Source organism: Numenius arquata, chromosome 7, assembly GCF_964106895.1.
Source record: "Numenius arquata chromosome 7, bNumArq3.hap1.1, whole genome shotgun sequence".
In the NCBI taxonomy this organism is placed as follows: Eukaryota; Metazoa; Chordata; class Aves; order Charadriiformes; family Scolopacidae; genus Numenius; species Numenius arquata.
Genome location: NC_133582.1, coordinates 13,477,864 through 13,549,305, shown reverse-complemented (window position 1 = coordinate 13,549,305; position 71,442 = coordinate 13,477,864). Strand labels below are relative to the sequence as shown.

At 42.5% G+C, this 71,442-nt stretch overlaps 2 protein-coding genes across 4 annotated transcripts; both read left to right on the top strand.

The window, feature by feature from the left end:
• Window positions 1–16,623: 16,623 nt before the first annotated feature.
• Window positions 16,624–68,286, top strand: POPDC1 (popeye domain cAMP effector 1). Of its 3 annotated transcripts, XM_074151123.1 has the most exons (9): window positions 37,358–37,491; window positions 42,994–43,227; window positions 45,394–45,518; window positions 53,703–53,890; window positions 54,844–54,952; window positions 56,943–57,110; window positions 60,123–60,264; window positions 61,206–61,265; window positions 67,866–68,155. In XM_074151123.1, the coding sequence occupies exons 2-9, from the start codon at window positions 43,005–43,007 to the stop codon at window positions 67,988–67,990; spliced, it is 1,140 nt and encodes a 379-aa protein (XP_074007224.1). In that variant the 5' UTR covers window positions 37,358–37,491; window positions 42,994–43,004; the 3' UTR covers window positions 67,991–68,155. The 3 variants fall into 3 exon arrangements, with proteins under 3 accessions (XP_074007225.1, XP_074007226.1, XP_074007224.1); XM_074151124.1 differs by lacking the exons at window positions 37,358–37,491; window positions 61,206–61,265 and adding an exon at window positions 16,624–16,818 and having other exon boundaries at window positions 67,866–68,286; XM_074151125.1 differs by lacking the exon at window positions 61,206–61,265 and having other exon boundaries at window positions 37,259–37,491.
• On the top strand, window positions 16,696–28,050 carry POPDC3 (popeye domain cAMP effector 3). The gene is made up of 4 exons (XM_074151126.1): window positions 16,696–16,818; window positions 23,028–23,772; window positions 25,631–25,739; window positions 26,779–28,050. Exons 2-4 carry the CDS (start codon window positions 23,282–23,284, stop codon window positions 27,097–27,099), a joined length of 921 nt encoding a protein of 306 aa, XP_074007227.1. The 5' UTR covers window positions 16,696–16,818; window positions 23,028–23,281; the 3' UTR covers window positions 27,100–28,050.
• Window positions 68,287–71,442: the final 3,156 nt, after the last annotated feature.

Genomic DNA, 71,442 nt, shown 5'->3' with positions numbered 1-71,442 from the left:
TGTCCAGGTCCTGGGTACATCACCTCCCACCTCATCAAGGGAGGGCCACCTTTGCTATCAGAGAGCACGGTGACGAAGGCAGTACTAATTCCAGCAGTAAAAGGAACAGTGGGATGCTGGCAGGGGCTGCCATCACCGCCACACTGCATTTCCCAGTAACGTTACTGGAAACCATGTGTGCACCAAGCTCAGTTTAAAGATGCTCAGGACAAAGTTATCAGGATCCCACCAGAAGATTTCTCTTAAGCCTTTCAGACAATTCAGGTTATACCATCCCGGTTTTAGTTCATTCTTGTCCGCTTACAATAGCACTACAATGAATCACATGGACACATCTTCAGAGAGAGAAATGGAAAATATCTTTTAGTTTGCCAGCAGCAAAAAACCCAAACAGTTAAGATTAACTGCTGTTGTCAGTGCTGTTAACAATGTCTTTTGCAGATTTGTCCAATCTTGGTTAGTGTTTTCACACATAGTGAAGTATTAGCTATTGTCTCTGTCATAAGCAAAAAATTCCATTTCTTTAGCAATGTGCTAAAACCCGAAAAAGAAAAATTGTCATTCGTAATTCCTGACACGATTCCATTATACTGAAAGGGAAAAGTGATCTTGTATTTTACGTACCCAAAAATGATGTCTTAAAGGCTGTGATGCCTTTGTTATATGAAGAATATTTTTCCACATCAGTGCAGTTACTATTAGACATCACATCCATTACTGCTCTCCAAGTCTTTCTTTCATATAGTATGGGGGTGTGTTCTGCGGAAGACACACAATGACTTTCGTGTCACATCAGAATTAATCACAATATCACAAGAAAAATACTTTTTTTCCCCTCAAAATCTTTAAACCTAATAAATTCTCAGCAGAAGTCTGTGGTTCATAATAAACAGATAATTCTTAACTGTCTGAATAAACTACATGATACTGTTTCAGCATAGTTTTGCACCTCTAGGTTATTACAGCAAAGAGAGCTGGAGGAATCCATGACAGCTGAAGATGAAAAGACAAAATCCTTCCCTAATATAAATTCTCTTAACTTCATCAAATTCAAGCAAGCTACAATGATTTACACTTCTCCAGAGTGTTTTCCACACTGTTTCTTTCATAAATAGAAGGGTGAAAGTGGGAATAAGAAAAGGTAGAATTATGGATAAATAAAACAGAGAATGGAGAGTGCATAAAGTCTATTCAGGGACCCCTGTTAAATGTAATTCAGCTAGGAAGTGCATGTGCTTTATAGCTCTATGTCGTACATGAAAAATAAAGATACATTTTTATAAGATCTTTAGAAAAATAACCTATTATGTCCCACACAACCCTGTGTCAGATGAGCTCATCTGTGATTGCTAAGAAATACCAGTTCAATGGTGTGTCATTAGGGGAGCAGTTCCGTTACCCACACATGGGTATCTAGTGGCATTTGAGATGCTCTTGGGCATCCCCTCAGCCTCCAGATGCTCTCCCAAAGGCTGCAGGTAACCCAGGTCGTTGGGTGGTATGTGCCAGGCCTGCACAGGCATTTCCCACACTCTTGGGCATCTCAAATGGAGCAACCTTCTTACGTCTGGGCACCTGAAACCTGCCCCTGGCAGGGACCAGTTCTAAATTAAGACACCTAAATTTAGATGCCTACATGTAAGCCATCTGAGGTGCTTGGGGGTGTGGGAGGGTCCACACAGTGCTGCTGGATAGAATACATGCTCTGCGGGTGACCCACAGCCCATTGGAGAGGCAGCAGGACCCGGCCAGGATACCCCTGGACATCTCAAATGGCCCTAGATGTTCACACTTTGACACTTGGATACAGCCCTAGGTCTCCACTGACCATAACAAGAGCTTGACTTCAGCTCATATAAGAGCACTACATGTATGCCCACAACACGGACAGTAAGGCTGAAAGACTTCTGCAAGAAAAGCCTTGAGTAGCCCGGGTATTAACCACCCCAAGAAAAGCGTAGTTATTTTTATCTCCTTTGTCAGAGCAGGGTTTGAAAGCAGATGCCCAGTCACACCTCTGCCACCCAGTATCCCTGTTCTGAGGAGGTTACTCTTAACTTTACAATCCAAGTGTCTAAATATGTGTTAATACTACCCTGATGCCACAAATACAGAATTTATACTCTATTCACTCCCTTGGCTTCAAAAATTGAAACTGTCCAGAAACTACAAATATAAATATAGTCTTTATCAGACGATTTTGTTATTTTCAAGTGGTTTTCATCCTGAGATGACAACGAATTAAACTTAAATACCAAGTTAACTCTTCAAGGGTGAGTTCTCGGCAGCTGAAGCTTTGTAGTGCAAAGTTTTTCATTACCAATGTGAGTATGGACTGCAGGGTGGTTTTGGAGTTACTTCAAAGATTGGCAGCTTAGTTCATCCATTCAGATGCTGACTCTTTGCTGTCAGAGTTTATTTCATAGGCCGATTTTTCAGCAGAAACCATTTATGAATGCTCTGCTGACCTGCAAAGTGAAGTTGTTGTGTATTGGCTCCCAATGATACTGGCTTGGTTTTTTCAACTTATGTTTTCTGCATTGATCTGTTCAATAAAGAAAATATTTTCCACTGTTTCAGAAGTGGAGATCTCATCCTAAGCCTGGTTAAAAGTCTCCTGCACTCACTCCACACCTGCTTGGTTGTGCCCCAAACAGAGAGAGCTGCAGAAAGGATTTGGGCACCAAGCTACCCCTGCCTTGTCTCTGTAGACCTGTAAGTCCAATGCTCAGACATAGACTCAGGAAATTTTGACTTGGATGATTTTCAATTCTATCATACAAGCATCTAGACTTAAGCGCCTAAATTTCTTAAATGCCATCTTTTGGACATGCAAACACCTGTTCTGATGGAGTGTAGCAGTAAGGTATCCAGCCCATACTTAAACTTTGTTGGGTCCTACAAGCCAGACACTCAATACCTTGCATGTAAAACCCATCTGGGACATGCTACCAGAGCACACACCCACCTCATCCCAGGTGTAACATGGGTGAAGGCAGCAATACCTTCCTTCCAGGTATTCCCTAAGAAGGTCTGGGGTGGTGTCCCTACTCCGCTGACTGACACCAGAGTAAGCAGTAGACTAAAAAGTCACGGTCACTCGCCCACCAGTTAATAAATAACAGTCTTGGCTTCAAGTGGAGAAAGGGTGGGCCACACCTCTTCTTCCTACAGACTACCCTAAAGTCCATGAGTGAAGGAAGGATTGAATTCATGTCCAGCCATATCTCGCAAGGGCAGGTGAACAAGGGCCAGTGGGTAAGAAGAGGACTAATACCACCTCTTCATTCCGCTGTGAGGAAAATGCCTCTGTTTTGAGAAGGGGCAAGCTCTGGTGCTTATCACAGCCTCATGACAAGGTAACCCAGTCACAATCAGATGCCTATTATTTGGAGCCCTAAATCCACCTAGGTCTCAGGGAAGAACGTGGCATTTCTGTTATCGTTTCTCAGACAGCTCCAGCAGCTTCCCAGGAAGTGTGCTGGGATTCACTGGTGGCTTTCCCGGGTGTCTGTACAGACAGTGGGGGCCCACAGGGTCAATTCCAGTCCCAGAAGGTGCCAAAAAGTCACAAGCCTTGGTGGTTTGCTATTTGGAATTGCTGCCCTATATAGTTATTCTTCTGCTGGTATGTGCGATGGTGATCTAAAAGAAGGCTTTTTTGTCTATTTTCTAAGAGATTATTTCACAGAGGAATGATGGGTCTATTTAACAAACAGTGCAAAGAGCATCTGGTCTATACAGAAGAAAACAACAAGCTAATTATAAACAATTCTGTCTATACCTCCTATTCCCTATTTTTTAATTCCTTCTCTGATTTAATTTCATTTTAGTATTGTTTCAGGGAAATCAGATCTTTTGCTTTAAGACTTCATCTGCTCTCACTTGTCATAATTTAGAAGCTAATAACCCTCTTCATGACATCACACACAGTCACTAAAGCCCATTATGCCAAGGACAAAGTATGACAGTCTCAGGCGTGGGGAATAAGAACAACAGATGAGAGACAGCAACAGATGCAAATTAACTGCTAAAGACAAAGAATTATATTGTCCCCTTCCACAAGAAAACTCCGGGAGGAAGGAAAACAGCCCAGCAGTGCTGTCTGTACCCCAGGGACGCTTTCTAAAATCCCTCTCCCATCATTAGCAGCAACAGAATTGATCAGACCAAAGCCTCCCTTCTTCGCAAAGGAAATGTAGCAGGCTAACAAATGGCAGCTAAAACACGGTGTTAAGCACAGCCTAGCACTTAGCGTAACCAACTCTTGCTTAGCCTTAGGTTGCTTTTAGTACTAAGTAAAAACATGGCTTTACTCCAAATCATAGTGTTATCGCTTTTCCCATGCAGTTTGAAACGATGCTCAGTATTTTTTAAACAATTGCATTTTCTTTAATCATTTCTAAAGGATAGATAGCACCGTGAGCTGAGCTGGGTAGGAATGATAAAGATGACTGGGATATTTTGATAGCCCCCAAGCCTATTCAGTCTCACGTTTAATGTGGTTTTGGCCAAAGGAGTCCCGTGTTTACTGAAAAACCTGATGTTGTTAATAGCATTGCAGTGTACTACAATAGAGCAGTGGAAATGTGTTCAGAGACCGTGGTGGTCACAAACACAGCTTTTACTCAGGCAAGGGGTTCCCCATAAGTGCTCTCAGCTCTTCAGACATGGAAGGATGGTGAGCTGGGAGAGTGCAATACCAGGCAAAAGAGGAAAAAAAAAGGCTTGTCCATCTTTTACTGTAGATTTCTTTTTCCAGATTGCAGATCAGGAACCACTTATCCTTGACGCCAAAAAAAAAAAACCAACTAGTTTTTTTTTCTTTTAAGTTTAAAACAGCTTTTTGAAACGTAAGAGCAGAAAGATTCTTTAAGGTGGTGCCTTGTCTCCAGCAGTGACTGCAAGGTGGTGTACTCCATGCACAAGAACATGGCAAATATGCATGGTGCTGCTCCCAAGTACATTCACAGCATTCTGTAATCCTCAGCAAAGCTTTTCCATGAGCTTGTCCTATGCCCTTTGAGTCCATGCAAACTTTGAGCATCCACGATGTCTGTGAGCAGGAGTTCACAGCCCAAGGACACCCTGAGGGCAGAACAACCTCCTGTGCTGTCAGCAGAACTACCACCTACTACCTTCATCTGACAGTGCCCCATTCCTCTACCAGGAGTGTGCTGTTGATCCCCTCTTTCAATTCCTTTCTTGATTTCATAAACTTCTGTGAAGCCTCCCCCCTCACCCCCCATCTAGTTGTCTCTTTTTCAGACTGTTTCATTCCCTCTCTCTTTGTTCCTCATACAGAAGCAGTTCCATACTTTTGATCATCCTTGTTGCCCTTTTCTGAAACTTTTTCAGCCTTTCTATACCTTTTTGAAAGACCAGAACTGCATGCAATACTGAAGGGATGAACAAATCATGAATTTACATAGTGGCATGATGATGGCATCCAGTTTTCTCTCTCTTTCTTTCCTGGCAATTGTTAATACTTGCTTTGCCTCTTAGATTGTGTACCGATAGCAAGCATGAATAGTTTTCATGGAACTATCTATCATAACTCAGAGCTTTGCTGCTGAGGGAAGCAATCAGCCCATCTTTTTATATATTAAATTAGGATTGTTTTTCCCCCATCTTCATATTTGTCTGCATAAAATTTCATCTGTCATTTTATTGCACACTCAATCTAGCAAGCTCCTTCTGCAACTCTGCGCAATCATCTTTGCTATCCTGAATAAATGATTACCTTTGTATCATCAGCAAACCCCACTCCTCACCCCGCTTCCATGTCATATATGACTGTGCTAAACAGCACAAGTCCTAGTACAGATTTTCTTGCAGGATTCCCTTCACAATCTCACTTCACCATGAAGAATGACCATTTTCTCCCACCCTCTGGTTCCTTTCTTTTAATAAATTATTTATCCACATGCGAACCTTCCCTCTTGTCACACGGCTGCTTTGCTTCCTTAAAAGCTTTTGGTGAAAGACTTTGCTGAAAACAATTCAAGTAGACAGCATAGCCAGCTTTTTCTTGTTCATTTGCTGTTGACATTTTCAAAGAACTGAAGGTCTGAAGAGGTGACGTTCATCTATAAAAGCTATAACGATTATTCCCTAGCAAAAGGGGATTGCTGTTACTCCAGCCAGGAAAACTTCCTCGGTGAAATGACAATGCAGGGAACCCAGCACCAAGAACATGAATAATTTCCCATATGACATATTACCCGGCACTCATTTCCAGAGGAAATCACCGAGGTCAAGAAGTCAGCAGGATTCAAAAGAAGGATGGGCAACCATGCTCAATGTTCTCCTGGCTTGTTTTCCACTAATGTTGGAAGGGATATTAAAACTCATGAATCAGGGCTTAAATGATTGTCTCAATATAAAAAATCAGGATGAAATCTAATGAAGCTTAGTAGATGATCCCCTTATTTTCTGAATGCTCCTTCATTTGAACCTGACCTGACAAAAAGAGGCATAAAACCTAAAGGGTACATTAGCAGGAGAATCAGACACGGGGCTGCAGGCTACGGAGACGGTCAGAGAAACTGCCTTTCTCCTGCTCACCAGCTGCAGCGCCACTTGCTTGGTCTGCACATGAAGATAAAGACTGAGAATAAATTATCTGTGAAGCTTTTCAACAACTTATTGATCTTCATTTTAATGCTGGCGCTTGGGTTGTAATATAAACTCTCCGAGATCTCAAAATCTTAATTTAAGTGACAAAATATCCCATTTATAATCCTCATACAATAACTGGCAGCACTCTAAATCCACTCTAACGTTTGTGCTTAGTTTCTCATATTGGTTTGCCCTTCCCTTCCCTTCCCTTCCCTTCCCTTCCCTTCCCTTCCCTTCCCTTCCCTTCCCTTCCCTTCCCTTCCCTTCCCTTCCCTTCCCTTCCCTTCCCTTCCCTTCCCTTCCCTTCCCTTCCCTTCCCTTCCCTTCCCTTCCCTTCCCTTCCCTTCCCTTCCCTTCCCTTCCCTTCCCTTCCCTTCCCTTCCCTTCCCTTCCCTTCCCTTCCCTTCCCTTCCCTTCCCTTCCCTTCTTCCTTTTGCAGCAGGATGAGATTCTCACACTGTTCAAGCTGGATCTTTTGATGTATTACAGCCAGCACTACAGCATTTCTTAATGATAAACATAAGAGCTGATCAGCACATTGGGAAATATTTTGGAGCTGTGCAGACATAACAATCTCGTTTGTTTTTTTCTTTGTTCTTCCTTTACTCCACAGACCATATGGTAACAGGTAGTATGGTAAATGATGTTTCCACTTTTTTGTAAGTTTTCTGTGTAATAATTTGTATGTGGTGCAAATAATAACCCAAAGTAAAATATTAACCCTCTAGGTTCCACTTTGCTTCTCAAAAACTTCTGCTCATGATTTCCAGTGTGTCCGCGTGCCCCCAAGAGCAAGCTAGCACAGACAGCTCTATCAGCTTCCCACCAACTAGATGCGTCCACTTTACAACCGTTGCACAGAAATACCCTAGCACAGTAAATTAGCATGCTCAGAGGGCTGTGATTTGAAAATTAGCTCGGGTAGCTCTCTGATATGTATCTATCCACCCACATTTACTTCAGAAAAGCATCTACTCTTTAGCACAGAAGCAGGAAAAAAAAATAGTACAAGGTATTTTTTAGTTACTCCCCTTTGATTTCCATATGCAGCCCATCCCTGTAGTATCTAAGCATGTCATCCGTGTTCAGATACTCTAGACATAATTTTCTGTCCATGTAGTAAATGCAAAAGCATGCAGTTTTTGGTATCATTTATTCATTATTTGTGTGCAGTGATACATAGTCTATTGGCATTATGGCAGGCAATCTACTTTAATAAGCAGAATGACCTTCCCAAATTTCCAGTCTTTCAGAACACAATTCAATTGTCATTTTCATAAATACTTTCGAACAGCTTCATTTTTGAGAGCAAAACCATTGATGCTACATTTTAGCCTATGTGTCTGCAATTAGATCTGCCCGTGTTACTCTTCTGGCTGACTGTGTTTAGCCAAAACACACACTACAAATTGTAAAGATCATGCCAGAAAAGATGAAAGAAAAAAATCTTTTTGGTAGCTATACATAAGTGCAGGCAAACAAGCCTGAAAAGAGATTATGAAAAGAGTAATTGAGGTACTCTTTTAAAGTAATTAAGCAACTAGGAGAGTTAACTCAATTGAAAGACAATATCCTTATTAAGGGAGAACAAGATAAAGGAATATGTTGAAGCAGATGACACTTCCCAGAAAGAATATGACAATTCTGAAGTCCCTAAATTGAATTTCGATTGTTACACATTTTCTTATCTGGGCTTGTATTTGTGTGCCCTGTATGAGTACCTGTATTCTGTACTCCATTGTCCCCTAATGTATTGATTTTCCCTCCCCCTGGGCTGGTTCAGCAATATATTTGTACTGCTAATATACAGCAAAGGTGCCTCACATCCATGTTCAGGGAGAATAGCGTCACCTTCCCATTTGGGGAAAAGAACTTCCCAAGCCCTGACGTACGGATACTCGCTAATCTTTCATATTCTGTTGCACTTGCACCCTCCTGCTGATTTCCATGGCATAGAAATATGCTTTTGTAGCCACAATGTAGCTCATTAACCCAGTAATTGCTTCTTTGCTGGCTGCTTCCCTCGGCGGGTCTGATCCTGTGTACGGGCAGAGTCTGGGCGAGCATCTGGAGATGAGGATGAGGGAGCGACCTGTGGGGACGGCTCAGAAGCCAGATGCTCTCTGGTGCCAGGGAAGCCCCAGGTGAGGATTTTGGAGGAAAAGGCAGCCAGCCTGATGCTGCAGCACACAGCCAGTGTGCTAGCACTCCATTGCTTATACTTTTTTCATCTGTACCTGAATGAATGAGGCAGGCGCAAGTGAATTCACTGGGAAGCTGGTCACGGCTGCTACTTCAGGCTAATGAGCCTGGCTAGCCAGAGGCTTCTTGGCAGTAACAGGGAAAAATGGATTTTGCCAAAAGTGACCGAGTAGCTCTCACAAGGATCGCTCTGCCCAAGCATCCTGGGGAGCTGGTACCAAGTCAGGGCCTGGCTCTGGGAGGTGATTGCCACCTCTCTGCAGCCAGCACCTCTGCCCTCCCTCGCATCGCTCAGGGAGACCAGCCATACCCAGCTCTGACCATATAGACCGACTCCAGCAGCCTGCAAGGAAGGAGTGAGGGAGGTCATGGTCTTCCAGGAGCGTTTTCCTGGGTTTTGCCTCCCTCCCTGCCACACAGCCCACAGTAGCTGCTCCCCCTTCACGTGGCAGTTCTTGGAGGCACTCATGGTCCTGGCCTGCATCAGTCTGCCACCCGTGGCAAATACCTGCTTCATCCCACCCAACCAGGCTATGGGACCTCACGGCTGAATGTGGCAAAGTCAGTGCAATATCCAGGATGTGAGGTTTTGCCTCACGTGAGGGTTTCCAACAGTAGGACCTACCCCAAATCGCTCCTCATCCCAGCTACACCTAAGTTCCCCTGAACTCCTTTTCTCTAATGGATTTGGAGATGGCCCCCCCAGAGGGCCACTGACTAAATTCAGTGAGCTGCATGTGCAAAAACAAAGGCAGGTTTGAACCAAGAAAGAGGCATATTAAAAGGTGAAGGAAATTGTGTTCTCTTTGCTGTTTGTGTTTTGTTTTTTTAATGTTGTTTTTTCCCACATGTAAATCTTGTACTTTGAAGAAAAAGAGCACTATCAAGCGCAGCCAGCTGTGGTTCAGGCACTCTGCCTTTTCTTTGTCATCCAAAACATTTACAAAATATTTACATTTCAAAAATCTTTACTTTCTCATCTGTAAGTTCCTGATTTTGTTTTGCTGCAGCCTACGCACAAGGTAACTCTGAGTATTTCTTTTTACTAAACTTTCACTTGAATCAAATATTTTTAATACAGAGAGTACATAAAGGATGGGTCCTTTATGTCTGGATGTTCTTCATAGTGGGTTAATTGTATTTTGGTCTTTCCTTTAACTTTCATTGATTTTAGTTAAACCATACACCCTGACAGCCAGGTGTGGTACATTCCTACTAACTTCTACCCCTCCTCGTTTCCTGTCACTGTAAATTGGTCACTTCACATTATGCAAGGTAAACCATGCTAAACTAATTCTCCAGTGCTTCTTTCTTTCCATGTAAATGCACATGTTGACTTACTAGATTAAAGTAATCTGCTTACTGACACCTAAGTAGTTGGGTATGCGAACGAACATCATTAATTATGTTCACTGACATGAAGCCCATCAGTGCCAAGGACAGGTGACAGTCAACATCTTCTGTGTGTCTTGTGCTAGGAAGCCAAAAAGGAATACCTAAGCTCAGGATTTACTTATTTAAATTCAGTGCAAAAGCATTTCTCTCTGCCCATGACTACTTTCATTAAATCAATCCTAATCTTTCAACAATGATGTGAATACCATTATGCAAATAAGCAACTGCTTTTCAGACGTGCAGAAATGATGACACCTATACAAAGATTTCTGAGGCTCTTGAATAGTGGCAGTCGCTGAACTTCACAAAAGCTGATTTGTAAGTATTGCATTTGGTGATAATGATTTTTTTCTACGAGGCTGGCCACTTTTAAAGCTGTATCTCAAAGCTGAGAACTAATGAAATGTTTAATATTCTGGAATAATTCACCTCTGTGCATCAGAATGTTGTAAAAAAGGCTCCCATCTGATGACGCCTGTAGCTGGCACGCCACGCTCTGCATTTATCACAGTGCTCCTGATAATATTAGTATTTAATGACTGTGCACTGATAAGCTGAAACTGGATGAACAGCCTGTCTTCCATCTCATTCTGCTTAAGGTGACATGAACTTTCATTTATGTCACAGCCACTTGCAGCTGTTCAGATACACTCTAAAAACGCTGAAAGGAATACTCTATCAATTCACCACTGAATGAATGACCATAAGAATGAGTCTGTTGTCTTACTGTCTTTGGATTGCTTTAATAAAAGCATTTGTATTCCAGGAAGGAGGCAAGAATATAATTAATCATTGACACAACTGAATAGGCACATTGTCTAAGTGATTCATTAGGAAGCAATTTCAAGAATATTTATTTTGATGATATACATTTTATAATTCATTAGCAACATAATAAAGTGAACACTCAAAAGAATCCATTTCCTATTTTTATACCTTTGATTTAAATATAACTGCATCCTTGCTATCTGTGACTCTCTTTGCAAGGCTCTGTGTCTGAGGCAAAATGCAAGAACAGTGATGATGCCGGATATAGTTAGCAATGCCGGGAACCTGTATTTACAGGGCTGAAGTCCTTCTTGTATTGATAACCACAATTCAAAACAGAAATATGATGTACATAGTGAAATTCAGCCCCACAATTTTCTATTACTGATAACAACCTCAGCAGATAGGTCTAGAACTAAAAAAGTGCAACTATGTGCAAGAACGGATATTTGTAATGATTTTTTTTCCATACTCCAGGTGCACTTCAATGTGGGCAGAAGGTGGGAAACAGCAATGCAGAATTCCTCGCGCTGCCACACCACTCTTTTGTACCTACTGGGAGCTGGTATGCTACGTGATTCTTCTCTCTTTGCATGCTTCAAGATAAGAAGTTTGTTTTGAAAGGAGGCTTTTTTGACAAATATTTGAGCAGTATTTCTTAAACTCCATAAGCCTTCACGGGAAGCCTGCCCACTAGGGCTTACCTTGGCTCTGTTCACTGCTAGGGCTCGATGACATACGTTACCTATAGTTTCCACCTGCAATTAATCTAACAGTTCGTAGATGCATCTTCCTAAGACTGAGAATGAGAGCTACAGTGGATGAAATAAGAGTTAAAGAGTATGGTATGTGGGTCAACTTAAATTGGTGCAACTCTGAGTTAGTCCAAACTTGTTTTTAACAAGAAGATGGGCTCCCCCCGCCAAAGAGACCTCCTGCGTTGGCCAGCACATCTGGTCATCTGGATCTTTCTAAGCAAAGATAATAATTTATTTAAAAGATCTTTATCTATTCTTAATGACAATGAAAAAAAAAAGCTCGATTGGTAAGGACTGAGACAGAAGGCTTCTGGGAAGAAATTAAGGGAGAGCTGGAAGAAGGTGGAAAAGCAAAACAAGCAGTGGGAGTATAGAGTTAAAAATACGAAGTGTAAATCTAAAAGCTATTGCAAACATTATGTAACTACTAAGATATTTGACGGGAAAGCTTAGACTGGGAATTACAGGTTTTCCTTCCTTTTTCTAGCAACACCTAGTAGGAGGTTGATGACAACTCAGAACTTCAGCAAGGGAGAGCATCAGATACTGATATCAGAAACCATCTCCATGCCTGAAGAGTCTTTAAACATTTGTGATGGAAAGCATCTGCTTTATTCACCTGACTGTAACATAACCTTTTCATTTTCACAGTTGATGTCTTCCATAGTTACATATTGCATAGTTACATATTGTTGAAGAGCTCTTAGACTTACACTCTGTATTTTTAACTTTATATTCTCGCTCCTGAGCAGACACCTTACTTGAGGGATGTCTGAACTACAGCTCTTCATTGATGCAAACATCAGCCCAGGGAAGCACCTCGTCTCACAGAGCCACAATTCAGCCGCATCCCTCCCCTGAGCGGGCAGCCCACTTTTTACCCAACAGTCTCGTGGTTAAAGCATCCGTCTGAGCAGCTGGAGATCTAGAACAATTCAAATCTATATCTCTTTTTTGCCATACAAGCATTTACTGTGCTATACCTGGAGGTACTCAGCATCCATGGCGTGTACCTGAGCGAGGTAGAGATGCCATGGGGCAGAGGTTTTGGCACACAGTCCAGCTTTAGTGCTAGTTTCCAGTTTCTGCAGCCGCAGACTCGGATTCGCGTATTTTTGTTAGAGCCAAATCCTACGTTGGGTATTTCTTCCATCTCTACTAGATGCCGGTGTCTGAAATGAGCTCAGGTTGGGAAGAGCCAGTTTCCAGAAGAAGACGACTCCTTCTCTGTGTCCAGGCTACTTCAGGGTGTGAAGTGACTTCGTTGGGGAACTATATGCCCCACACCTTTGCTTATGGAAACCTGGGTGGAGAAGCCACTAGGGCTCTCCACCTTAACTGCAGCTGAGGATACTCAGTTCCAAGTCCATTACCTGAAAGCCTTTAAAAGTGAAAAGTTAAAAACTTAAAATGTACTATTTAGCATTTTATTTGACTGATGCATTAAAAAAAAAAAAGTCTTTTGCCTAAATTAAAACTATTTTATCTGTACCTGACAGGGAATGCTGTTAATTGAATGACATTGTGAAAAAGGTTTCCAGTTTGAATTTTGCTCAGTTCTGCAGGCTGCATGTGATCTGAACTACAGGATTATATTGTGCTATGACACTAGTTAATTTTTGTCTTGCTTGTAAGAGTTTGCAATAAAACCTAGTTCACTCCACAAATGCAATCTGGATTCTTCTTACTTCAGTTGTACCCACAAATAAGGGGAAGAGGGGTTTCTGTAGAGCTCAGCTATACTAAAGTCTGCTAAAACTTTTTCAAAGTACATAAAAAGTTTAATTCTCATTCCAAAATGACTAAGAGCTCCTACACAAGAGCCCTCTTGCGACTACCTGGGAAGTACAATATTACATCCATAGAGGAAAAACACATCACTTCTTAAAGAGATAATTCATCATGTCAACTGCTACCATATTCCCCTGCTTCATAACTTATTTTTATTGACCAAGGACAATGCAGGGAAAGAAAAAATGGAGTAGAGATTTATTAAACATTAAAAAAGCCTAAGAAAATATAAAAAATCTCCCCCTTAAACACAGTTATTGATAACTTCTCCTCCTAGAGTACAGCATGATGTACCATTACGTTACTTCAGAGATAACGGAGAAGGCAACCATCTGATGTTATAAGTAAGTCCCTCCTTAAGCGGTTACCAAGGAAATAGATGGGGCTGTTTTCTAGACAGTAAAACAGTACAGTGAGCTTTTTTCTTCCTCTGTCTGGGGGGAATCGCCGGCACAGCCAAGGGAAGGTCTGGTGGCAGCACTCCAGGGTCACTTTTGGGTGCCTGCTCAGGTAACCCTGCCTTGACTGCAGCCACGCTACCAGCGGTGTCTGGAGGTAGGGCGGTAGAGAAGCTGACACAAGGCAATCTGCAAGTTTTATGGAGCTGTCAGACTTCTTGTAGGATGGATCGTGCCCAGAGATAGGTGCATCTAAGGCACTCCCATAAATCTAATAGTGGGTATGAGAAGAGAGCTGTTTACAACTCATGCCATCCAGATTCACAGCTGAACAGTGGGACTGGCCCAAAGGTGCCAGTTCAAATGTTCACGTTCCTCTCCAGCCCAATTGCAACAAATCTTGCACTTTCTGCTGCCCCTTCCTAGCTGGCCAGGTGCCTTCCCACCCTCCGCACGAGCGTTTGCCACAGCTAAGCCTCTCCCCCGACCCAGGGCCACAGTCTCCTACAGCTTTTCCGGTCTGATGTTGGTTTTCTGAGTCTCGCCGCAGGCTCTCTCGTAAGCCTGCCTTTAAGTATGACCTTTATATCTTGCCATACTGCTGCAAAGAATAATATTGTTTATAATTTGGTTTTACATTTATTGCATTATTTGACCTTTTAAAAGTAGCCATTTGATATAAATACCACGAGTGCTTTTAAATATATCAAAGAGCAGTCCGATCACTCAAGTGGCTGTTCAAAGCACGCTGGGCAGTGCTAGACTCTCCTCAGTGCGTGGTGTCTCAGCCATTCTATTATTGCCTCCCCTGGATCTCTCATCCAGGCCCAATTTTCAAGCCTAGATTGAGAAGGTCATTTGAAGTCTCAGTCTTACAGTGCTAGAGAATATTTGATGTGAAGTTGATTGAAGTAAAATAAAAATTATTGTAATAGAACTGTTCCTTAGTGATCTATATGTCTGTGGAGAGTTATGATGACCGTTGCTTCCAACTAAGTCAAAAAAGTGTCTTACAGATATGCCATCAAAATACACTGATTTCCTTGCTGCTTTTATCATGATTAGAAGGAACATGTTCTAATTGATATAATAGTCATTTATTAGAATAATGTAATCTCAGTAGATAAGTAGATCAAATAAAAAGCTTTAGCCATCCTTCTTTTATTACATATTTCCCCATCCCTTTGCTATCATCCCAATGAAGAGCAAATATAACGGGTAAATTTATGCCTAATGCATCCAGGGATGAATCTGATTAAGTGGTTGAGTGCTTTCAACTCTACCCCAATACAAAGAGCAACAACAACAAAAAGTAAATCAGCACTGCCTCAAGTTTTCCGGTATAGAAATCGCTTAAACGATACTACAAAAATTAAACAAGTTGTAAAATATCATATGCAAAGCCTATCTGAAAGGTATTTGGAGCAACATTGCAAACACCTTGAAATGTTTAATTAACTACAAGAACCTTAATACATACTTGATTAGATTTATAAAAATACTTTTCTCTCTCAAAATAATTAATATAAAAATAAGTATACTGCTATCAGAGAATTAAGTTTTGGATATGTGTAACTCAGGACAGCTTCGGGTTAAACTGTCCTGGCTGTTTGTTTTCTCAAGTTTTAGGAGAATCGATTATTCCAAAAGTTCAAGCATCTTCTTCCCTGGTAAATATGGAGCTAAAAATCTTTTTTAAAAAAAGGAATCACTTGGGAAAACACGTTCACAAATGTGTTAAGAAAAGCCCTAATCCCTCTAGCTATAGCAGGACAGGTTGCTCCGTCCTTTTACTTCTGGGGAAGTTCACATCCGCGTGTTGCCCTGCTGTATGTTACAGCCTACCGTGGGACCTCGGAGCTGGCCACCAGCAAGCACGTGAGGGTCACCGCGCTTACTATTTACAAGATATTATTGCTCAGGCTCCAGTTATTGGGAAACAGCCTCTGTAGTAACAGGACCTGCACATTTAATATGCTGTGCTTTTTTGTGTAATAAAAACTTGTAAGTCCGTCTCCTTCAATCAATAAATTCTCTCTCCCTGGGACACCAAGTGATCACCAGAACGAATGCGTGGCGAGTACGCTGCAGGGCTTATTCATGGACACTGTCCCAACACTTCTGTGTTCTCGGTGAGGCACATGCTTGTTCTGAAACGAAATAACTGAAGACTGTGCGTAAATGGAAGCACTGATCATGTAATGAAGGCAACCGCGAAGGAACGTGCCTTCCTTCTGAAGAAACGCGCTGCTGGGGGCAGTGGGTGGAAGAGCAGAAAAACTGTGGTTTTACTTATTCCAAACCAATACTTCCAGGCAGTTTACCCCGAGGCAGCAGTGCCAAAGGAGACGCCTCTCTCTGCGTGTCCCACAAAGCCGCGGGTTTTGCGCCCAAGTCGCTGCCGAGCACCGGGGCTGCAGCCGCAACGGGCTTTGGGGCGCGCAAGTTGCGCGGCTGCCACCGCGGCGGGCTCTGCGCTCCCCGCCGCCGGCGCCGCCTCCTCCCGCCCTTACCCGCCCCTCCGGCGCACACCGGCGGGGCGCGGCGGGACGGGCGGCAGCTCCCGCCGCCGCGGCTGCCCCCGGCCCGGGCGACCGCCCCTCGGCTTCGGCTCGCCCGGGGTGGCCCCGCACGGCCCGCAGCCCCCCGGGGCGGGCGGGAGGCGCCTGCGCGCTGCGGCCGCTGGGTGCCGGCCCCGGAGCTGGCGCCGCCCGCAGCCTCCCGCCGCCTTCTGCCTATTTTAGTCACGGCGGCGGCGGGGGGGGGGGGACGGGACGCGGTGCCGGCAGCGGCGAGGAGCGGTAGCCCCAGCCCGTCCCCGTCCCGTCGGGCCGCGGCGGCGTCTCCCCGGGCGGCCGGGAAACTTTTCGGCGGGCGCGGGGCAGGTAAGGGGCGCTCCCGGGCAGGGCGGCGACCGGGCCGTGCCGAGCCGGGGCGGGCTGGAGTCCCGGTGGGCCGGAGCCCCGGCGCTGCCCCCGCCCGCCCCCCGCCGGCGGTCGTCCAGTCAGGCAGCGCCCGGGGCCGGGGATGGGCGAGGGGGAGCCGGGGTCACTTCCCGCCCCGCTGCGGTGGGGGGACACGCGGGGGCTCCGCTCTGGGGACACCTGGGGACTGTCGCCGAGGGCTGGGGGGGGGCCCTGGGCGGTGTGGGACGGGGAGTGAGGCCGGGAGGGTCGGGGCGCTCCCCCCCGGCGGCGCGGTCCGGCAGCGGCGTGCGGGGCGCCCGAGTTCAGCCGCGGGTAGAAGTTGGGAGAGCTTCACCTGTCCCCTTTATAACGGAACCTGCCCTTATAAAGGAGAGCCCGCTCCTTCGTAAAGGAGCCTGCCCGCCTCTTCCCCTCCCGAGGGGTCTGCCTGAAGTGAGGCCGTTGGTGATGTGTCTCGCGTTGAGGGTTTATTTCTTAGGAAAACGTGGTTTCTGGTGTCTCCTCGGGTGCAGCTGCAGCCCGGCCACCAGAGCGGACTCGGGAAGTCTCCCAGCTTTCATAAAACCAACCCGGGGTCCGGGGATTCCTGCCACTGACTAGGGTTCCGCTTCGTAGGCTGGCGTTACTTGACTCTTCTCTCTCCCCATCAACAAATTATAAGAGCAGATGAATCCTGAAATTAAGACCTGGTTTTGCATTTGCAGTTGTTTCTTTCCGAAGACGCAATGAACGACACAAAACACTTGTTTTCCCCAAACTATAATGTTTTTTTTTCCAAACTGTAATATTTTACCACGTTTTCATCGGCTGTTCTGTAAAGCTTTGTGTGCGTTTAGGCTGTCAATGGCTTTATGGGCAAACATTTTATATAGCTGATCTCTTGTAATACTGAATCATGGACCACCTGGTAGTGTTATAAAGATGTCATTGAGGAAATCTGGCTTCCAGAACTAAGGCTTCCTGCCACGCTGTTGATTAATGGGAATATGATTTTATACATGCAAGTAAAAATGTCTTCACTGACCACAGCAAAACAAGGAATGGTTTCCACATCTGCAGAACTGTTGCTGTTCAGGCTTTTCCACAAAGTTCTGTGTGGTGCCAAACAGTAAAGTAGTTTAAAATGTCAAGTTTTTAAGAGATGCTATGCCCGCAAAATAGCGAGTACACTGCAAGTCCCAGAGTGAGGGGAACAGATATTGAAACAGAAGGTAATTGTGAAGGCGAAGTTTGTGCCAGGGAAACCTTTTAGGATGAAAGTTGAGAGCAGAAAGTTTATTAAGGATTCAAGAAAAGAGTTGTTAGCTGAAGCCACGTTAGATCTTTTCATTAAGCGTGCAGGCTCTTCAGAGACGAGATTTGATTTTTGTCATTTTAGTGTGTTCCACTACTTTGCAGAAAAGAGCTGTGGTGAGTGTCCCCAGGGCTGGTACAGTACCTGTAGCTGGGCACGCCGCTGCTGCCCAGGCGAAACTCGGATACTGTATGGTGGGCAAAGCCTCGGTTTGTGATCACAATCCGTCATGAGCCTAAGAGTATTCTGGCTTTCATAGATAGAAAACTAATGAAAGTGATGCTAAACCAGTGCCACGTGCGTGCTTCTGCCTGGCTCTGCTTTGCCAGTAAAGCCGTGTGACGCTCGTTCCAATCAAGCGGAGACTACAACTGTACTTCTAACCCCAAACCCTCCAGGAAAGGTAGATCATTTCAGCAGCTCCATTAGGGCATCCTTGTTACCTTTCGCTGCGTTTCACTCTGCTTTAGAGCTCAGAGGGTACGTAAATGTGTTTCGTGACTCAGCGTGCTGTGTATCTGTTGGAACACATGGCTGATGACACTGCTTCTCCGTAATCCAGCTGTAGGTGCAGCTGTAGCGTGATGAACCGAGCCCCTCTGTTTATTTCTTTTTTGGGAAATGAAGTTCACGTCAGGTGGTTGGTTTCCTGGGAATAGATTCCCGTCCAAAGGCACTACTCCACTGTACAAACTCACTTAAGCTGAATTCTGCGGAGTTCAGCTGTAGTTCATTAAGACAGTTTTAAAGCACTTGGAAAATACACGGTGTAGCTGATTTCTCTATTATTAATTCAGAAGTTGAACTGTAGAAAAGCTTGAACTTGTGCTTCACTTGCAATTTTTACTATAAAACACAATAAAACAGACCCCCTGAATTATTATTTGGCCAATGCTGTTTAATATACAAGAGCCTTGCTCAAATTTACCCGACTGCTAGCAATCCATAGTTAGTTTTAAAAATGTCTGACTGTCATTCCATATTCATGTTTCCTAGGATTAACAGACCTTAAAAAATGGAGGGAGGGGATTATTCTTCTTAGTTTGGCAGGAATACCGCATGTACTTAAGGTTCATCAGTTCTGATTCAAATTGGAAGAAAATCTGTAATTTTTTTTCTCATACCAAATACTGTCTAGATGATAAAATAGACAGCATCTTCAATATTGGCTTTGCAACCACAGAGGATTGCATTGTATATCTTACAGTGATAAACGAGCAATCGTTCAAGTACTGTAAGCTGTGTATAGTAAGCCGGTCTTTAAATATTTAAAGACTAAATAATAGCAGCTTCACTGAACGCAGTGCTTCTAATGAGCCTTAAACTTCTGTTTTGCTGTGGGCTTGCTTTCTCTCTCGATGCACCCTCCCTTCTCCTTCCCCTTCCCTCCCCCCCCCCCGTCTTTTTCCCACTTCTTAAAAAGATTAGTAGGAATTTGGGCAAATTATAAGTAGAATCGGGCCTTCCCAGCTGCAGCCAAACAAGCTCAGTGAATTGAAAGTCCTGTGCAAAGGCTCTGGTTAGAGCGCTCTGCTTTGGAGAAACCAGTTCTGCGTACGCTGCGGCAGGGAGGCAACCAGTCACCAGCCTCCTGCTGCTGGTGGGTCGTTCGCGTAGACCATTGACTTCAGCGTAGAGATGGCATCGGGGTGTCTCCAGGGTTAGGCAGGAGCTGACTGAAGTGGGTTCTTCTTGGTTGAACAACCTTGAGTGTGGGAGCCTAAATTCAGCCTGACCAGAGCTAGGTTTTGGCCCTGAAAGGTCCCGCGTGGCTGATGGTTATTTCTCAGAGCTGCCCTGAAGGCAGTGAAGCACCACTGATGCTTGGACCTGCCCCAGCTGCTTGTTTTATAGCTCTGAGCATTCCCAGAAGGATCACTCTCTGAGAGGATATCACTTCACTCCAATGCTCTGAGGGTGGGGGTCCAATTCAGGAATTGCAGCCTGCGCAGCCCAGGGGGGTAGTGGAAGGACTGGGACCACTTTTCCTAGGGCCTGAGGTGCTTTAGCTTCCGAGGCACAGCCTGCACTCAGAGCAGTGACCCAGGGGGTGAGACATCAGTGAGACACAGGATGCCTTCACAGTCCCAGGGGAGTGCAAATCCATCTTCCCTGCTCCCGTGAAGGTGCCCCAAGCGATTCATTTTGGCCACCGTGTGGGTGGATCACTCGCTGCCCTCCTTGTTGAAGCTGTGATGTGGTGCAGGAAGGAGGCTGAGGGAGGGAGAAATGCGCTGCCATAGCTCTCCGTTCTGCGATGGGGACGCTCGCCTGGGGAGTGGGATCCTGAGGCTCGGCTGCCAGGGTAGCGTGTGTGTTTCATGTTAAAGCATTCATTGGTGAAACATCCCTTTCTTTGAAAAACATTGCTAGGAAGGGAGGCTGGCTCCACATGGATGAAGGTTTCTGCTGGAAGATCTATATGAGGAATAATTTCAGAGGCATACCTATCTTCAGGGTTTTCTGTTGTCTAAAGTAGCTAAGTCTACTTATCTGAGAGAGGCTTTTAGATTTCTTTGGGAAGACCAGCTACATAACTTTCTAGGTATATAAAACTTGTTTGTATTAAGTAACTTAAGACAAAAGTCCAGAAGACATTGTTGTGATCATCCAATCTGAGTTCCTGGAGACTAAAAAACAGGATTGTAGTAAATCAATTAATTTTTTAATAATAGCATATACAGATTTATTTTAGATACCAGACAGCATCCTAACTTCTTAATTCCCAGCAAAGGAAATCTTTAAAGCCATCCCATTAATTAATTACCTTTGCTATGCATGTTTGTGTATCTTTGTAATCTGAATATATCTAATTTTATGGTGACTAATTATCTTGGTACTTCTGCCTTTTGGATTGGGTAGTCCTTTTCTTCCTCATCCTCCTTCCATTTTTACTTCTTGAATAGATGTTACGGACTGTGATGAAGATACTGTAGCCTTCTCTATATTGCACAGGTAGCATTTTCTTGGGAAAACAGTGGTGTCCCGTATCACAATTACTGCGTTGTCTAGGATACAGTCTCAAGAAGTTTAAGGTAAACTAGGGTATGAGTTTGTGTTGTTAGTCACTGCCCTAATTGCTGTATGCATGCTTTGAGCCTGGAGTGGGTTCAAGGACAGTTTATCACTGAAAATAGCTTGTTTATGTGCCCATACTTGCCTGGAGGCGCGTGGCCGTCCGTACCTGTCTGTAGGGGCATCGCTCCTCCGTGCGCTGTGCGAGTTGGACACTGCATTGCAATTAAGGGTTTGGTTGTCTCGGTCCCTTTGGGTATCTAACCCCGGGTGAACAACCACAGAAGGAAAGCAGCCTGGGGAAAGCGTGCTACACACACAACCCTTGAGAGCAATAGGTGTCGGCAGAGGGGCAGAGAGAGGATTTCAGAGACATTGGGGCAATGGAAGGGGGTACACTAATCAACGTATCCAATTGCATTACATGTTAGAGAGAATAGTTGCTAAAATTAAGGAGTAGCTTCTTTCTGTACATCTAAATGATGGCCAGACAAGATGTAACGTGCCAGCCTAGGCAGGGTGCTTAGAGCTCACCCCTCTGGAAGCTGGGGGGCATCGAGGGACCCTTGGCCAGAGGGACCACTTGATCGCTGGCGCAGTTGCTGGAGCAGCTTCGCTGGCTGCCAAGCCAGGCTGTGGCCACTAGCTCATGTATAAGCATCTGCACTGTAAATGGCTAAAACCAGTGAGAAAAATCCCACTAAATCCAGCATAATCTCATTTTGTGCATGAAAGCGTATATGCTGTGAAGGGAAATCTTCCCTTTTGCTTCCAAACCTGCAGCAGACAATGTAGTTCGTCCAGGCTGGTTACATGATGAGCATGTACAGCTCTACAGCCCATCAACGTGTACAGGGTGAGTGTGCTGAGGGCTTTCTGGCTGAATACTTGGGATAAGATAACTAAAAAATGGAGTATTCAAACACTGAATAGCTTTACTTTTGACTTAATTAAAAAGCCCAAGGAGAGAACTGCTGGTGGCCTCAGGGCTTTTAGAGTGTTATTTTTTTTTGCAGAAATTAATTGTGATCCAGACACAACGACTAACACTCAAAGCTTCTCAAAGTTGAATTTCGGTTGTCAATGACAAAAATGGGGTAAAGTAAAGTACCCAGTTCTCAAAAAAATTAAAAAAATATGTAATTGGTAATTCTTTGTGGGAATACTCTGGTGTATGGAGAAAATGCCCATTTGAGGAGGGAGAGTTACACCATGTGCATTTAAATTACAATATAAATTCATTCTGTTTTGACTGTTTTAGTGTAGCACTTATATGAAGTTTTAAGCTGCTGGCAGGTATTTATTTTGGAGAGTGTAAGTGAAATACTCCATTTATTCCTTTGAAGCCCCAGCAAACTCGTTGGGGATGGGTGTTTGGGGATGTAGTTTATTGTCTCTGGGGTCAGAGCAGCCTTGCTCAACTCGTTAATGATCACAGAAAGGCAAAGGGAGGAAAGGAGAGTGGTTTGACAGAAACCCAGACTGCGATGGAGGAGGTGAACAAGGGACGAGAGTTCACTGTCTCTTCTTGTTCAAGAGCTAGGTAGGGAGGTTCAGCACCAACAGATGCAGCTACTTTCAGCAGTTAGGCTGTGGAAAGACTTGCCACAGGATGCTGTGGATGCGATGTACAGGTTTACATGGATTCAGCGGTGACTCGACAGTTGCTAGATTCATAGATATAGGAACATGATCTTCAACTGAACGAATATTAAGGTGTGATCCTGGAATCACAGGTCTATAAGGGGAATTGGATGATTGTAATGCAGTCTGTGGTTTTAGACAATAAAAGCTTTGGTAGAATTTAAATTGATGAACATCATTTTATAAGTAACTCATCTTTTCTTCAATTGTCCAGATGAGATGAAACTACAGAAGACATGGCCAACATCAAGACAGCGCATGAACTGATGAGAAACAGCATTGCCTTCTGAGAACATTAGGCTCCTGGTTGCTGGAAGTCCTGGGTGCAACTTGACTACCAAAAGAGGCCCTGACGTTATGTGATCATTCAGCGGAGTTTGCAAGAATGGAAAAGCAAAGGACCCCACTAGCTGCATCACACAAATAAAAATTTCCAAGATTCAGCTGAATCAAAAAATTATTCCAGCCATGGGAGAAAATGCAAGTTTTTGGGAAAGTCTGATATACGCACATCCTACCTGCACCACCTGGAAGCAAGAGGCAGAGGGATCTATATATCACCTAGCCAGTATTCTCTTTGTTGTTGGCTTCATGGGTGGAAGTGGATTCTTTGGGCTTCTCTATGTCTTCAGCTTGCTTGGATTGGGCTTTCTCTGCTCTTCTGTTTGGGCTTGGCTGGATGTCTGTGCTGCTGATATATTCTCCTGGAATTTTATACTGTTCGCTATATGCTTCGTCCAGTTCATTTACGTTACCTACCAAGTTCGGAGTGTTTCCTTTGACAAAGAATTCCAGGAACTCTACAGCGCTCTCTTCCAGCCTCTGGGAATTTCCTTGACTGTCTACAGGAAGATCGTCTTGTGCTGTGATGCAGAAGTGGTTACCCTGGAGAAGGAACACTGTTACGCCATGCAGGGCAAAACACCTATTGATAAACTCTCCCTGCTTGTGTCAGGCAGGTTTGTATCGGTTTGTGCAGATTGACTGCAGATGTCTTTATTTTTTCCTCTTTCTTGAAAATGAAAACAAACAAACAAAAGCCTGATTTGTGTATTGTTTGCTCATTTTCCAGTACAATAGATTAAATATTAATGCAAGTAATATAAATATTAATAGGCTAAATACACTTGTGTAGGACAGCACTAGCATAAAAACACTAAGCACAAAGTCGGTAATAGCATAAAGAAAGACATTTTTAAGTCATTCTTTTCCAGACCACTGTATCATAGCACTTAACAGGTTAGGCAGAAAAAGGGAACAAATGTCTTCAGTCTTCAGGCTATGGTTTGCTTGCTATCTATCTACTGCCTAGCTGATGAACACAGCATCTTTCTTGTTTTTCTTTGCTAGTAGCATCTGAAACCGGACTAGAAGGTAGTTACGAAACTGAATATACCGAGATAAACTCTGTTTAATAGAGGTCTTGTCTTTGATACAGATTGTATTCGGTTGCTTTCTGGGGTGTGGGAGAAGAGAAGGAGTAAGGGAGAGCAGAAGGCCTAAAAGCGCCCTTCCAATACAAGGGGATGTAGTTGAGCCCTATCAAGATTTGCAGAACTGAGTGTACGCTTACTAACTACTGTGGCCTGTAGTTAGACCCTGAGGCAGTAAATCCACCTTCTTGTACTCCCTGCTTACTGGAGATCCTTCTGGCAACCTTGCTGATGCTTTCCTGAGGGGAAGTACTGGCTTTTGTACTGTATACAAAGTGTTATACGGTACTGGACCACCACAGGAGTAGATGTGATACCCAGAGATGATTGCCATGGTCTGTCTTTGACGGGACATTTTGTAGGTGTATTTTGACAGCCTGCTGCATGGGCAGATGGAATCTGCAGACAGCTTGAAACTCAGCTGATTTAGGACTACTTGCAATGAACAATATGGAGTTTAGGTGGTTGGTCCTAGTGACACCCTGGTTCAGAGCATCCTTGGAAACTGTCTAGAAAGTACCACGTGGAGGTTGCTTTTGGTCATAGTCATACTGAAGGAGAGGCGTCCATCCTTCTACATGCCCAGGCAGTCAGTAATCACGCAGGGAGTTCCTGCTACCCTCCTTCGGGTGCTATAGGGCTGCTTGTTCTGATTTTGTAAGAAGTATTAATCTCGGTGCAGAGCAGATGTAAAAAGGGGACTCCTACAGCTTGCTTTTTTCTTTTAGCTCATGAGGTTCAAGCATACATTTCCTGTTTGTGTGCCTTCAAACTTAAATATGATTTAAAAAGTAGAAAGAGAATGCTTTCGGCATCTGCAGAAGGCTGCAGCATTCACACAGAGATCCTGTACCTCCATGTCGTTCTCCGGGCTCCAGAGACAGTCTTGTGGCCATGTAATTCCTGCTAAGCGTTGAGAGAGCCCTACCTAACATAAGCCACGGGGAACTCCTGTTTCACACTCCCTGCTTTTGCCACTTTGTTCGCTCTAAAATGCCTACTTGCCGAACCTAGAAGTATATCTCATGACTTTCAAGCGAAGGAGGCAAATGGCTTATGTGCATTGGTCTTTCACCTCTCCAGCTGACACCGGCCTTTTCATGACAAAGCTTGCACATCGATGCACAGACCTGCCCCAGAGAGAAAAATGTGACTTAAATAAAAGATTTCCATTTCAGTTGCACGATTGTCTTATATTCTCTTTCAACCAGCCTGATCAAGCTGTGTTAAAAAACATAATTAGGATACTGTTGGCCAGTGATTGCTGTTTCATGCTCTCAGAGCTATATTTAAACTCCTCACGTAGTAGAAATAATACATTCTTGTTGCAGTTGTTGCTGCTGTACAGGTAGTACTAACAAATTAACACATCTTATCTTGGTAGGATCAGAGTGACAGTTGATGGGGAGTTTCTGCATTATATTTTTCCTCTTCAATTTCTGGATTCTCCTGAATGGGATTCGCTGAGGCCCACAGAAGAGGGAATTTTCCAGGTAAAAGCGAAGGTTTTTGGTTTTTTTTTTGAATACCACACAAAACTTTTCAAGTACTAATTGGTTTAGAAATAAGTTCGTTTAGTTGTGGGTTTCATTTGTGAAATTGTACAAACAAGTGGCATTGCATTCATTTGGGGAGGGAAGTCCTCTTTGCCCGCTGGACTGGTTATGCCGTTTGTATATTCTTTTTGTTTGCATCCTGTCATTACAACAAACAGGGTTTTTCTTAAAGGAAGTAGACTCTGTTTCCATTCCGTGGGCTGTGCTAAAATCCAGCCCCGAGAAACCCGGTTTGCGGAGGTGGGTGGAAGTTGATGCTGAAGAGGCTTCACTACGGGAGGTGAACCGGAGAGCTCGGGCTGGGGAGAGGGATGCCTGTGGTACAGCTTGGCATGGGCGGACAACGTGGGACACAGTGTTCATCTGGGCACTCCTTGTGTCCCTGTGTCTATCTGGGCACTCCCTGTGATCTAGGAGCCCTCCCACTGCTGTCACATGGCTGACACGCTATCTCCTGCCTGTGTGGGATCTGGTGTCTCATGTCACGAGGGCAAATGGCATTTGTCAAGAGCTTTCTTTAGACCTGCCTTTCCAGCTGGGGCTGCCGAGAGCGGCGCAGGGTGTGTGGGACCGTCAGCCTGTGTCCTGGCTGGGGTTGCCGTTCAGCATGGGCATAAGCGTACTGACACCGGGGCCGGCAAGACACAATCAGCCAGTCTGTTCCCAGTCACCCTTCTGGCTTGTTTTTGGGTTTAGTGGTGGTTTTGGCAGGGTTAGGTTGATGGTTGGACTCAATAATCTTAAAGGTCTCTTCCACCCTAGACAATTGCGTGATTCTGTGATGCTGCAGTAGACCTCGCAGAGCGATCTGGCTGGGTTAAATGGCTTTAATGGCAGTCAGCGCGAAGGGGCGAGGTGTATGTTATGGCCACAGCCTGGGTGGCTGCTGAGAGAGAGGGGATGCTTTCTGAGCAAGGGCTGCAGTGGCCATATCGCTGCCTTATCACCTAGCTAATTCTAATTTTCTCCTCTATAGGTAACACTCACAGCAGAGACAGATTGTCGGTACGTGGCCTGGAGGAGAAAGAAGCTGTATCTGCTGTTTGCTAAACACCGTTTCATCTCCCGCCTGTTCTCAATTTTAATTGGGAGCGACATTGCCGAAAAACTCTATGCCTTGAATGACAGGGTGCACGTGGGGAAGGGCTTTAGGTACGACATTCGGTTACCGAACTTCTACCACGTCTCGCTGCCAGAGACCCCTCCAGTGCAGCCCTCCCACCACCTACAGAGAGGGTCCCCCCGGCGCAAGCCCACGGGGGTTACAAACTGCGGCTCCTTCAGCACACACTCCTAGGAAGGAAGGACAACTCTGCTGCAGCCATTCCCCAAAGCGATGAAGGGAAATGCAAAGTGATTGTCCTGGTTTGAAGCAGAAGAGCAGAAAGGTGAAGCGGAACGAGACCCGGTCAAGCCACATTTGACTGACAAGTGCCATTTACTTTCATTGGAGTAGCTTGAATTCTTCCTCTCCCTAGAGCCAGCGGGTTGGCTTCTGCATTTTGACTGTGCAATATGCTTAGTTTCTGTTGATTCTTTTGTTGATCTTCACCCTCCTTACTTTTGGAGGCAAACAAATCATAACAGGCTGTTTTATTGTAATTGTGGTGGCCTCCATATTGTGTTTTTTAAAAAAAACAAACCCACGGTATCTGTAATCATACTTTCTCAAAGTTATTTGCCATAATGAAGTATTGTCGGTATAGTCAATGAAAACAAGTAAGTTGTCTTCAAAATATAGCAACTTGCTTGTAACATTCATATTTATGCCACGTGAACATTGTCTCAATTAACATGAAGAATGTTGCAGAAAAAGACGAAGAGACTGATTGTATTCGGTTTGTTTTTAAAGAAATGAAAGATTTTGAAATGCACAGTGAGTTTCTTAAAAAAACAAAGGAAAACAACAAATTCTATCCCATGAGCAATTGGTTTCTCTCCAGCTATCCTAAAGCGGTATTATGTGAAAACAAACGTAAATGTAATTGCTGGCATTAGAAAAGTAAAGCAGTTGTAACTGCTGCAAATACAGCTTAGGGAAATGACTGTGTAGTATTTCTGATAGAATGTGATGTTGTAGGACCTAGGCTTCCACAGTGTCAATGCCATTCGTGACATGTACAATAAATACTGTTAATCAATCAACTGCCAAACCATTGGAGTTTGTTTTACAATATCCTTTTTAGCCAGGTTTGTCAAGAGAAACTAGTTAAGAAACAGCCGCAGCAATAAATACAATTTTTAACCGAAACATTGTTGTTTAGCTTCCAGAGTCACTTCTCTGTGCCTGTGAAATTCTTGATTTAAAAGGTATTCTCTCCCTAACTCTGTGGTGTTTTAATGGCCTAAGGGAGCACCAACTCGTGCTTCAGTAGGAGAGAGTTGTTTTCAACCCTTGAGGTCACTGTGCCTTTGGGGAGAAGTGGCTGAATGTCTTTGCTAACTCACCTTCCTGCTGCTATGCCTGATGCCTGCCAGTAATCAAAAAGATAAGAAGCATTACTTTTTTATGAGACTGTATTGCTGCTGGATAGATCTGGAGGTAGATCACATTTTTAATATTTTAAAATTGCTGGACTGTTTGGTAGGACAACCATTGTGTTTTTGTGTGTGTGCGGGTATATGCATGGGTTTAGATCTTGGGAGTTGTTGCTGGAAGACTTAAAATAATGATACAATCTCATGCTTGAAAAATAATCATGCAGGATGTATAAGAAAGCAATTAGAAGTGAAGCTCTTTGAAGGACCTTCAGTGTAGAACAGATGACGTTGTACAGGTTTTGCTTTTAGCTTTATGTCCCTTTCTCAGAGAGGAAAATCTGCCAAACGTAGGTAGCATAGCATGAAATATGAGCATCCCCAAATCCTGCTAATAACCCTTCCACACGATGTATTCTCTATGTTTTACTTACTGTGTGAAGTCCCTGAGTCACAAAGCCACTTTGTCTGGGTCAAAAGAGAATTGGAAAAAATGTGGGAGTTCATTGGCAGCTACGAAAGACCAGCTCAGGAAATAACTAAGGCACAAAGTGCCAGAGGCTGGCAGCGTGTAGTAAGGACATATAGCTGTGTGTGCCCTCTTTCTATGCTTTTCATGGCTAAGGGGCAGGATAGCAGGCTACCTGACCCCTTGGTATGGCTCAGCACAGGTATTCTCAAGTAACTTCAGCGCTGCAATTAGTATCGTGTCTTATTTGTCGGTGATACTTGGTGCCTGAGGCGGGTAAGAAGTGTGTCATCTCTCGTGGATGTGGTCACTTAGGCTGCGCCTCGTGACCCCCACTCTGCTTCACCCGGCCGAGCTGCTCCCGCTGACCGTGCCACGGGCTGGAAACCTTCCACTGAATCAAAAAGAGCCCTCCATCTCTCATTCTAATAAAATTTCTCGTGGTATAAAATGTGTTGGACCAATCAAGTTTATACTTAACATTTTATGTGTTAACAGTCTACAAACATAAAAATATTGTAGCCTAGGAGCAAAAAAAAAAAAGATAGTATTCTAGATTTAGGCATAATATAAAGCATCAGTTAATGCTCTCTTCAATTTTCTTGAATATATGGGCTTGTCCCATATATGTCTGTAAGAAAACTTGCCTTAGGGTCAGCATTTAATAAACTAATATGATCATCTTCACCTTCAAAATAAGATCAAGGAGTTTTGCCCACCCAATTTATGTATCAAGCCTATATATTCTATTTAAACTATAGCATATTGCTTAGAACGATACCTGCTCTAGAGTGGTGGGTGCTTCATTACATACTTAGGTAACTTTTACTTCTTGCATGCCTTAGTTTCAGCCTTGTTTCCAACCACGATCCTCTGTGATGCTTTTCTCTGCTGGAATCAGTTACTATCAGAAATCTCTACCAGGACGTGTCTGAGTCAATATCTGAACATACTCTTAGCTAATCTTGTTTAGCTTTTGCTAGTGTGCTTTTTGGGCTTTGAGTCACTTTTTAAACATTGTTTCCAGTTTTCCAGCATCTGTTTGAGTCATCACTACATTTCAGCTGTAGAATTCAGGGCATATATAAGTATACGCAAAAGGACTGGAAGTGAGACAGCAAGTGCTCTCCACCCCTGATCTTTAAATATTGACTGCACTTCTAAAATGTAAAATACACTCTGGTATGTGACTCGTAAACCAATGTTTTGGGAGTAAAGTAAAGACATACTCAGACTGATGTCAGTGAAATAATATGATCTCTTACGATATCTTATATACCCAGTCATGAGGGAGTTGGGGTTGTTCAGCCTGGAGAAGAGAATGCTCTGAGGAGACCTTGTTGCAGCCTTCCAGGACTTGAAGGGGACCTACAGGAGAGATGGGGACAGACTTTTTAGGGCCTGGTGTGATGGGACAAGGGGTAATGGCTTTATGTGTTGTAAATGGCTGATGAAAAAGATTATTTTGTGCAGTTGCCTGTGATAACAGAGGTGGGACTGAGGCCGGCCATCCTGGTCCTAAGTTCTCAAGAATTAATTGCCCTGCAACAAACCAGCAAATGTGATAGTGATCAGAGTAAACTCAATAATGGAGAGAATGAGGCAAACTATATATGCAGATATGACCTCCACTAGGATAAAGCTGGGAAAGCTGAATACATGCTTGGCTGATATTCTATAGATTAGCCACACCACAAAAAAAGGCATATGCTTGCAGTAATTAAATAATAAGTTGATGCTACATTTCCAGCAAAAAAGTGTTCTACAGTTTTTGATTACTGTAAATGATAAATAGAAGACGTATTTGGGCTCCTGAAAAATTGAACTACAGTGTTGGACCGCTCATATAAACAGGTCTTGCAAACCATGTGTTAAAAATTAAAGAAATCCATAACTAGATAGAAGAAAACTATTTAAATAGAAGAGGAAAAAATTAATATGTTTGCTAAATACAGATATTAACAGATTAAATATTTTTCTTACTATTCCTGTAATACTTGCATGTATATTCTTCTGCCCTGAAGTGTTACTGTATAATAGATATTTTTTACAGTACAACAAAATAAATACCTTATTAAGCTGATTTGTTAATCCCTCTTGAAAATGATTACATTAATATGCATAAAAATATAATAGGTTCAGGGCTCCCAAGGGAAAGCACCCTTTTGTTTTTCTGTCTAATTCACGTTAATTTTCCTTTCTTGTAGATTTTTGTGTGTTTGCAGTTTCGGCTGACTCTAATTCTACTTCTGTGTGAATCAAAAGAGTTAATTGAACGCAGGGTGTAAATCAAGCCACCTCATTCCCATGAATCAAACCATGTAGGTGGAGCTTCATCGGCAGGAGTGTGTAGGAGAAAGGCAGCGCGAGCACATCACATGCGAGCCCCGGGATTCGGGGTCACGTCCCAACCCACAGCTGGCAAAGCCCTTCTAGAGGGTAGCTCGGCAGGTGGTTCTGCCAGCAGAGGGCTTGGACCCACATCATCATTCTGCAAGCCACAAATGTTGTTAAACGTTGTCATTGACCAGGAAAAAGATGGGAGGCTCCCAAAAGCTTGTGGGACCAGAAGGGTTTTATAGCAGTTGTTCTTCTGCTGTGGATTCCCAGGCAATTTTATTCAATCGTCAGTTCCACCACAGCTCCTAATTTAAGGGATCTGTGGTGTACTGTGGGGACAAGACTATTTCCCTACCACAGCGGGTTCTGAAGATAAATGATGATAAAAGATAGATGATTAGTAACACAGACACTGAAGTCATAGAAGTAAATAATTGCAATAAAGTAGTGGTAAATAACTATTTTAGCAGTGAATCTCATAGTTTTCATTGTACCCACTAGTAATCTTCCACTCAAACTTGTCTACAGCCTGGGGAATATAATAATTTTCTGGGAGTAAGGGATGGTAGAGGAGGCAGCTAATCCAGAAATTGGGTGCTTATTATCTCATTGACAGTTATGCTCAAAACAAGGAGTATTTCAAAGACTCTTATTTGGGACTGCTAATCTGATCAAGTGCATAAAATGCTCCTGCTTGATACTTGGGCTACATCAACCTGTTTCTGTGCATTTGGACCAAACTTGTTTTGTCCTCACTCTTGCTCCCTTCTCTCTGTGTCTTTTGGCAAAGAAAAAATTGAATTTAAAAGAGCTACCTCATGCCCATTCACAGTTCTTCTGAGCTAATCTATTTACCTTTTCTTCCCCCTCATGGTGTGGAGTATTTTCACTCTCAAATCCTGCATGCTTTCTCTGATGCTTGTTTAAATAATCCCATAGACTCATCTTCTGTTTCCCCCACTTCCTCTTTGTCCTCCTTCCTCAGTTTTTAAGTTAGATTTTTTTTTTAATTTATTTTTTTTAATTCTTTCTGTCCTTCTGTTTATGTTAAACACTTCTTATTTAGTTCCTTTTTTGTCTTGAAATAAAATTCTAAAATTCACTAATTAAAAAAAATCTTAGAAAATAGTAGTTTTTAATGAGGCTAATATACAAAGGCCTGGAGACTCAAGCCTAGCCTTCACTTCTCAAAAACAGCCAGTCGTGAATATTAAAATGCACAGCTAAAAGGGGCTAATAATGCGACAAAACATTAATTCCCACTGTGTCAACAACCAAAAGCACGCGTCCATTTATATTCTGACAATATTTGCAATTCCTTTGGTTTATACAGACAGGCTCACAGGCTCCCATAAATTCACAAAGATCTCTGCAGAGAGAACACTGTGAGCTGCGGCTGAGATGGATTTACTTCAGGATTAGCACAGACATCTTTGCGTGATGATTTTAAAGTTTCTTTGTGCATGGAAGTTGTCCAAGAAGGGAACAGAGAAATCCCAGCCTGTTCAGCCAGTGCTGCCAAATCTGCTGTAGCGGGGACCCCTAAGAAACGGGCTGTCACCCGGAGAGGGACAGATACAATGCAAAAGCCCTGTTTTATTACTTGCCTTCCAATTATGTACAAAGTAAGAGCTGCCTCACACTAACCAAGAGCAACACGTCTATAGCAGCTTGAGTCCTGGACAAGCGATGTGCTCAAACCCCCTCCCCATTACTCCTCTCTTTCCAGAAACAAGCAGACCCGTTGGGGACAGGCTCCCCATTATTCCCTGCCATTGTTAGCCAGTTGCCCCGTTAGGGGACTGGCAAGAGCACAGTGACCCCAGCCTTAGGAAATCCAAACAGTTTCATAGCAGCTCTCCTTTTTTTGGGGGGAACCAGGTGATTTAGGTAGAGCAGGACCTTCCAGCGATGGTCCCACTTGCGAGCAGCTCGTAGGCTTGCATATATTCATAGAAATCCTTCACTGAGCAATTTCAAATAATGAACATACAAATTACATTGTCAGCAGGAGACTACTCACGCATAATTGGGGAACAGGGATAATTGCGAAGTCTGATTGAATAAATTGTTTACTGTGCACAGTGTAGATAACTTTAATAGCAAACAATTTTACTCTGCCCTTACACCTCAGGATTGCGTTCCCTTTGCATAAACATCTACACCAACCAGTGCATCTGTCAAAAGTTGGATACTTTGACAGATCATTTTAGAAGAAAGTTGGCTCCTGCCTCTGAGTTTGCAACAACCAATTACAATACTATCAGTCAGACACTTGGAAGCCCCGGGATACCATGTTTTATATCTCTGATTCAAAAGAGGTTCATAAATAGATAACCCTTCTTGTATAAACAGGAGACACCCTCCCTGCAGAAGTGGAATGGGAAAAATTGCCAGATTATATTGTGATACATCAGAAAGTGGCCATCAGAGGGTCTAAGGTAAAAATGCACAGAATGCATGTATTCCTCTTAAATAAACCTCCAGAATACTGAAGAGCTGAGAGTATTTATCATTCACAATCTCTTCCATACAAACTTCCTTCTCATAAAACATAATTCTCGGGGATGCTTTCAGGCAAAACCCAAATAAATAGTTTTTTTCCTGTGGAAAATATGTGTAATTTTTCAGTTATATGGTGCATATTTTCAGCATCTGGGATGGGATTTGTCTCACTGAAACGTGGCACTTCTGAACTATGCCAGCATATTTCATCCCACTCCAGACAGCTGTCAAACACACAGAGGATTAATTACTTTCTAAAAGAGCCCCCTTGCATTGTCTATAGAGGGACTTTAAAAGATTAATTTAAAGTAGGCATATTTAGCCTGTAGATGCTGAGTATGCTTCCTGAAACTATAAATGGAAACATTTCATAGATCTTGCCATTGTCTGAAAATAGCCCCGTCAGCCTGGCACATCTGGGATCCCGAATACAAAGCATTTGTTCCCTTCAGTGAAAATTTTGCCTAAAAAAGGCTGCGGAATCAGGCTCTCGTGTGGAAGAGGCAGAGCGCTTGCAATTTTCCAAAAAGTTACTTTATAGTGTGCTTAATAAAGTCTTTCGCTGCCCGGCTAGGCTGAACGGAGAAGCAGGAGAGGGAAGCTGTGGTCTCAGCCGTGCTTCCAAACTCCTGCCTGACCTCCCCTGAGCGACACCTCCCCGCACCGTCCCCGTGCCTCATTTCCCCGGTCGTACAGAACAGCCAGGCACCAAGAGGATAGGGTACGCCGTCGAAGACCACAAAGCAGGTCGATGGAGATAAGGACCGAGACTGAGCCGTTTGCAACATCCATGTGACATTTTTTTCTACTGTGGACCATTTCTGTGGAGAATAACTAAATAATTGGGGAAAGTACTTAAGCTATCAAGACTTTAATAGCAACAGAGAGAAACACGACAGAGAGAAAGCTTGCATCAATGAACGGCCGTAATACCATTAGACCTGTCTCTGCTAACAAAACGCATCAATTCCACGCAAATCTCTAGAAATTGATCAGGTTATTTGAACCCAACGCCTCATCAATGTAGATGCAAACAGGTTTTATTTCTTGCCTCTGAAAGATTAATTTATATTAGCAGACTTCAATGAACTTGTACTTTATTGACACAGATAGAAGGTTAAACCAACTCTGTAAGTCTTTACAGTGGTTTAACAGTAGGACATAAAACTGATTTAATTAAACCAGCCCATTCTCTTACAGCACATGAGGACTTGGTTTAAGAGAATAAACTCTACTTAATACCTTCTACTTAGAGAATGCTTATGTTATCTATATAACTATAGACAGTTATCTATATTATCACATACTATCTATACAACTAAAAGCTATGTAAAATTACAGCCATTAATATCTGCATAAGACTATGTGCTACTCTCTATATAAAATTGATGCCAGTCATTCTATTAGAGAAAGGAAGGTTGTTCTTCTATATACAGGTGCACACTGCAGCACAAGACTAGAGCCCATCAGAGTCATGTCTATGCTCTTCATCTGCTTATGGTTCTCCTGAAGGGCCAAGAAATAGGGGCAGCTCTCAGATCCTCCCTCATTTCTCTCTTTCTGCTGGCAGCTGGACTAGATACCTCCATCTACGTTATCCACACAGCCTTGGTTCTTACTGCTCTGCTGCACAGAGCAAATGATATTTTATCATGAATATACTGAAATATAAAGATCCCAAGAGACTAGCTCCAAACAGGATAAAGGTCTACACCTTCACACAGCTGCATATATTAGTTCATTGCCAACTAACTAGGATTTTCTGCACTGGGTTAAGCAGATATTGTTTATCACCTAGGCTCCCAACAAAAACAGAGAAGACCTGGAGGGTAATGAGAGAAGTACAAAGACTCTATAAAAGACACAACTAGTACAGCAAACTGTGCTTCTCCAATGCATAACATTCTGTAACGTGCTAGGATATGCGTACATGTCAGTCTAGATTTGTATAGGAGCCCCCTGACAAGCTGCTTTGTGCTGCTTTTGGAAGCTACTTGGCTTTGCTCCAGCAAGCATAGCTAAATATTATCAATCTCAATCACATGTTAGATGCTATCTCTCATGACCATTCCCATGGCCATGCTCTCCTGACTCGCTCTTCCTACACTTTTTCTAGCTCACTTACTCTGCATATCTCAGGAAAGAGCAAATATATCCACAAGAATGGCTGGCCAGTCAGAGGGAACACAGTCCCAAATCAAGTCCTTCGTAATAAATTCATAATACCTTTTGGAAAATCAGGTCTTATACCAGGCAGCAGGATGCATAAAAACCCTACTCACGTGGCACACGCCACTGGAAAGATCCAGATCTCCTGTCCAAGATGTAAAGCCAAGAACAACCATAACAAAGCCGCAGCCTCCTGGGATATATGTTGATGTGTAAGTGTATAAACAATTACTTCAAAAATGATTCAGGATTCTGTCGTCTTCTTTCAAAAATATTTAAGTATAATGCTGACCATATGCTCTCAGCTGCTGAAAAAAAAACCCAACCCCTCACTTTGTAGCTAGCTCATCAGAATGCATTGAAAGAGACTTTCTGCCTTTGCAGTCCTCATTTATCACTGACAGTCAGGTTTCGGGTTGGGCTGGGATGCCCATAGGCTGTATCTGCAATGCCTTTCATTGTTGGATGCTACACATCAACATCCTGGAGATGAAGGCAGGCTCGGTGGCTACTTTGCCTGTCCTGCAAGACTGGCAGTGCAGGAGAGGGCTGCAGAGCTGAGCAACCTGCTGACACGCAGGGACACGAGTGGCCCGCTTTGGAAGCACATCATTTCTGGGAGCTGTCAAGCTGCCACACTGAGCAAACTCAGTGACATTTCGTAAACGTTATGCTCGTGACAGAGCAACCACAGCAGGTGCCAAGAAGAGCAGTTTTATAAAGGCTATTGAGGCTCCTTGACTCACCATATAGGGGAAATACTGCTTGCTACTCGTTTAGGGAAGAATTCAGCTCTTCTAATTTTAACCACCCAAAAGCGAGGCGCATTGCCTGAGCTCTGGGCTCACTCTGCAGTGAATGGAGGCATCTCTGTGCGGAGATTCACCCCACGTGTTTTAGATGGAAGAGACCTTTAAGATCATCAAATCCAGCTGGTAACACGGCACTACCAAGTTACTACTAAACCATGTCCCTCAGCACCACGTCTACCCATCTTTTAAATCCCCCCAGGGATGGCGACTCAACCACTTCCCTGAGCAGCCTGTTCCAATGCTTGATAACCCTTTTGGTGAAGAAATTTTTCCTAATATCCAGCCAAAACCTCTCCTGGAGCGATTTGTGGCCGTCTCCTCTTGTCCTATTGCCTGTTACTTGGGAGAAGAGACCAGCTCCCACCCCACTACATCCTCCTTTCAGGTACTTGTAGAGAGCGAGAAGGTCTCCCCTCAGCCTCCTTTTCTCCAGGCTGAACCACCCCAGCTCCCTCAGCCGCTCCCCTGAAGACTTGTTCTCCAGACCCCTGAGATGCCCGAGCTGGGCACTGCCCAGTACTCACTGGGAGGGAATACTGGGAGGCGACGCCTATAGTCAAACGGGGAGAACTGGGCAGGCTCCCGAACCGCGGGACCCCCGCACCCCTCAGACCCGCACCGCTCCCCGCACCGCCCCCTGGCGGCCACGCCGCGCCTCGCCCCGCACGGCCCGCAGCCCCCCGGGGCGGGCGGGAGGCGCCTGCGCGCTGCGGCCGCTGGGTGCCGGCCCCGGAGCTGGCGCCGCCCGCAGCCTCCCGCCGCCTTCTGCCTATTTTAGTCACGGCGGCGGGGGGGGGGAGACGGGACGCGGTGCCGGCAGCGGCGAGGAGCGGTAGCCCCAGCCCGTCCCCGTCCCGTCGGGCCGCGGTGGCGTCTCCCCGGGCGGCCGGGAAACTTTTCGGCGGGCGCGGGGCAGGTAAGGGGCGCTCCGGGGACGGGAACGGAGCTGCGGCGGGGAGGATGGCGGCTGTGAGCGGCCGGAGGGGCTTTTACCTGGGGGGCGGCGGCGGCGGGGGGGTGTCCCCGGCTGGCTGCGGGCGGCAGCGTGCTCCGGCCCCTCTGCCCCCGGGGTCAGGGGTGGGCGCCGGGTTCCGTGCGGGACCTGCCGCGCCGCCGGGGAGGTGGGGGGGGAACCCACCCCCTGCCCCGGTCTGTGCGGTTCCCCTTTCGGGCACGGTGGGGCTCGCCAGGTCTGGCTGCCGGGAGCGGTGCTGCCCGCCCCGACGGGCGCCCCGGAGACGGGGGCTCCGCTGGTGTCCTTCCCGCGGGCGGGCACCGCCTCGAGAAGGGCTTTTCGCGGGGGAAAGGGGCGGGTTGCTTGATTTTTATTTATTTAATTTTTAATTATGTCTTTTTTTTGGTTTGTTTTTTTTTTAATAAACGGTGGTTTTGGTGCCTGCACGCCGTGGGCTACGGTGAGGCCTCGGGGGCGCGGGCGGAACGCGGGGCTGGGGGTGAGCGACAGCTGCAGCCGCGTCCCTCAGCGCGGGCTTTCCGCGCATCTGCGCGCGAGGGAATCAAAGCGGGGGGCGAGCTCAAGTGCGGTTAACAAACTTCCATTGCCATAGGACAGCTGAGCGTACGTACGGGTATTTCTCATGGTATGGGGGTTTTTTTGTTAACTGAGTAGAATGAAAATATTCTTAATTTTTTTTTTTTTCTAGAATAAAGCTTAGAGGGAGACTAACAAATTTCGGTAGTTTATGACACGTTCAATGGAAATGAACTTGCCCCGAGGAGCATATTGAAATACATCTTTTCTTACACGGCTTTCCCATTCGCTCCCGCTTCCTTATAAAAAGGGAATTGGTAATTTAAACTGTAATTAAGTTAAATTATGCTAGCGCTAATAGTTTGTCTTCGGCACACAAAAGCGAAGGAATTGATTGTCTAAATTCTCTGTGCAGCTTTTGTGCTACGAGACCGTAGAAAAGTAGTTTAAGTTATAAAGATATGATTTTTTATTAAAAAAAAAAAGCTTGCTGTTGGGTTTTTTTCAGTTCTTTTTCTTTAGATTTGCTAAATCCATTACAAAAATGATGGACTGTAAGGTTGCGATGACTGTAAAGTTATACAAACATATTCAAGCAAAGCTTTAAGAAGCTCACTTGAATAATGTTGAACAGCAAAGCTGTAGGATGTGAATAATCTCAATAAAGTGGATGGGACACTGTGCACTGTCCCATTTCAGCTTGGCTGACCCCTTCTCCTACAAGAACCAACTGCTTTAAACTTTTCTGCTACCTCTGTCTTCTGTGAATGTTGTGTGGACATCGATAAAACCCTCATTTGTTTTAAAGGCATCTTTGCGCCTGAAGATTTAAGGGCTAAATACTTTTCAGAATGACTGTCAGAAGTTTGGCCTCTTGTATAAAGATGTCCCGAGCATAGAAAAATAGAGTAGGCTCAACTCATTTCCATTCTGAGAATTTGTATTTTCAGACCTAAAAACATCTTAACTCTCTATCAAATTCATGCACAGAAGAAATTTAAAAATTAATAGGTTTTGTTAACATTAAATCTAATAGAAATTAGTATAGTTAAAGTATCACTGAGTGGAGTTTTTTCACTATTTGTTTTTTTTTTTTTTTGGTTTGGACAGCAAATTGGCTTGAGTTTTCAATCAAAGTGTTTTCAAACTCTGTTTGGTAAATCTAAATGAAGGAAAAATTACAGCATATTAAAAATATTCTTTTAATTATTTGTCATATGTTCCATAAAGTGTAAATTTCAGTTGACTTTAATTCCCCAATTTTTCCAAAATTATTTGACCATGTTGGTTGCATTTTTAACTTCTGATATTAATACATGTCCTCATGTATTGGAGATTTAAGCATAAGACTTTGAAGTCTTATGCTCTATTAGTCCTTAGCGCACGTAATCCTAAACTGAAGTTTTAAAGGCCTGATTCTATATTTCCAAAATCAATTTTTGGCTCTTCGAGGTAGCGGAGGGTAGGAAATGACAGTTGCTTGCTCATCTGTTGAACAGGAGACTTTTTTGCTCATACTTTAACATTATTTGACATCCATAGACATGAGTGGAATTACTTTGAATATTTGTCTTTCTGGTGTTACCTGTGGACAAACACTTCAGGGTAGAGCCTGTAACTCTGCCTGCCTCCTCCTTTTGTTGGTTCTCCAACAGGCTCCCTAGTTGAAATTCATGGGCAGCTCTCCTTCAGAGCCGGTGTCGCAATCTGTCCTTGTGTCGTTTTGCAGATAGCATCAATCTATTTCTGCCAGCTTTAAAATACCATCTTGACAGAGAAATTCTGCAGCTTTCTGCTGTTTTCCAGTACGTTAGCTGTGCTGCGGTGTTTGTTTGTGAGTAGTAAGTTAAGTTCAAATGTATTCATATAAGGACTTTAAGGTATTAAAACAAACAAAAAAAAGGCTTTTAAAAAAAATCAACGTGGCTAGATTTAGGTTCCTAAGTAGGTGGTCCAGACGTTCAAAAGCATTAAACATCCTGTTGTTTCAGTTGTGGACACTTTATTGTCAAAGGCTTTAAATGACTTGGTCAACACTTGGTGGAGAAGCATCTCCCTGTTTATGGCTGGGTTGTGGCATCAGTACCTCTGGCTAACGAAGGGAGCGGTGTTTTAGAATATAATTGTAGAATTGTCTAGGTCAGAAGGGACCTTTGAGATCATTGAGTCCAACCGTTAACCTAACGCTGGTTTTGGCTGGATTGCGAGGAGAGTGAGATCATCATGTGCCATGTAGTTGGCCGGGCTCTTTGGGTTTCCAGTCTTCAAATGTGTGATGCTTTGCAGCCGAGTCTTAAAGAGTAAAGTAGCCTCTGTTCTCCCAATGATACAGTACCAAATTGTGCTAATTAAAAAAAAAAAAAAAGACATCTGGAAAGCTTTGTGGATTTGTAATCAGATGCAGGGATTTGTAATCAGATGCAGCTGAAGTTACTTCTTGCAGCCTATTTTGGTCTAGAGATGAGCTGATAGACTTGTGGCTGGTTCTGCATAGCTATATGAGCTTGGTTGTCCTGTCCTGTTACCACAGGATGGCACGTTAAGTGGTGCTTTCACTGGCAGATGACCAGGCAGTGGAAGACTGAAGGTACGTAGAAACTCAACCGATAACTTTTTGCAAGAGCTCTAGAGGTCCTGCTGCACCAGTGTGGGGACTGTATGTTGTTTGAAAACACCGGGAGCAGGATCACGAGCTGTGTGTAAGATGAGCACAAACACAGTTACCCAGAGTTAACAATTATCTGCTGTTTATGAGCGTGTTACAATGCCAGTCCTGCAGCCGTGTACGGGCTCAGGCTTTGGCTCTGCGTGCGAGCAGCTTTGTCAGGACAGTGACACTGCTCCCGAGGCTCCTGTCCCCAAATTCATGTGAAAGAGCTGAAGGAAAATAGAAGCGTGTTTGTATGAAACCTGGGCCGTGAATCTGTTCGGGCACCGTAATTACTGGTAACAATTCAGTGGGGTTTTGGCATAAATAGATTCCACGCATTTTAAGTAACCTTTGTGAATAACTGCTATAGGGATGAAAAGAGGAAAGTGAGCTTTTAAGAAGTCAGTGAATTATGTATTTGAGTAAGAATTAGATTTATTTTTCTCTTTGAAAGTCATTTCTATCCAGAGACTGTGTATGCTGTGTCCATGCTGGTGCCTGATCCTGCAGGGCGGCTGTGCGTGTTCTGTAGCGTGCCGTAGCTGTGACAGGCTGTGGGCATTGGAGGGGAACCATCAGAGGGTTGAGGTTTTCTTTCCGATTTCTTTATTCCCACTGCTTTAAAAAGGGGATGAAAAGACTGATTAATTTCAGAAATTGTACAGCTTGCTTATGGCTTGTACACAAGTTGATTGGGGAGGGAAAATGGGGGGGGGGGGGGGGGGAAAGTGTGTGTGAAACTGAAGCGACTCAAAATTACTTCACAGCACTTTCAAATAACAGAAATGCAGAGTGTATTCCAGCCTGCAGGAAATATTGAGTGTATTAACTGTGACTCGAAAATCTGCTGAGCAGATGAATTGCATGACAGTAAGCACACAGGCAGGGACGTGCACTGTCTCTACAGAACTTACTTGAATGCAAATCCCACCACGTTGCATGTTATGGAGCCTGTTTGCTCAGCGGTATGCGCATGTATTTCGTTAACAAGACTCAAGCCGAGCTCCATACCGTCTCTGCTGCTGTGACAGTGGGGAACCATACGTGCCTCACTGGAAGCAGAGTTCTCCCATGTTTCTGACAGCCCGTCTAGGAACAGTCGTGTTCCTCCAGATGGGAACAGCTCTGGGTTGAGAAGACCTTCTGGAGTGCTTGTAACGCTGACTGCAGTTCCTTAGAGAGACCAGCTTTTCAGATTTTAAAGGCAGTGTCTTGAAATCTTCTAATTTGTCTTTGTAGTTTGTTTATAATAGAAATTTTTTGCTTTGTATTGGGAAGATTTTTACCCACAGATATTTTTTTTCCTTTTAATTGGTGTGAAAGGAAAATATACTAGACTTATTATTACAACAAAACTCTTCTATGCATTTTTTAGCTCAGAAATCAGCTTTCTTCACTGTCTCATTTTCTCCAAGTCTTACAAGCTTGCTCATGCTATGTAGACCAAGTGATTTCTCTGAAAGACCGGCAACCTTGTCATAACTCAGCAGCTTGGGCATCTCCCTTTCTGATTTAGTAGCATCTGATCAACTAGAAGAAACGGTGATTTTTATTTACTGTTCTCGAAAGTGGTTTGGGGCTTTTTTGCCTACTCTGGTTAATGTGTGTGAGATCGTATGTGGCTTAGGAGACCTCCAGACAATCCTGAAAATACTGGCAAGAAAGCCAGAAGTTGAGGCTGTCTCTGGTTTTGACTTTGTATGGTTCGTTGGCTGTTTTGTTTTTTTAATCAACCAAATAGCACATGTTCCTCCTTTAAGACCTTGTATTCCTTGTTTAGAAGAACAGTTTTGTAAGGCATAAAGGAGACTTACACTACAGAAGCCTTTTTTTCTTTCAATTCTCACCTAGGTTGTTAAGTTCTCTTAAGTATTTACTTAAGTATTTACTAAGATCGTGGACCCATTCAATAAATGCCAGACCGAAATGTGATTATTATTTGTGTAGGACTAGGAAGAATTCCTAGGGTGTTAACTGAGCAATGACTGTCATAGTAACTAGTGTTCAAGCAGTGTTGTTTAGGTGCATATGTCCAAATTTTGAAATGTACCATTCTTCAAGCATAGTACTTCAGCGGAAAAGATAGTAAAGCATTACTGAAATATAGATCTAGCTTACCCTTTTAAAGCATTTGTAGATTTATATTTTTTTCCATGAATGCTAAGGGAAAATGTATCCTGGGAAGAGAGAAAGCAACCTGAAGTTTAAGTGTATTTCTAATATATTTCAGTCTAATGTGCAGTGACTTTTATTGTTTCCCCTCTCTCTCATTGCAGGGGTCTCCAAGATGAATACTACAGCAATGAGCCCACTCACTGTTACTCCACTAGGTTTTATTCCAGATGTAAAAAATGCCACCCTTGTGCCTTTCAATGAGACTGCATGTGAAAACTGGAAAGAGATTCATCATCTTGTTTTCCACGTGGCAAACATTTGCTTCGCAGTTGGACTGGTTATTCCGACTACTCTGAACCTTCATATGATCTTTCTGCGAGCCCTGCTGACAATAGGTAGGAGAATTATTCTGGAGAGACTTGCAACCTTCGCGTGACAGAACTAGCAGGTTGTGACCATTATGGAGCTTTCTCCTGGTCCTTTCAGCTTACAGTGAAATCCCAGCATGTATTCATGGTCACTGTACTCTGCTGAAGGTGCTTTTGGTGTAAGTGAGGGTCTGTTCTGACCCTGACAGACATTTTCTAGAAAGGTTATATGTCTCTAGGCTCCTAAAACTCCCCAGAAATACAACTTACATCTTCAAACGTGTTGACTAGAAAACTAGTGCACCCCATTTACTTCAGACACAACCAGCTGCTTCAAGTTCATTAAATTCCAAATCATAGTCAAGTCTATGGATGATTAAGACCTTAATTTTAGTTTTCAAGTTAGTACATTGACTGTATGTCTGCAATAGGTAAGGTTTTCCTTGAGAAACTTGATGTTGCCCCCCCTGTTCTTTAAATGTGCGTTCAAACACATAGCATTTGTGGACCACCAGTGTTATTTTAGTTGCCAATTTAGAAGCATGGGCTTTCAATATGGAGTGCAGTCTGCATTCTCCTGAAGTCAGTTGGATTTCCTCCACCACCGTAGACATCTTGTGATGCCAAAATTTGACTTCAGGGGAAAAACTAAGTTTCATGTGCTTGAGACTGAGCAAACATGGTCTGATGTGTAACACTCTTGCAGTCCCACAGCTATTTCAGAGCCCCTGTACTTTGTGTGGTACAAGGTCTTTGTGATCAAAGGAGAAATAGTGAGTTACTGCAGTGCAAAAAAAGGTAAACCTAGGTGTATCACAACACAGAGCATGCTAAAGTACTTTTACGTGAGAAAGCTTATTCGTATAATAGTGTGGGTCAATTTTATGCTAGAACTTCTGTGGTTGAAATTACAATGATCTTGCCTTTTATTTTTTATAGCTATTATAGGATTTCTTATTCAAACGGACTGCAAGACCTTGTGTCTGTGTCATTCTCATTTTAAAAGCAGTGGGAGCCCTGCACTTACTGAGCTGGCTGCTTTGGTCTGCAGGTCTTGTTGCAGTTTGAAGAGACATGGAATCAGTTTTGCAAGCCGAGATGGCAACTGGAAGCAAACTTATTCTGTGGCCAACAGAAGTAATGAAGCCTGGTTCCTAGGGGCTTGTCCCCATTGCTTTGGTGACCGTGCCCCACATCTGTGCTGCTCCACAATATCACTCCCCTTCAGTACTTCCAGGACTTGTGTCCTTCTGTCCCTTGTAGTCTAATTAATCAGCTGATCAAAAGTCATCACACTTTGATTTTTCTGATCCATATGTAACTGCTGCTTGGCCAGTCAGCAGCCCGGACAGAATAGGTAATACTGAGTTCATTAATTCAGCATCATCTTCAGGGAGAAAGGGGAAAGGGATGCTAATTTGGCTCCTTCTCCTTTTTGTCTTTGCGTGAAACTTAAGGGAAAAATCTGTGACCTCTACAGCCATCTCTATCAGATGGTAGGCTCACAGTTATCTGGGAGGGACTCACTGATCCGTAATCTATCATTTGATAAGTATTGTCTTTGTAGTCTAAAAATACTATCCCTAATAATATAGAATGAATAATGACAATTGCTTTAAAAGATAAGGCAAACTAAAGCAACTGAAAAAAAGAGGAAGCATTTGAAATTTTCACTTTGTCATAAAAGAGAATTCAGGTTCCTGCTGTGGCCTTGTCAAAATGGAGCAATGATGCTTCCTTCAAATTTTCAAAAATATCTGTGTATGATTTTAGGAGATGTTTTTTTTAGGCTATTCTTTGTCTATTTAATGCAATACTAGTAATAAAGTTTTGTGAGCTACTCAATTTTTTTTTTTATACTTAAGATACAATCTTCCCCTGTCCTGTTTCCTCTTCATTTTAGTAACAGACCATCGTGGACTGTTTATCCGAATTATTGTCACTCCGGTATTGCGGTCCCATGCAATAGGACTGCAGTCTGCTGTCAGCCTGCTCTCAGTGCCTGTGGGTAGCATTCTTGGGATTAGCTCTGCTACCAGTGCATGCATGGATCCATAGAGCCTAACTGTAGTAAAGCTTGTAGAATATATTGCTTTTCAGTGTAATTAAGCCCACTGGACACATTCTTGATGACTTTGTACAAATGTATTTATTGTTCAGTCAAATTTAACTTTCTTCTTTTAATTTTTACAGGATGTGCGTTGTTCATCATTTGGGCTACGCTCTACCGTTGTGCCTTGGACATACTGATCTGGAATTCTGTATTTTTGGTTGTCAACCTTTTACATTTCATATACCTAGTGTATAAGAGAAGACCGGTATGTATAACAGCTAAATTGAGTGAGCAGTCTAGTAAGATGCAAGAAAAGGAAATTTTGCCCATGTTTGCTGGACGAACCAATTAATTACACAACAGTTCTTGAATTACACAGGCGTTCTTTTGGATGAAGTCAATTAGGTACTTCAGGAGGATCCAGATCATAAGTACAATCTGATGCAATACATAATTATTTCCCCTAAACCCATATTCTTGAAAAATGATTTGACTTTAGAAGTTACTATTGACTTGTTTTGGCTGTTCTGTTTGGGTTTTGGTTTGGTTTTGGTGATAAGGAAGGGGTTACATAGTTTCTTTGCAGAGACAAGAAATGATAGTTTGAGGTTTGTGTGTGTTTCTTTTTTCTTTTTTTTTCCTGTCACTTTCCCCACCCTCCCACCCACAAGACTATCTGCACACAGACCTCCTGAAATAAAATCTTATCAAGATACTTAAAATTGAGCGTTCCAGGACAGTAATTTTTTTTCTAAATTAGGAGTTTGTGAGGAATTAAACATTCCTTCCTCACTTCTGAGTCTTGAAGATCCTCTGTGATGGGGAAGGAAGCTGATAAATTAGAAGTGCCCTAACAGACTGTTATTTCAACATAGAACCAAAGGCTGATGTCCATTTATAAATGACCTTCAGACTCTTTGCTTTGCTGACAAGTGCTTTAGCCCATGTGTTTTGTACTGGCACATTCCTTTTAAATGCAAATGAAAGGTGAGGTGCTATTGCCCTTCTTGAACATCTCTGGGACTCGGAGATAAGCAGCAAAATTGAATAAAGTGTGGGAAGAGCAGTATTAAGTGAGATGATACTTTTATCCTGTTTAGTGCATTCATTGAGTTTTGAGGGTCATGTCTGGGAATTTGGCAACTCCTTTTGATGCCTTCAAAAGGATGTGTTGGGATAACTTTCTTCAAATGTACTCTAAGAATATATTTGAAAAGTATATCAGAAAACAGTTTTCTTCACAGTGAGGGTGACAGAGCCTTGGAACAGGCTGCCCAGGGAGGTTGTGGAGTCCCCTTCTCTGGAGATTTTCAAGACCCGCCTGGATGCAGTCCTGAGTCACATGCTCTGACATGCTCTAGGCAATCCTGCTTTAGCAGGGGAGTTGGAGTAGATGATCTCTATGGTCCCTTCCAACTCTAAAAATTCAGTGAAATTCAGTGAAAACCAGGATTCTCTGCCCTGCTCTTGGCTAAACATATCCAATACAAAATCAATTTATTTTGTTAGTATTATTCATCCAGAAGTATATTCTGTTTCTGCAAAATTATTAGCAACCGAGCCTTCTGTTGGTACACGCACATCAAAACTTGATGATCTTTAATATAATAGTTGCTATTATGTGCCAATCAAATATTAATGAAGTGCTAAGTGTTCAAAACGTTAATATTACATTGTTGTTTTCAGAATCTAAGGCAGATAGATTTATAATGTGAAGATTACAGGAATATATATGGGGTTACCTTATCAGCAGAATAACTCTGCCTTTGCCCAAAAACCAGACACATTCTGGAGTTGTGTAACAACTGGTACAAAAGAAAAAAAAACCAAACCAACTAACTGAAAATAAGCTTTTCACCAAGTCGATGCAGCCTGTGCGAGAAAGCAGGTAGGAAATTAGCAACCTCCTCCTTTCTCGGCAAGGCAGCATAGTGCTTGGCCTCTGTCTTTCCTCAAGCATAGCTTAAAACTAGTTAGACTGATCTACTACTAGACACTTATAGATATGTAATAAATACTTCTAGTCATTTAAACTTGGCTCAGAGAATAATCTTCACCATTAAAGGGAAGTTCCTCTTTGGTTTGTATTGCTAATGCTGTTATTTTAGACTATTCAATCCATTTATGTGTCGTCATCAAGATACAGCAGCACGGTGAAACTGCCCCATATCTCTGCTATTCAGCCGTGGCCCTGCTGCCCAGGGCACCACACAAAATAACAGTTGTGATAGTGTGGAGCCAGTGAAACCAGATGCTGTGTTTGTGTCTCCAGTTAGATATCCCGTGCAGGTACTCTGGCCTTAATATAGAATGAGCTCAAGTTGCATTCTTTTCCTTCAATGAAGCCACCAAATTAGCATGTTCTGCTTCCCCTCCACCCACCTGCTGACTTAGCCTTTTAATATCATCTTGATATTGCCCTTTGTGAGGTGGGACAGGGATTGGCTAATGAAGTCAGAAGTGTTTGCAAAAGGCAAGAGCACCCAGCTGATATAAACTCATTTCCCTAGAAAACCAAGCCTTAAAACTTATCTATATTTTTTAAAAGTGAGTTGTGGCATGCGTCCTTAGAACATGGATAATGGTCCTTGGGTTCATACCCATACAGCCCTTTCTAAAAATCTAAATAAAATGTTATGGGAGAGTAAAGGAGCATCCTGGGAGAAGGACACACTGGTTTGTGCTTGAGTGGAAAAAAAAAAATTAAAAAATCACCTTACAGTGTGGAAATCAATACTGAATGAAGAAAGAAAAACATTTTCTTCTATGATTACAGTTGTATACTAAAAGCCATATTAAGTGAGATTTTTTTTGTGTGGTATAGTATAGACTTCATCCTATTGAAGTGCCAGCTATTTTCACTAAATCCCCTAGTGCATTTGTTAGCAAAATTGTCTGTAGGATTAGGATAAGCGATAGAAGTGGATGAAGTACTCTACAGGTGGGTTTACAAAGAAGGAATTAATTAAGCATGTGAAACTTGACTGATAAACTGTCAAGTTGCCAAAGTTGGTAGAAAATTGCCTCGAAGAGGGGAAGGACTGGAGAACCTGCCTTTAACTTCGCTCTCCATTTCTGTAGCCCTTTCCCACTGGCTGTGGGACCATGAGGTGCTCGGTACTCCCATAGACTGTGCACCAAACACACGTGCTGCAAAACCACAGCTGTTCTTACACAGAATAAACTAGAATTCTAGGCAGAGAACATTAGAGGAAGTGTAGGAAAATAGACTTTGGTGACCTGGACAGGCTGGAGAGGTGGGCCCAGTTGAACCTCATGAGGTTCAACAAAAGCAAGTGCAGGATTCTGCACCTGGGAAGAAACAATCCTCAGTATAAATACAGACTGGGGGATGAGGTATTAGAAAGCAGCCCTGAGGAAAGGGACTTGGGGGTGCTGATGGACGAGAAGCTGGACAGGAGCAGGCAATGTGCTCTCGCAGCCCAGAAGGCCAATCACATCCTGGGCTGCATCAAAAGAAGTGTTGCCAGCAGATCCAGAGAGGTGATTCTGCCACTTTACTCTGCTCTGGTGAGACCTCACCTGGAGTACTGTGTGCAGGTCTGGAGCCCTCAATATAGAAAGGACATGGACCTGATGGAGCGGGTCCAGAGGAGGGCCACCAAAATGATCAGGGGGCTGGAGCACCTCTCCTATGAGGACAGGCTGAGGGAGCTGGGGTTGTTCAGCCTGGAGAAAAGGAGGCTCCGGGGAGACCTCATAGCGGCCTTCCAGTACCTGAGGGGGGCCTACAGGAAGGCTGGGGAGGGTCTGTTTACAAAGGCCTGCAGCGACAGGACGAGGGGCAATGGTTTTAAGTTGGAGAAGGGGAGATTTAGATTGGGTATTAGGAAAAAGTTCTTTACCATGAGGGTGGTGGAACACTGGAACAGGTTGCCCAGGGAGGTGGTTGAGGCCCCTTCCCTTGAGATATTCAAGGTGAAGCTCAACGAGGCCCTGGGCAACCTGGTCTAGTTGGGGGTGTCCCTGCTGACTGCGGGGAAGTTGGACTAGATGACCTTTGGAGGTCCCTTCTGGCCTGGACCAATCTATGAATCTTCTAAAACACTGTGCAAGTTAAAGATTTCACCTTAAGTAGAGCTAAAGCAAGCTGTCAAAGGAAGAAGAATTTAAAGGAAATGAAAGAGGTGGGAGAAAGCCATACTGGTAAAGATTTCAGCCTGAAACCAACTGCAGAACAAACTCCAATAGGCAATCACAGCATATAAAAATCTAAATATTTCTAATGAAAACTCTGATTTGGACAGTGAGAGTACTTACAGTTGCCTTAATGAATGACAGATAATAAGTAGTTGAATTGAGCTGCATTTAAAATAAGTTTTATGACTATATATGCTAACTGTGTCTCCCACCGTGATCAAAATACAGTCTTCCACGAATTCCAAGAACACCAGAAGTTGCGTGGTTGAATTGTAAGTTTCATTTTTCTTGTCTGGCCATGTGAAACCTCTCTGGCATGTATGTCACAGACAGTCACTTAACCCTGACCTTTGTAGATGTGCACGTTCCTCTTTCAAAATACGTTTTTGTGGTGGTAAAGCTTACAGCGCTTAGTTAGATCAATGCCCCCAGCTCCATGCTCCAGATCTTGAGTGGAGCAAGGGAGCTTGCAGGAACAGTCTTCCATATGAAGACTCCTAGACATTCCTTCTGGTGAGACTGGAGTTACCACCAGAAGAGCTGCCCTAAACCAAATGTCAGTTCTGTTGACTGTAAAACGTATGACTACATCTTGACATTCTCTGTAATTTTGGATAGAGAACAAAGTAAAATCATGAAACTGCCATCACAGATGCCTTTACTGAATCTCTTTCTTTTTTTCCTTCGTCTTCTGCAATATTGAACTGCTTTCTAAAGACAGAAGTGTGCAGGAAATAGAAACAGTGAAACGTAGGAGGAATATCTAATGCTTCTAACTGGGAAGTGCTCTATATAGGCAGTGACTCTCTTCTTAGGTTGTCTCAGTCACATTTGTTACTTGTACTACATTGTTTGGGATGTGGGTGCTCTCAGAAATGAAAGGCCTCTGAGAGGAAGCCTGTAATAGTTCAATCTAACAATTAAGAGCATTTTCAAAGAGTACAAATAATTATTCATGCTCTTTCCTTCTGCAGCAGTAGCTTTACCTAATGAAATGGGAATTGGAATCATCTTGTCTCTCTCCATCCATCTCCAAGTTAAACACCTAATTCAACCTGAGTGTCCACCCACCCAGTATCTGTTTAAGATGTGGTAGTTACGTCCCTCTCCACTGGCTAGGAACAAGCCTACACAACCATTATAAACTACTAACCTGGCTTTATATAGTCTCCATTGCTGCGCTCCAGCAGTACGAGCTAAAAAAAAAAGTAAAATTCAAATTGCTTCATGCTGATCTGAACTGTCACATAGTGGAGAACTGGAGTCTGGCTTTCAGATTTGTATTCCTACTGCTGCAGCTGGGGTCTGGGCACCATGGGTGCTCAGCTGCTCTGAAAACTGGGCTCTAAATGCCTACTAAATTATGTGAATTTAAGCAATAGTTGGAATTATATGGAATCAGGGTCATATCCCAAACAATATATGAATCTCTTTGTTACAGATTATGATCAGCAAGCTGGGTATGTGATGCTGGGTAGTCACATGTGTCTTTTTAGCTGTCTTACACGTTCTGCTTATTGTGAACTTGAAAGCAGTTTTTAAGTTTTTTCCTTTAGAAAGCTAGAGAATAGAGAAAAATAAAAATTCTCAGGAACTAATTTTGAATGAATTTTTCTGTCTGCAACTATTGTATTGCCCATTTTAAAATCAATTTTGTTTAGCCATCCTCACAAATGACGTTTTTAAGGAAAGGAAGGAATGGAAGAATAATTACATTTAGTCATATTACAAAATGAATAATTGATAAGTTCAGTTGTTAAATATTTATTTTATTAAATGGAGCATGCAAAATACCAGTGAGTTTCTTTTCTGACCAGAAGATTATTTCTGTGGTTTTGACTCCTTGGAGCTTTACGGATTTGGCTTTTTTAGTCTGAGTGGAAGCTGAAGGAGTCTAGTCGGTGTCTCTACAGAGGTCTGACTTGGAGCTCTGGCAGCGTCCCAGGATATTTCAACCACTGCTGAACAAAACATTACACCTACCCGTATGGCTCGTTTGGAATACGACCCACAAGCATGACTGGAGGAGCAGTCAGCTGCGCTTGTGAAGGGTGAATAGTCTGTTATGAGGGAGACCATCTAAAATACATCTACAGTGTCCAACCTGATCAATCTCTAAGAAAGTGGTTATGCCTGCTTTCTCTTTTAAGTATTGTACATTAGAAGGAGATCATGAAACCTGAATTATATGCTAGTTAAGAGATTGCATTAGCAATCCTGTCCTCTGGTCTGTATGCATTGTTTTGAATTCATGAGTCTTGGGAGCTACTTGTATGTTCACTGAGAAAGGAACTTACCTCTTTGAGTTGCAGTGGTCGTGTATAGAAATAGGTGCAAATTAAATTGATATGGCTGTTAAAAATGAGGGAGTTCCTGGAGAACCAGTGGGCAAAACCAATTGTCATCAAACTTCATGGGTATATGCAACATATTTTGAAATCAAACAGTTTAGGGCAATCCCTGATACAATTTCTCTTGCCAGTTTAAATTTAATTTTTGTTTTGTCCATGTAGATGTCCTCTGAGGTGTTAAAGACTGTGGCATGAGGATAAAAACCTCAGTTTCATATAAATGTAGCCCCTGGTGGAAGATGTAATTAGTAATTGATTCAGTGTAAAACCAGCATAACAGGTGACATACTGGGCATATGTAAGTCCATGAGCCCTGGTGGCATGCACCCATGAGTGCTGAGGGAGCTGGCTGATGTCACTGTGAGGCCACTCTTGATAGTCTTTGAACAATTGTATTGACTGGGAGAAGTGCCTGAGGACTGGAGGAAAGCAGATGCCACTGTTTTCTTCAAAAAGGGCAAAAAGTAGAATCCATTGAACTGCAGGCTGGTCAGCCTCACCTCAGTCCCTGAGAATGTGATGGAACAACTAGTCCTGGAAACCATTTCCAAACACCTGAAGGACAAGAAGGTGATTGGGAGCAGTCAGTGTGGATTCACCAAGGGGAAGTCACGTTTAACCAACCTGATAATATCTTGAAAGTTTCTGCCTCAGCTCAATTTGTTCCACATTTAAATAACTTGAAATGTAATGAGGGAACCTTCTTAATTTTCCAAAAACTTTTCATTATGCTTGGTTTACTGTTTGACACAGATAATTCTACTGAAAACAGCTCAGGGAGGGTTTTTGATGTGGAATACATACATCTCTTGGGGACTAAAGACTGATATTTTCACTCTAAAGTGCTCTCCTGGGGAGGGAAGAGTGGCAGTTTGAAGCACTCATGGCCCTCGGAGAGCCCAGGGCCTCTCATGGTCATTCTGGATTTCCCACCTCCTCCTGCCACAAGGTGACCAGAAGTTTCTCAATTCCCACTGTTGGCTACTGTCAGCTGAAAAGTGACTCCTGGGCTCCTGTGCTGCTGCCTTCTCTCCTCCCCTGTTTTTAATATTGTAATACCAAAAAAAAAGAAAATCATGTTAACTTGGAATAGTCTCATTTGTTGAAGTAGTGATTCCTTTTCTTCTTTTTCTTCCTTTTTTTGGTTGCTTTTCCTTATTTTCTGTTCCATGTATGTTTTATCTTTTCACTATCTGATGCTTATTGTTCTGTTTTCCTCCCAGCAAAGATGCAGGCTCTGTTCAGGCTTCCTCTGCTTTTGGGGAGGCTGGGACACTGTCTCGTTCCTTGCTGCCTTCATTCAAGAAAGACTTCTAGGCTTGGGATTTCAGCCAACATCCTTTCCCTTGTTGCTACTGCCTGAGTTTGGGTGGGCTCCTAGATGTGAGATGTTCAGCTGGCAATGTTCGTTTTGGGGTTTTTTTTTTCCCCTCTGTCATGATCAGACATGGTTTCAATATGATGGGTTTGTTTTTCAGGACTCATAGTACTGCTTTTCTACTGCAAGTAAGCCAAGAAACTCAGGGATGAAAGGGGGTCCCAGGAGAGCCTAAGAGATGGCCAGAATGAGGTGTGCATGTGGTGTGAAAAATGCAGGCAACCTCATTTTTTCTCCTGTGTAGTTCTGGCCCAAGACCTATTTGTTGTTATATCAACTGACATCTCAAAAGACTCTTTGTGTCTGATTTAATATGTCACTTGGATGGAACAGCATCCTAAAGAACCAGTGTGCCAGCCTGACTAATCTTAGATAAGGTTTTGGTCACGCTATCATAGGCAATGTTTGTGGGTAGATGTCGCACATTTACCAGTTCTTTCCTTGCCTAAACATAACAAAGATGTTCCTCAAATGTAGCAACTAAACCATGTGCACAGCCTTACCCTTTTTTAACTAATGCCTCTGTGTTTATTTATGTCTTTTTGGTTTTGCATTCTAGATCAAGATAGAGAAGGAGCTTAGCAGCCTCTACAAGAGAATGTTTGAACCTCTCCATGTGCCTCCAGAGCTCTTCCAAAGACTCACTGGACAATTCTGCAACATTCAGACTTTAAAGACAGGTCAAGCCTATGCTGCAGAAGATAAAACATCAGTTGATGATAGGCTAAGCATCCTGCTGAAGGGGAAGTAGGTTCTGTGAAGCTTGGGGCAGCCTTATGCTTTGTTTGATGGTTGAAAAGATTAGGAAGTTGTTGGGGGGTTTCTTAGCTTTTTAAATGATACTGTTCATAGCACGTTATGGTCTATAGCCATAGACTATTTTGTGAAGCTGTTTTCAAATGACAGTGATGTCTCTTACTGTGGGAACGTATTACGTCTCCGCTTGTGTGTGCAGCTGCATGGATTTTAGTGACAATAATATTTGTATAATACCAAAGGCAGTGCCTTCCAGAACAAGCAAGAGATTTGCTTGAGTCTTAGATATCTAAGTCATCTTCTTAGTGCATTCTCAGGTTTTAAGGTTAAAAAATACTGTGCATGAGGGAAGGAAAAAATGTCCCTCCAGTAGACTTTAGAACAGCAGGCCTATTGGAATTGATTCATTGCACACGTACGTGCAGGCAGAGAGGGACAGGCGTGCTGCCCAGAGGCTGGCAGGACCCAGGTGAGAAAGGGTAAAATAAATTCCCATGGCCAGGCTGTAATCTTGAAGCTCTTGCTAAGTTCTGGCCTGTATTTTAACCAGTTTCTGTTGATGGCAACGGTGATGCTAGGTTTCGTCGTTTTTCTTTTAAGTCATTAACCACTCATTACAGCAAAGCTAGTTATCTAAAGGAAGCCCAATTCTGGTCTGGCTGTATAGCATAACCCTTCAGACCTTTTTCATTTCAAATAGCAATGTTTTGACAGTGCACACCATGACTGACAACTTGAATTGGCTGGCAGCCTGTTCTGCTTGGAATTGGTTTAGGAGGTTTAGGCAGAAGATGGGGTAGCTCTGGGGCTGAAGTTCCAGAAGATGAACATAGTTTTGTCTGTTACCTGCTGCTTCACCATTGTTGATAATCATATCCAAATCTAGATTAAATTAATTGATCTCCATGACTTTAAAATGTTGTTTCATACATTTTCATTTTCAGAATGAAGGTCTCTTATCGAGGGCATTTTCTGCATAATATTTACCCCTGTGCCTTTATAGATTCTCCTGAATTTCGATCAACGCAGATGAACCGGGGTGAGAAATTCCAGGTATACTGTGGTTTAAATGTCGGTGCATATGAATGAATGAGTTCATAAAAAAAACCCACCAGAGCATAAATTTGATCAATGGTGAACTATTTGGCCTGTATAATTTTGTTAGCTTTCTAGTGCTGGTGTTTCATGATGGGCTGTATAAAGAATAACTTTTAGAATTAAATGCTGCAAAACAGTATTATGATGGTGTTTGCTGAGCAGTGTGGCTTTTGCTGTTCTGCTCTCTTTTACTGTTTCTGAGTTTATTTTGCATTAAGAGATTATTCAGGACAAATAATTTAAGAGGTGGCTTTCCTGGAAAAAGATTATGTGAGCAGTCTCATCACTGGTTCAAAAACAGAAAAGGGAAAATAATTATTGTAATATTTGGTGTTATGAGGATGAAAGACTAAAAACAGATACAGGTAGTTTGAAATTGGTGTTTATCTAAATGTATGAATGCTTCTGTCATTTTGCAAGTTGTTAAAGCAGTATTAGCTGAAAGAGATCACAATATCGAATAAAGGTATTCTTACAGGGAACAGTAAGGGTACACATCTGTGGCAGTGTCATTATGCTAGTACATTAAAGGATATCTTATACTATAGCTTCTGGGGAAAAATACTGTTAGAGAAGTTTTCTTTTTAATACTGAAATGGCTGTTTTGCTGCTCTTACTTGATGTTCTTTAACTGGGTTTGTGTAGTAACGACCGGACAGTGGCTGACTGGGTGCGTCCACACGGATACCCTGGCAGAAGGGCAGGGAGGGAGAGCAACGTAGACCCTAAAATCAGTGATTGATGTCATATGTTCCAGTCAAACACTAGGCTTAACGCTCAGGAGAGATGTATTCGTTGTGCAGCAATGAGGTGTCCCGCTGCATGGCTGCCCTCTTGGCACAGCCTTTTCTCTTGTAAGCGACCAGATACAAATGGGGTCCCTCCGGAGGGAGAAGGCTCGTGCCTCAACTTCTGTCTGCCTTAAAAACTAGTGTAACCTGGCGCAGTGTGCAGCCTTCACTCCCCAGTTCTGCTTGTTACTGCCGTTTAAACGCTCTCATGTTGTCATTGCAAGAGGACACAAATTCAATCATAAGGACCCCATCTGGTGGCAACGCTGGCAAATTCTTCCTCAGCCTGCGTGCTTGCACTGGAGACTGCAAAGTAAAAATCCATGCTTATGTGACAGTTTCCGATTATTTCTTAGGCTTTATATATTTTTACTTTTTGAGGAGGTAACGTTAGCTTGCGATAGCAGAGAGCACCTGATTTCTTTGTAGGTGACTGACTTTCCCTTGCAAAACCCGCCCTTGAGTACGATGGAGCAGTGCAGGTTTCGGTGTGCCGTTGCCCTCTGCCGGCACAGAGGATGAACCAGGCAGGTCCAGCCACCCTGGAGAGGGTGCCACCTCCTCTGTAATAGCTATTGATTGCTGAATTATCAGTAATTGAGCAAATGGAGCCTTAGCTCAACTGCTAGAAGGTGGTACTTGTGGGTCAGCAGGGCTGACAGTGATGAGAGAAAGGTTACACCTTTTTTTTTTTTTTAACAAAGATTACTAAAAAACTCTTCGATGGGGTCCTTTGGATTATACCGGTTGTTCCTGTTTGGTGGCAACGACATAAAGCCAAGCAACATCTAGGCTTATTGGGATGCGAGTAGTGTCATCGCTGTAGGGCTGACTTTATATGTAAACTGCCCCAAACATAAATGCTTTCAGTTTGTGAACTTAGGAGAGATTTTTCCCTTATTATCTCCCTCCAGGTTTGCTGAGAAACAAACTGGCCATGGTTATTGGTTAAAAATATGATGCCAATAAATATCTGAGATGTTTTACATTTTGTAAATACCGTGTTCTAGGAGATACCAAAAATTTTTATGGCTTTAAGAATTATTTTAACTGGAGGCACGAATAACATTATATTGCTTATTTTAAAGCATGTTAAAATGTGCTAATTTAAAATAATTTTTAAATGTGCTAATTCTGAGCATGTATTTTATCAGGTCACCATTATTGCAGACGATAACTGCAAGTTCCTGTGCTGGTCCAGGGAAAGGCTGACTTATTTTCTGGAATCCGAGCCATTTCTTTTTGAGATCTTTAAGTATCTTATTGGCAAAGATATTACAAATAAACTCTATTCATTGAATGACCCGACCTTAAATGACAAGGTAAGCAGCTGAAGTTTTGTTTGGGAATTTTCCTCCGACACACAAATGCATTGGTCAGCGCAACATTTCTGTCGGAAGCAATATTGCTTAAAGTTAGCACAGTAATGTGCAGGAAAGATGAATAACTGAGATTCAGAGCTGATCAGCTAGCACAAAGATTTCTAGCCAGCTAGACGTGATGGCCAGTAGCTAAAAAGGTACTTCTCCCTGGATACCCTTTCTCATTATCAAATGGATGCCTTTGTACAAAGAAGCTTCAGGATTTCTCCCTAAAGAATTTGCTTTCCGGGGTCAAACTGGGCAATACTTATTGCCAAGAAGAACAATTTCAACATGTGTTGAGGGTTGCAAATAAAAAAAAAAAAGGAATATTAGGTTGATACAATGTAGTTAGCAGAAGGAGGCATGAAATATATATAAAATATAAATAAATATAAATATATATAAAATATTCAGTGCTCTGAATATAACTAATTCTTCTTTGCATGTAGAGGGAATGTGTTTTAGGTGTCATGGTAATCTGAGTGTAGTCAAGGATATATCGATTATCTTGTTTTACTTACATTTTGTCTCCGTACTAAGTTACATGGCTTTTCAAGATTTGGACAAGAACTTGGCTGCTGGTGGGTTTTTTTATTATTTATGTAGTATCTGTAGGGTTCTCATATATAATTTAGTTGAAGAACTTTCACCATCATTTATGAAAAGCTTTATAATTTTATAATAGAATATTTTCGTATTCTGTCTGTATTGATTTAATTCGCACTAACTCAGAGCAAAAATCCTTCTCATCAGATTGCCCATAAATATCTCGTATATAGGTGAAATAGTTACTTCTGCAAAGTTGTGAATTTACTAGGAAATGATCCAAAAGGAATGACTGCCACTGCTACTATACAATAGGCCTAACTTGCCATGCCTTTATGGCTAATTAGACATTGTAAGTTTTCTCAATTTTGTACTGACTGTAGAAAGAGAAAAGAAGGAATTGCTGGAGAAACAATTTAATAGCAGTAAAGTACTGTTTATTCTGCCTTCTGGTCAATGAAATAGGGGATGACATTGTTGCAATCGGATCCTCAAAACTATTTTGGATCACTGTTTTAATCTTACTAATGTAGTAGGATAAAACTGATCTATCAGGAATGTACCATCTATAAAATACATCTTATAAAGTATGTAGCTAAAGCTGGTTTGTTTTTTTTTTAACTAAAAAGAATGACAGCGGAATGTTCTGTAATAAAACCCACATCTACATAGACAGTAAGTCATTTCTGGAGCTTGGCATCTGAAAGGAACATGTAGCGACATGTCTCCTGTGTGTGCTGAGGACTGCATTCAGACTGCCTCTCCTGGGAGACCGCTGTGCTCCACACTCCTTCTCACCTTGCCTTTTTTTCTTTTTTCCCCTCTTTTTTTCTTTCTTCTTTTTTTCCTTTTTTTTCGTTTTCCTTTTTCTTTTTTTCTCTTTTCTATTCTCTATTTTGTTTTCCTCTTTTCTTTCCTCTTTCCATCCCTCATTTTCTTGTTTTACACATGGATGACAGCATTAGGATGTCATGCCTAGTGTACAAAGTCATCTGCAGCACTCGTGCTGCTGACTTCGGGCATTGTAGAGTGTCAGCACTAGTATGAATATTTCTTGAAATGGAAGTATGATCAAGTACTCATTCTAATGTTGTAATTAGTTGTTTTTAAGTGAAAGGTCCTTATCATACCTTCTTATCAAACCACCAAACTTCACCCCTCCTTTGACTTAACATCTGCACACTTTAACTTCAGTTCATACCAAGTCTTTATTTTTAGTGACGTCACATGAATTTTAAATTATTGTAACTGTTTTATCACAGTAAATTTTGAAAATGTATGTTATAAAAATTAAGAGTGAGCATTTGGGAAATTTGTAGTACCTTTTTATTATTCCTCAAGTAAAAATCCTGTTGCACAAGCCCTTCCTCCATAAGAGGAGGTGCTTCATTTCCCCATTGCCAGCACTCTGTGCATGTGTCACTTCTCACAGGCTTCATTGTCAAGTGTGCATATCACTGATGTCTTTAATGCTTTTTAACTGGTGACAATCTCAACAGAAAATTTTGTAGTTGATTTCTGTACACAGGGGACATACAAGAAACAAGAACTAAAACATATTCAGTATAGGTTATTCATAATCAAGATGGTAATAAGAAGATAAGAATATACGTTCATTGTGTGTTGGAAAACAGAAAAGTATTCATTTCCCTGTGATTTTCTCATACCTAAGGAGATTTGCACTACTGTTGAGAAAATCGTCATTCCTCTCCACATGACACAGGATGCTAATTCCTGACTTTTAAAATCCAGTCGAGTTATCCATTATGCTTTTGTCATTGATTATGACCTTTCTCATACACCTAAAATAGCATTTTGACTTGCTAGTGGAAGCTCATAAGACCATTTCACAGGCAGAGGATGATGTTCACGTGATGCATTTAATCTGTCTTCAGTAAAATCAAAAGCCCAATGATCATCTACTAGGAAGGAATGACATTCACCATTTTCTAACATGATGAAATGAAAAGCTGGGAGAGTGAACAAATTTCTGTTAAGATATAAATTGCTAAACTCTGTACACAGCACGCAGTTTTATTTAGCAAGGAGGACCAGGCTTATCATAAAGGCTGTACTTAATTACAGAACGTCATATCTAAACAATGAATTACCAAATAATAAAAATCAACCTTTCTGTAGGAAAATACATGAAAAGTCCAGTACAAAACAGAATTAAAATTGAATAATTAATTTGAGGTTTCATGCTTATCAGTGTTCTAATTCCAATATATTACTGGCATCTTCTATTTTCATTTAAACCAATTTACACTGCATAGAATCTTCTGCTCTAACCAGTTTTTTGATTCGTGAGTAGTCATAGCTGAGACCAGAGCATTGACTACAGAGGAAATAGTTATTTTCCCTTTTTATTTTCATTTACTTTATACCTTTTTTTAAATAATAATAATATTTTTTTTTTTTTAGGCTTCAAAAAAGATTGATCGACAGCCTAGCCTTTGCTCACAGCTGTCTGTGATGCAGATGAGAAACAGTATGGCCAGCAGCAGTGACAGCGAGGATGGCTTGCAGATGTTTCTTCGCGGGACTTCCTCTGCGTCTTCTCTTCGTGAGTGCTCAAAATACTCCATGCCAGTTTTGAACACAGCTTGGTTGATCATTAGATTGCAGAACTCCTGTTGCCTTCAGTGGGAGCAGACTGTAGCTTTTTGGATGCTGCTGTACATCAACTAAGTGGAGGGACCTAACTGTAGGGAATTCATAAGATACATAAGGCTTTGTACGCTAACTGAAGCTACCTCATGTAGGTACTGGCAAAAACCCAGCATGTATTGTAATAATTTTTGACATAACATTAATGTGTAGACATAATATGGAATGTCTATAGCAATGGGGCAAAACTGTGATTGTACAGTGCCTGTCACAATAATATCTTCTTTGGTCTGTGACTGGTGCTTGTAGAAATTAAAAACTCAAACTGTCCCTCAGCAAGTTGGTGCTCTGTATTTCCTCCTGAGACAGTTTGAATTGGCAGGGTCTGGAGAAATGTGGTGTACAGTGAATACGGGAAAGCTCCAAATATCCTGTCAGGCTCTCCTTCCCTGTGCTTTGTGTGATAGGAGTAGTAGACAACAGATGAAATGAGGGAAGAAACCATGTCTGACCTTTTTGCTTCTACTCTTGGAATTTATTCCTTTATAGAAATCTTCTAGATTCTTTCTAGACTATAGTTATTTTTTACTTTTAATTTTCCTGAATCTCAACTTCAACAGTAGCCTGAACTCTGAAAGCAGCTTTTGAACAACAAAATCTAGAAGATGCTCAGTTTTGGCATAAGTTGTTAGTTTAACAGAATTTAAAAGGATCATACAGGATTATTTATTTTTATTCGGGAAATATTATTCTTTAGTAATTAGAATTCAAATATATGAGGGAAAAAATCACTGCCAGTTATTTACTGTGGTTCAACTCTCTGCTAAGAAGAGAAAATATTTTAAAGTATTTGCACTTTCCCATTTAATTATCTGTTTTCTGTTGTGTTCCTCACAGTTCTTATCCAGGAACTCCTTCACACCTGGAGGGCCTATCTGTTTTCACTCCTTAACATTGGTATAGTCTGCATGCCTAGATAGACGGAAGCAAAAGCCTTGCTAGTGTCTCACCCTACTAGCACATTGAGGGTGACATCTGGGATATAGTTTGATGAAAATTCCAGTGTTGCTTTCTTTATTTCTCCTCTCTTCCCTGAAAGGACATTTAGGATCACAGAACAGTTGAGGTTGGAAGGAACCTAATCCAACCCCATGATCAAAGCAGGGTCAGCTAGAGCAGGTTGCTCAGGGCCATGTCCAGTCAAGCTTTGGATATTTCCAAGGTGGAAGACTTCACAGCCTTTCTGGGCAACCTGTTCCAGGGCCTTACCAGCCTCATGGTGAAAAAGATTTCCCTTATTGCAACTCATGACTGTTGTCCTTTGTTCTTTAGTGCATGCCTCCGAGAAGAGTCTGGCTCTGTCTTCTTTATACACTTCCATTAGGTAGCCGAAGACAACAGTAAGATCCCCTGAGAGCCATCTGTTCATAAGGCTGAACACACCCAGTCCTTGCAGCCTCTCCATGTACGTCATGTGCTCCAGCCTCTGACCATCTTGGTTGCTCTCCACTGCACTCACTCCAGTATGTCCATGTCTTTCTTGTTCGGGGAAGCCCAAAATGGACGCAGCACTCCATATCCTGTCTCACAAGTGCTAAATAGAGGGGTTTAATCTCTTTCATTGACGTGCTGGCTATGCTTTTGCTGATATGGCCCAGTATATGCTGCTAATATGGCCCAGTACATGGATGGCCTTCTTCACTGCAGAGGCACTCTGCTGACTCATTCCATTTTGTGTCCACCAGGACCCCCAGGTCTGTTTCTGCAAAGCTGATTTCCAACCAGTTGATGCCCAGGCTGTACTGCTGTGTAGGTTTGTCGTGTCCCAGGTGCAGGAATTTGCCTTTGTTGAACTTCATGTGGTTTCTCTGAAGTTCTTTTCTCCAGCCTCTGAAGCCCCATTCTCACTAGCCACCCTACCCTCTGGTCTGTCAATGGTTTCCCTCACTACTTGGCTGTTGTCTATGAACTTGGAAGGAGTGGAGTGCACTCCATCCCATCGCCCAGGCCATTAATATATTGAACATTGTAGGCCTTGGTATTGGCCGTCGAGGGACACTGCTGGTAACCAGATGGGTTTTGTACTGCTGTTCCACCACCCTGTGAACTCAGCAGTCAGGCAAATTTTTCACCCCAGCTGTAGTCCATATATCCAGTCCATTTCTCTCCCATTTGGCTAGAAGGATTCCATGGCAGGCTGTGGAGGGCCATGCTACAGTCCAGGTAAACAACATCCACTGTACTCCCTTCATCCACAGAGCCCATCATCTCACCGCAGAAGGCAGAGTGGTCAGGCACAATCTGCCCATGTTACATCCATGTTGGCTGTTCCCAGTCACCTTCCCATCCTTCATGTATTTGGACATGGCTTCCAGGAAGACAGGCTCTATAGTCTTCCTGGGGACTGAGGTTAGACCCAGGCCAATAGTTCCCTGTGGGCTTCTCCTTGCCCTTTTGAAAATGGCCATGATACTGGCCTTTTATTCTCTCCCCTGACTGCCGTCACCTTTCCAAGATGATAGTGAAGGGTCTTGCAATTGCATCAGCCAACCCTCAGCATGCTTGGATGCAATCTATGTGATTGCACAGTCTTGTGTTTGCCCTGTTGGCTTCAGGGGTCCCTAACTCAGTTCGGCTTTCCTGTAAGTCACGTATCCCTCTCCCAGTCTCTACCACTAGACTCAGAGACCTGGGAGGCCTCAAGACAAACTTGTGAAGTAAAAAAACGGAGCAAAAAAACTATGGAAAAGGCTGAGATTTTCAATATCCCTTGGTCCCGTGCCCCACAGAGCCATGGCATCACAGTTTCCCTGGTCTTCCTTTTGTTGCAGTGTATTGCAGAAGCCCTTCTTGTTGCCTTTCTTTGGATCCAGGTCCAGCTGAACTCTAGCTTCCCTAATGCCATCACTGCATGCTTGGGCCATGTTTCTGTATTCCCCCCCAGGCAGTTCATTCCTGCTTCACGTCATGTGTGTGTGTTTGAGCTCTGTCAGGACTTGCCTGTTCATCTATGCCAGCCTTCTACCACGCTTGCTCAACTTTCTGTACACTGGAATGGACTGTCCTTGTGTTTTGAGGAAGGTGTCCTTGAAGATAAACCATCTGTCCTTGGGTCCCTTTGCCCTTGCCATGTCCTATGGGTTCCTGCCAGATCCCTACACAAGCTACTGTGTCCTCAGGTCTAGGGTTGTAACTCTACTATTTGTCTTGCACACTTCTTAAATTCCACCAGCTCCTGGACACTGCAGCCAAAGTTACCATCAGCCTTCAGCTCCCTGATGAGTTCTTCCTTGTTCGTCAGTGACAGGTCCAGCAGAGCACCTCCCCTAGTCGGCTCATCGATCCCTTGTGTGAAGAAATTGTCTGCTATGTTCTCCAGAAATCTCCTGGACTGCTTGCTCCCAGCCCTGTTGACTTTCCACCAGATACTGGGGTGGTTAAAGTTCCTCACGAGTATCAAGGCCTGCGATCATGAGGCTTCATCCAGTTGTCTAAAGAAGGCTTCCATCTACTTGCTCTTCTTGATTGGGCAGCCTATAGCAGATACCTGCCATGAAGTCTCCATGTTGCTCTGTTCTGTGATCTTTACCCATAAGCTCTCAACTGGCTTTTCACCTGTTCCACGGCAAAGCTCCATGAAATTGAAACTGCTCCTTTACACAGAGCACCCTTGGACAAATTTGCACACTCAGAAGCCTGAAAGAAATTGTAAAACTGTGTTTGTGCAATTATCGAGAATTAAAATTCTCTTTCAGGCTTAGCAGCAAAACACACCAATATTTTGGCTTTGGGAGAAAGTAATCTAAATGCATGATGTGTTCAGCTGTAATTACATTAATCCCTAAGATGCATCTGTGCTTAGCACATACTTGATAAATACACTTTTCCTTTGTTGTACTTTTCCTTGGTTTGTGTACCATATTTTCTGGTGTATGGGGGGTACTTTCCCCTAAAGAGAGGTTTAAATGTCTTTGATGTTCCAAAATTGCTGAGTCCGACAGTGGTGGGTGTAGTTGATGCTGCCCCTGCCAGCACCTCGCTGGCAACAGGAGGTGTGGCAGCACCCTCCCAAGCCCAACGCTTCCCTTTTGGGGATGCAGGGGGGGGTACCCCTACAGCAGTGTGTCATACACCTCGGGAAACGCTGTCCTTTGTTTCTCCTTTGCATTTTGACTATGCCAAGTTTTCAGACTTTCTATAAAAGTTGGATTAAAACTTCCTGAAGAAAGATCATTTAACCCACTAAACTGTAACGCTTCAATCTTTCTTTTTGCCAAAATAGCTTGTTAGTTATTCCTGGGTACTGTCATTGCCAGTGAGGGGTTTGCTACCAAGGTGAGCTCTGCGTAAAGATCCGTATTCGATGTGGATTGTGGCCATGTATGTACTTTTTCTCAGATCACAGGGAAAGCTGAACAAAAACAACCTGTCGCTTGCTTTCCCCCTGCTGTGTTTTAAAAACCTTCTCCTGGGTGCTCTCAGGGCAGCAGTCAGGTTTTTTTTTTGGTTTTTTTTTGGTCTGTTTGTTAAGATTCAGTATGAGGTACGTGCTGAGGCGTACTGTCCCAGTGCTGTTCCCCTGCATCCTCCTACAATCATATGTTTGTTTATTTAAAAAACAAACAAAAAACCGTAACAAAACCCCAAAATCAAACCCAGAAGATTTAGTGAGGAACATATGGAAATGACAAACTTTTTTTAATTTTTTTTTTTTATTAGAATGATACATTAATAAGAGAAACTTGCCTGTACAGGAGCTCTACAGGAATACTGTCTTGTCATTGCTAGGTGATCAATTCTTGTGTGGACAAAAGCTTCCCATTACAAGTGTGATATTTGACAACTACAATACAAATAAGTTTTACTCTCCTAATTTCCATGTGCTTGAAAAATTCAGTGTTTATATTTTTGTATAATCTAAACTTTTAAAATTATGCTTTTATCTGTGCTACAATCAATCAGCTTTGACTCCTTTTCTCAAGAAATTGATATAAAGCTTTTTTCAAAGTGTTTAGTAGTGAAACAGTGAAAAATACTAATTAGTAGGTCCCAAACTATGATTACTAACAAAACTGTGTTTTTAATTTAATTAACTAAGAAACCCAACTAACTGTTTGCTTTTATATTAAGGAAATAACCAACAAGAGTTCTATAATGCTTACGGAGTGAGTCGTTTGCAGCATGGTGTTTTCTGTTGATAACATCACATTAACTCAGCAGGCATCCTCAAAAAGGTATTAAAGTGGGATTTGTTTTTCACGTGGTACTTGTGCTTGCCATCCATGATCCATCTGTGTGTAGTTTATTAGTAAATTAAATTGATGCATCTCTTTTTCCAAAATTTGAGTTAAGCAGAAATAGATCAACCTGATGACAAGGGTAGCTTCACCTAACTTTCACCTTTAAGAAATCCTTTGGTACTAGTTTCTATTCAATAATTCTAGTGCTTGATAGTCCTTCATATACTTTTTAGTGATACAGTTTCTTTTTCTATGCTGCTTGGTTTAGATCACTTGGATTTGCTGGTCTGTAAATCTGTATTTGCAAACTTCTAAGCTAAGCAGGAATGTAGAAAGTTTTCATTTTGGTAGTGCTTTTATTGATATTATCTCATTTTGTGTGCTCCCTATGTTATACCCAGCTTGTGGTTAAAAGCAGGATTGGATTTAATGGGAAATGCCATTTTAATAGGCATTTGGGCTTCGGTCCATAAGAGAGTGGAACAGAGTAGCGTACAGAAAGCCCGGGTTCAAGGTCTGACTCAGTCTCTTGAACATCTGCCCAACACTGGAAAGGGGTATCAGTAAAGAAGTTTTTTGGTATTTGGAGAAAATAAGGGCATGTCTTTGAACCAAACAACTTGCCAATACTAGATCTTATATTGGATCCTGTTGAACAGACTTACGGCTTCTCACTTCTGATTTCTGGAAAGAACTAAGCACTTTTAAACAAAAGAGAACCAGTCTGAAAATGGCAATAAGCTATACTAATACAAATATCTAAAAACAAGAAAGCTGAGACTGTAATCTAGCATTTTCAGGCATCCTTTCACCTTTTGAGTGTATTTTATTGGTGTCTCCTAACAAAGCAAATTTTATATCCAAGTCTACCCACACACCTTGGGTTTAGACAATTAAATGATCTAGTCAGCACTGCTTAGGCCATAAAAACCCATCTGTGTGAAAAGAAGTGCTTAACAATTCCAGTATTTAAAAATGTGTTTGAGTAACCCTTTATCATGGCAGTTAAAGTAATTTTTGAATGTCAAAAGAAAATACTAATACATTTTTAATGTGAAAAGTTCCAAAAAGCTAATTCCAAATGGTGTTTGTGTGAATGTGATTTAAAAATGCAGTAATATGATAACCTGCTGGTCTTGCCTGTAGCTGTATTTCGTTCTCTGTGTAACACATGCAGCACAAAGGATTCCTTCATAAATAGGCTTCCTTAGCAGAGCACTTTACTATATATCTGATAAACTTTTTTTAAAAGTAATAAGAATAGCCCTGCAATAAGAGTATATTATGGCTATCAGTATTTTTTTCAAGAAATTTTGAATTTTTAGCCTGTATACAGGCGATCTGTCAGACAGGACCACTACCCCTTGCTCTTTTCTTCTCAAAAGGTATTTCAAAGATTTCCCTAATCTTTTTGGTCATCAAATGCTAGCTGTTTACAACCTTGTACCGTTGTAGTGGTTTAACTCAAGAAGAGGGTACTGAGAGGAAAAAGAAGTCCAAGCGCAGATGCAATTTCAGAGTGAACAATGGAAAATAAACCTGTTTACCTGATGTCGGGGATGTTCTGTGGTTTAACCCTCATGCTGAAAATTTATCTACAATAGAGGTAACTTGCAGCGGTAACTTGCACAAAAACTCTATTTACTGTCTTCTCAGCAATAGCTGTGGTGTGCGCTCCGCTCTGGCAAGTTCTGTGAGTTGCTGCTTTTCTAAAAGGTTGTCCTAGAGTAACGCAATCGCTGTCAGTCAAAAGTTATGTGGCCTTCACCTGTCCAGCTTGTTTTCTCTATGGTTGTTTATGGGGAATATTGTATTTTTCCATAAGTTTTATATTATCATGCTTTTAAGGCAGTTAGGGCTGTGATCATGTACCCGCCTGAGGTTTGCGCAGTGCACTAAGGAAGTTTTTTCACACCCAAGGCAAGTGTGCAAATGTACATACCTTTTGTACATGAATGGGCATCCGTTCATGTCGTTGGTGGAGAAGAATTAGTAATGGTGAGAACACGATTGCCAGGGACACGGTGGTGGGCACCTCATGCAGTTAGGATTTGCACTGAATTTGGGGAGAATACTGTGCCTTTGGCTCACCACAGGGTTTGGACCTCGGAGGCTTTGCTGGTTCATAGCTGCGTGGCTCTCCCATGTCCAGGATTCCCTGATGCCTGTGGCCAAACGACAAAGAAACCTTCACTTAGGAAATCTCATGAGGGACCTAGGACAGGATTGTCAGATTTTGCGTGCTTTGTCACAAACAGGTGTATGTAGCAGGTATGTGCTGTTAAATTAATTGGTGATTTCTTTGTAACTGTGGCAGGCCCGGGCAGGACGTCTCCCTACCTGAGAACTTCAGCAAAAATGAAGCCAATAGAAGAAAGTGTTGAAGATGATGTCTTTGAAGCACCATCTGCTGATAAGCTTGAACTCCAGCGGCTGCCTTAAAACAGATGTGTCCGCAGGCGTATCAGAGCTTGTACAAGGCTCCAGTGCAAGAAGAAGTTGAATTTGGGAGGAATCTGAAAGCTAAAACCACCTCTCCATGTTTGAACTTACCACAGCATGTGTCAGTGGCTTCTAGATGGAAATGTCACATTTTATTTTACTTCTAAATAAAACAAACAAACAAACCCAACCAAAAACTTGTATGGATTTATTTTGTTTTCTGGAATTGAGTATTTGGTTTATTTTTACTTTGACTGTTGCCATCGTAAATTTATATTAAATGAGTGACTAGCCTGAAATTTCTGGAGACTTATTCAGTGCAGAATATCCCCAGTTTCTTTTCTGTAACTTTCTTGGAAGCCTGTATCTTGGTGTTCTTCAGTGGGAGATTTTGAAACCATATGTCCAAAGCCGTGTTGCTGTTACCTACCGTCATTGTTGTGAGACTCATGGGAAACAGTACACACACTCTTCTGTGCCTACGGGGAGGTATTTGCCTCTAATTCTGGCATTTCCCAACCTGACTGCTCAACTCTACAATTGTAATAATGACTTTTTTTTTTTTTTTTTCCCCAAAAAATATTTCAATTTAACATTGCCTTTCCAGCCTTAACTTTTTTCTTCTTTATGTAACTGTATTACACTGAATTCTATGCTTTTCCTTGGTCTTATCCATGGAATGGCTGAGCTGTTCTGGATTAACCTTTCCATACAGCACTATGAGTGGTACAAATGACACTTGAGGTTTGAACTGAATTTCTTACATCAAAACTGGGCAGCTGCAAGTACAGTAAAACACAAGCTCGTAACGGGAGGAGGCATTGCCTTTGTAAGAGGCACTTGTAGGAGGCCTGTCTGTGACACAGGGAGAGACGTGGATGGTAACTCTGCTGGGCTTTGACAATTCTTGAAATTTGTTGTGCAACGAATAGTGTATTTTTATTACACATAACAGAAAATAGATACTGTTCCATTTATCAAATTGCACAAAGCTCCAATACATATAATATTAGAAGTTTGACATAAACTCTTAAACAGTCAGAGGTGTCAGTCTGGTTTTGCTCTGTTTTCCGTCATTCCATTTTAATTCTAAAATTTATCCCCAAAAAGCTTCTTTGAATCAGCCTGCATCTGACATATAACCCTTTTATTCCCTCCTCAAAAGCTTGTGCAATATCAAAATGTGAGATAAATTATTGGAAATTTGACCTGCATTGTCAGCAGTTCTGCTTCTGTGAATTTAAATCCAGTATTTAATATTACATCAATATGTCTTGTGATTCAGTCAGTTTTGCATTATTAAAAATGTCTCACGGAGGTGAGACATACTTACTAATTTTTGTAAATAGGTGTAAAATCTCTTTATGCCACACACAAAAGAGAGCATAGTGGCTTCAGCTGGAGTTGATGTAGTTTATCATCTAAATCTGATTTAGTGTTATGAAAGTCTTCATAGCTAGAAAATAGGAAGTCCTCTTGCAGCTGTTGTAACTTGGACACAAGTGCTAGTTGGAACAGCTTTCAAAACCACTGGTTTGATAAAGCAAAACGACAGGTAGGATCAGCTGCGAGTCTGTACTGGGGTACAACTGGGATTCAGCAACTAAAACATAAATGCATATTTAAAATGATACCACGTATTTAGTAGCTGACTGTCAAATACTAGCGACTGAACAGATGACACCATGAACAAAAATACAGTAGACAACAAGAAAGCTCAATATATTAGAAAAAAAACGTTCTCCATGCAATAAAATGCATACCAAAGGAGAAATGTATCCTTATAACTCCAGCAACTGCTTGGTGTAAACTTACAGGCTTGTTTGAGTTTTCTGATGTCCTCTTCCTTTTAATAAAAAGAAGAATAACTGCAGAACATTTCAATAGAATAAATTATAGAAATACAGGTCTTATTTAGGTTGAGACCTCTGTGAGTCATCTGATCCATCCGCCTGCTCAACAGCAGGGTCAACTTCCAAACGAGTGGAAATGTTGTAATGATGGAGACAAAAATATTAAGAAATGCTGTTACAGGAGCAGGGCTGTGTGTGAGGATCTCATGTCTAAAATGCTTACCTTCCTTTCCCAGGTTTAACAAAAGCGGTTCCAAGTAGTTGATCATCAAGCCACGTAAGTAGCGCGATGGTGAGAGACTCACAGACCGGTGGGGTGAAGGCTTCCTTGCTCCCAGCAGCAGCTTCAAGCTCTGCATAAGAAGTGACGTTTTACTCCCATTCCAGATAAAGTGGTCCCTGTGGATAAAACCTGCCAGTCAGAAGAAGGATGCCTCTACGCAGCTTTTAGTGATTGGGACTAAAAAAATACTGCGTAACAAACTCATTTGGCCACACGGAAAATATGCAAAAACCCCTTCGCTTCCTTCCTGGGTTGCAAACAAAAGATCTTTTACACATAGGAAGCAAGTGCATCATCGGTGCAATGTCTCAAGGTCGGTGGCTGTATCTCTGAGGTTGCCTCTTGGATACTGGGAAGGTAAGATAGGAAATGGGAATTATTTTGTTAATTTACTTACGAGGAGATACAGGAAGCTATGTCCTTGTCCTGATGTAATTTTCCCAAATTTCTGTTTTCAAACTCCTTTAAAGAGGAAAGCCAAGCTAGTGGAATAGAGCTCATAGAGTTCAGCAATAACCAGAAAACCCAGAGTGGCTGAAGTAAAAATAGTGGTTTCTTTTCTTCTCCTTCAGAATAATTCTCTCCAGCAGAATAATTTCTCATGTATTGTTATCAATTCAAGCAATATTCAATGCCTGGAGAGATTGCATCTCCTGAACAGAATTTGTCTTAAAAATCGGGGGGGCCCTGCAGGAGCAGAGCTCTGGGCACCTGTTGTGTACCCCAGCTCCAGGACCATAAACTCTTGTCTGCTGGGAACAAGAACCAAGTCATCTCTGAGCCTGCAAATTGTCACACCTGCTATGGATACTACAGCAATAACAGTGCAAGTCATGATAAATCACTGTGCTCGTCTACCAGAAGCAATATATTACATTACCTAAAGGCGTGTGACTGGAAATTTTAAAATTCCTGATGAATGGGTAAAATTAATAGCAAATAAGTTTACTTGATAAACCCCACTTGCAAAGTCTGTTTACCTCTGCTCCCGTTGTTTCAAATAGAGTTGTTACGGAGACAACAGAAGTTAAAATAGACTGCAGCCTGCTTTTCTGTATTGAATGAGGCACCCCTTTCCTTGGCCGTTGCCAAGAAGGCAAGTAAAAGCATCCTGTAATACTTCAGATTGAAAGGAGTGTTTGTAGAGGATGGGTTGTAAAGCCATTGTTAGCTCATTTCAAGGTGTGACTAGTAAATCAAATACAAACCATCGTATACTTTTAAGTCATAATATCACGTTCTGTTGGTACAACTGTTATTATGCAGCAGATGTGAATTACACTAGCAAATAGTTCTCCTGGCTAACCAGAATGCCT

Bases quoted from the DNA above. Each gene is read 5' to 3' on its own strand.
- POPDC1 (XM_074151123.1), top strand. From the start codon at position 43,005: ATGAATACTACAGCAATGAGCCCACTCACTGTTACTCCACTAGGTTTT. The intron at 54,953-56,942 runs GTATACTGTGGT...GTATTTTATCAG, and splicing joins ACCGGGGTGAGAAATTCCAG to GTCACCATTATTGCAGACGA. The intron at 61,266-67,865 runs GTATAGTCTGCA...TAACTGTGGCAG, and splicing joins GTTTTCACTCCTTAACATTG to GCCCGGGCAGGACGTCTCCC.
- POPDC3 (XM_074151126.1), top strand. From the start codon at position 23,282: ATGGGAGAAAATGCAAGTTTTTGGGAAAGTCTGATATACGCACATCCT. The intron at 23,773-25,630 runs GTTTGTATCGGT...TTATCTTGGTAG, and splicing joins TCCCTGCTTGTGTCAGGCAG to GATCAGAGTGACAGTTGATG. The intron at 25,740-26,778 runs GTAAAAGCGAAG...TCTCCTCTATAG, and splicing joins CAGAAGAGGGAATTTTCCAG to GTAACACTCACAGCAGAGAC.